General features: G+C 38.3%; 2 protein-coding genes and 1 non-coding gene across 5 annotated transcripts; 2 read left to right on the top strand and 1 right to left on the bottom strand.

Moving 5' to 3' along the window:
• The first annotated feature begins 11,461 nt into the window (after positions 1–11,461).
• Positions 11,462–11,569, top strand: LOC112746771 (small nucleolar RNA R71). Its single transcript, XR_003174635.1, has one exon. It is a non-coding gene; the product is annotated as a small nucleolar RNA R71 (small nucleolar RNA).
• Positions 11,570–38,784: 27,215 nt separating this feature from the next.
• Positions 38,785–52,319, top strand: LOC112740421 (nudix hydrolase 14, chloroplastic-like). 3 transcript variants are annotated; one of them, XM_025789138.3, is made up of 4 exons: positions 38,954–39,139; positions 39,302–39,364; positions 39,709–39,801; positions 52,046–52,319. In XM_025789138.3, the coding sequence occupies exons 1-4, from the start codon at positions 38,984–38,986 to the stop codon at positions 52,229–52,231; spliced, it is 498 nt and encodes a 165-aa protein (XP_025644923.1). In that variant the 5' UTR covers positions 38,954–38,983; the 3' UTR covers positions 52,232–52,319. The 3 variants fall into 3 exon arrangements, 1 of the variants encoding a protein (XP_025644923.1); XR_011871817.1 differs by lacking the exons at positions 39,302–39,364; positions 52,046–52,319 and adding an exon at positions 38,785–38,843 and having other exon boundaries at positions 39,034–39,139; positions 39,709–39,799; XR_011871816.1 differs by lacking the exons at positions 39,709–39,801; positions 52,046–52,319 and adding an exon at positions 38,785–38,843 and having other exon boundaries at positions 39,034–39,139; positions 39,302–39,408.
• A 2,202-nt stretch (positions 52,320–54,521) lies between these two features.
• On the bottom strand, positions 54,522–58,343 carry LOC112742658 (laccase-17-like). The gene is made up of 6 exons (XM_025791897.3): positions 58,296–58,343; positions 58,035–58,186; positions 57,578–57,822; positions 56,867–56,995; positions 55,421–56,398; positions 54,522–54,943 (listed from the first exon to the last, which is right to left on the bottom strand). The coding sequence occupies exons 1-6, from the start codon at positions 58,341–58,343 to the stop codon at positions 54,813–54,815; spliced, it is 1,683 nt and encodes a 560-aa protein (XP_025647682.2). The 3' UTR covers positions 54,522–54,812.
• Between the last annotated feature and the right edge of the window lie 13,746 nt (positions 58,344–72,089).

Below are 72,089 nucleotides of genomic sequence, written 5' to 3'. Positions count from 1 at the left end.
AGTCTCCAGGTTGGAACTCTTTTCTCTTGATGTGCTGATCATGTACAGCCTTCATCTTTTCCTTGTACATTCTTGAGTTCTCATAAGCTTCCAGGCGAAGGCTTTCCAATTCTTGCAGTTGCAACTTCCTTTCAACTCCGGCTTTCTCAAATCCCATGTTGCACTCTTTTACTGCCCAAAAGGCTTTGTGCTCTACTTTAACTGGGAGATGACAGGATTTTCCATAAACTAAGCGGAAGGGACTCATCCCAATGGGTGTCTTGTATGCTGTTCTGTATGCCCAAAGTGCATCTTGCAGTCTGGTGCTCCAGTCTCTTCTATGAGGTTTGACTATCTTCTGCAATATATGCTTTATCTCTCGGTTAGACACCTCGGCTTGCCCATTAGTCTGAGGATGGTAGGCTGTTGCTACTTTATGAATTATCCCATGTTTCTTCAGTAATCCAGTTAGTCTCCTGTTACAAAAATGGGTGCCTTGATCGCTCACGATTGCTCGTGGTGATCCAAAGCGACAAATAATGTGGTTTCTCACAAAGAAAATAACAGTGTTAGCATCATCAGTGCGGGTAGGAATTGCTTCCACCCATTTGGAAACATAATCCACAGCTAACAATATATAAAAATAACCATTAGAATTTGGAAATGGACCCATGAAGTTAATGCCCCAAACATCAAAAATTTCATAGAAAAGCATAATTTGTTGAGGCATCTCATCCTTCTTGGATATATTACCAAATTTTTTGCATGGGAAACAAGATTTACAAAATTCAGCAGCGTCTCTAAAAAGAGTAGGCCACCAGAATCCACAATCTAAGATTTTTCTAGCTGTTCTTTGAGGGCCAAAATATCCTCCACTCTCAGATGAGTGATAGGCCTCTAAGATGGACTGGAATTCTGACTGAGGTACACACCTTCTAATTACCTGGTCAGCGCCACATCTCCATAAATATGGGTCATCCCATATATAATATTTAGACTCGCTTTTCAGCTTGTCTCTTTGATGCTTAGTAAAGTTTGGAGGAAAAGTGCGGCTAACTAGATAATTAGCTACAGGTGCATACCAAGGGACTACCTCAGATACTGCTTGCAGGTTATCAAAAGGGAAATTATCAGCTATAGGAGTGGAGTCATCCTTAGTGTGCTCAAGGCGACTCAAGTGGTCTGCCACTAAATTCTAGTTTCCACTCCTATCCTTTATTTCTAAATCAAATTCTTGTAGTAGCAGTATCCAACGTATAAGCCTTGGTTTCGATTCCTTTTTAGCTAATAAATACTTTAGAGCTGCGTGGTATGAATACACTACTACTTTAGTACCAAGTAAATAGGCTCAGAATTTATCCAGAGCAAAAACAATAGCAAGAAGCTCTTTCTCAGTAGTAGTGTAATTAGACTGAGCGGCGTCTAAGGTCTTAGACGCATAAGCAATTACAAAGGGGTCCTTACCTTCACGTTGGGCCAGCGTTGCTCCTACTGCATGGTTGGAAGCATTGCACATGATCTCAAATGGCTGGCTCCAGTCAGGTCCTCTCACAATTGGAGCTTGAGTCAGGGCAGTCTTCAGTTTATCAAACGCTTGTTTGTAATCCTCACTGAACTCGAACTCAATATCTTTTTGCAGTAATCTGGATAAGGGAAGCGCTACCTTACTGAAGTCCTTAATGAATCTCCGGTAAAAACCTGCATGGCCAAGGAATGAACGGACTTCCCTCACAGAGGAAGGGTAAGGTAAACTAGAAATAACATCCACCTTTGCTGGATCTACAGAAATGCCAGTATTAGACACAACATGTCCTAGTACAATCCCTTGTTTAACCATCAAGTGACATTTTTCAAAATTTAATACAAGGTTTGTACTGACACATCTATCTAATACTCTAGATAAACTATCTAAGCAAAGGCTAAAAGAATCACCATAAATGCTAAAATCATCCATAAAAACCTCCATACAGTCCTCAATAAGATCAGAGAAAAGACTCATCATGCACCTTTGGAAAGTAGCTGGTGCATTACACAAGCCAAAGGGCATCCTCTTGAAAGCATAAGTCCCAAAAGGACATGTAAAAGTAGTCTTTTTCTGATCCTCAGGAGCTATATAAATCTGGAAATAACCTTTGTAACCATCTAAAAAGCAATAATGCGAGTTACCTGACAGGCGATCTAGCATTTGATCAATGAATGGAAGAGGATAGTGATCCTTACGGGTGGCCTGGTTTAGGCACCTGTAATCAATGCAGACCCTCCAGGCGTTTTGTACTCTGGTTGCAATGAGCTCTCCATGCTTATTTTTCACTGTAGTTACTCCAGACTTCTTGGGCACCACTTGTACTGGGCTTACCCATTCACTGTCTGAGATGGGATAGATGATATCTGTCTCTAGTAGTCTAGTCACTTCCTTTTTGACAACCTCTAAGATAGTGGGATTCAGTCTTCTCTGGGGTTGACAAACAGGCCTAGCTCCCTCTTCTAAAAATATTCTGTGCTCACAAACTTGAGGGTTGATGCCTACTATGTCTGCCAAACTCTACCCAATTGCCTTCTTGTGCCTCCTCAGCACACTAAGTAACTGCTCTTCTTATTGAGAAGTGAGTTCCCGTACAATGATAACTGGAAACTTCTGCTTGTCCTCAAGGTAAGCATATTTGAGGTGTGGAGGGAGGGGTTTTAATTCTAGCTTCTGCTCATGGTCAGGCTCTGGATTGTCTGGAGTTGGTGACAATGGTAAAGTACTTTCATTGTCCTCAGAAAGTGTCCCCACACTCGGACCTTGTCCTATGTACTTCTCTTCTAACACCTCTTGGTGAACTTCAGCCACGGTTTCATCTATGATGTCACACTGGAGGATAGAATGATCTTCTGGTGGGTGCTTCATGACTCCATTCAGATTGAAGCTTACTACTCGGCCGTCTATTTCAAAAGAGTATGTTCCTGAAAAAGCATCCAATTTGAACTTCGAGGTCTTCAGGAATGGTCTTCCGGGTAGGATTGATGATGGCTTCTCTGAGTCATTTTGGGGCATCTCCAGGATATAAAAATCAATGGGAAATGTGAGCCCCTTAATGCCCACTAATACATCTTCAGCAACTCCAGCCACTGTAATAATGCTTTTATCTGGTAACACAAAACGAGCTGCCGACCTTTTTAAGGGAGAGAGCCTCAAAATATCATATATAGATAAAGGCATTATACTCACACATGCTCCTAAATCACACATGCAGTAAGAAAATACCACACCACCAATAGTACAATTAACCATACATGGACCTGGATCACTATACTTTTCAGGTATACCTCCCATTAAAGAAAATATAAAACTACCTAAAGGAATAGTTTCTAATTCATTAATTTTGTCTTTATGTATACATAAATCTTTTAGAAACTTTGCATATTTAGGTACCTGTTGAATAACATCAAAAAGGTGAACAGTTACCTCAACCTTTTTGAATATTTCTACCATTTTGGGATCAGGTTCCAACTGCTTCCTGGGCTTCCTTGCAAGTTGTGGAAAGGGAATAGGAATGGCGTTTTCTACAGTGTCTGCACCCTTTGGTGCTTCTTCCTGTGATTGAGCTTCTTCTTCTTTAGCCATGTCCTGCATATCCTCTTCCTCCTCAACATCTTCTATTTCCACTACCTCTTCAGCTGAGGCGTGTTCTGGTGGGCTTGGCTCCTCCTGATTCCTCTCGTGCAATGTGGTTCCGGACCTTAGGGTGATGGCATTAATGCCACCCTTTGGATTGGGTAATGGTTGAGAGGGGATTCCACTGGAGCTCAAAGGCTGGTTGTTGGAGTTATTCATTGATCCAATCTGTGAGACAAGAGCTTGCAAGGTAGAGTTCAGACCGTTTAGAGTAGAAGTAAGGTTATTTTCCATGGCATGTTGTCTCCGATCAATAGATTGTAGTAACTCATCATTAGAAGATGAAGATGGACAAGTGATTTGAGAGGTTTGCTGTTGGTTGTGCTGTGATCCTTGGAATTACCTCAAGTGAGGTGCTCTGTAAGGCTGGTTCTGGTTCTGCTGCCTGTTGTTGTTATTATTTCACCTCTGATTTCCCTGATTGTCTCTACCTCCTCTGTTATTGTTGTCCCTCCAATTCTGGTTAGAATTATCTCTCCAATTCTGGTTAGAATTGTCCTGCCATCCATGGCTGTAACTGCCACCTTGATTGTACCCTTGGTTGGGACGGTCATAGAAGTTATGAGTGGCTGCCACGGTGTTGTCTTCCTGCTGGAGCTGCGGACATTCATCAGTATAATGGCTATAATCAGCACAGATTCTGTAAATTTTCTGTGGGACTAACTGTTGGCTTTGCTGTGGTGGAGAAGGTTGAGCTTGCTGAACTTGTTGTTGATTCAATTGCATCTGCTTCAGTAAGTTGGTCATTTCACAGATACTTTGAGTTAGAGCAGCAGTCTCTCTGCTAGAGGATACTTCTGCAACAACTTTTGAACGGCCTTGTTTCTGCCTGTGATTCTGAGTAGATTCAGCTAAGTCGCTGATCAATTTCCATGCCTCATCAGTGGTCTTGTACTTTTTCATAGACCCATTGCTAGCACTTTCCAATGTGGTCTTATCTTGGGGCCTCATGCCCTGTGTGACGTAGCCGAGCAACACTATCTTATCTATCATATAGTGGGGGCATGCTTCCAGAAGGTTGTTGAAGCGCTCCCAATATTCATAGAGAGTCTCGAATTCGTCCTGAACAATCATGGAAATGTCTTTCCGTAGTTTGTCAGTAACTTCAGCTGGGAAGAATTTTTCCAAAAATTCTCTTCAAGCGTATCCCAGTCAGAAATAGTTGCTGCGGGTTGAGTGTAGTACCACTCTCTCGCCTTTCCCTCAAGAGAGAATGAGAAGGCTTTTAACAAAATTGAAGTTTCATCTGCACCATCACGCCTGATAGTAGAACAGGCTGCTTGAAAATCTCTTAGGTGCTTGATAGGCTCTTGAGCAGGTAAGCCATGAAACTTAGGCATCAAATTGAGCAGTGCAGTCTTTATTTCAAAGTCTGTAGCCACTGTGGTGCACGAAATTGTGATCATCAATGGCGCCAACAACTTGGTACGCACAATTGTAATCTCAACTCTTTATCACAACTCCGCACAACTAACCAGCAAGTGCACTGGGTCGTCCAAGTAATAAACCTTACGCGAGTAAGGGTCGATCCCACGGAGATTGTCGGCTTGAAGCAAGCTATGGTCATCTTGTAAATCTCAGTCAGGCGGATTCAAATGGTTATGGAGGATTGATAATTAAAAGATGAATAAAACATAAAATAAAGATAGAGATACTTATGTAATTCATTGGTGAGAATTTCAGATAAGCGTATGAAGATGCTTTGTTCCTCCTGAACCTCTGCTTTCCCATTGCCTTCTTCCAATCATTCATACTCCCTTCCATGGCAAGCTTTATGTTGGGCATCACCGTTGTCAATGGCTACTTCCCGTTCTCTCAGTGAAAATGTTCTACGCACGCTGTCACCGCACGGCTAATCATCTGTCGGTTCTCGATCATGTTGGAATAGGATCCATTGATCCTTTTGCGTCTGTCATATGCCCAACAATCGCGAGTTTGAAGCTCGTCACAGTCATCCCTTCTCAGATCCTACTCAGAATACCACAGACAAGGTTTAGACGTTCCAGATCTCAGGAATGGCCGCCAATAATTCTAGCTTATACCACGAAGGTTCTAATCTTAGATTAGAAACCCAAGAGATACACATTCAAGCTTGTTTGCATGTAGAACGGAAGTGGTTATCAGGCACGCGTTCATAGGTGAGAATTGTGATGAGTGTCACATAATCATCACATTTATCATGTTCTTGAGTGCAAATGAATATCTTAGAGAAGAAGTAGGCGTGAATTGAATAGAAAAACAGTAGTACTTTGCATTAATTCATGAAGAACAGCAGAGCTCCACACCTTAATCTATGGTGTGTAGAAACTCCACTGTTCAAAATACATAAGAACAAAAGGGTCTAGGCATGGCCGTGAGGCCAGCCCCTAAACGTGAAAAGGTCTATCAAAGTATATCAAGTGTGTAAAATACAATAGCAAAAGGTCTTATTTATAGAAGACTAGTAGCCTAGGGTTACAGAAATAAGTAATTAATGCAGAAATCTTCTTCCGGGCCCACTTGGTGTGTGCTTGGGCTGAGCATTGAAGCTTCCATGTGTAGAGACTTTTCTTGGAGTTAAGCGCCAGCTTTTGTGCCAGTTTGGGCGTTTAACTCCAGCTTTTATGCCAGTTCTGGCGTTTTGACGCCAGAATTCTTAAGCTGACTTGGAATGCCTGTTTGGGCCATCAAATCTTAGGCAAAGTATAAACTATTATATATTGCTAGAAATCCCAAGATGTCTACTTTCCAACGCAATTGAGAGCGCACCAATTGGGCTTCTGTAGCTCCAGAAAATCCACTTTGAGTGCAGGGAGGTCAAAATACAACAGCATTTGCAGTCCTTTTTCAGCCTCTAAATTAGATTTTTGCTCAGGTCCCTCAATTTCAGCCAGAAAATAACTGAAATCACAGAAAAACACACAAACTCATAGTAAAGTCAAGAAATGTGATTTTTATTTAAAAACTAATAAAAACATAATAAAAACTAACTAAAATATACTAAAAACATACTAAAAACAATGCCAAAAAGTGTATAAATTATCCACTCATCACAACACCAAACTTAAATTGTTGCTTATCCCCAAGCAACTAAAAATCAAATAGGATAAAAAGAAGAGAATATACAATGAATTCCAAAAACATCTATGAAGATCAGTATTAATTAGATGAGCAGGGCTTTTAGCTTTTTGCTTTTGAACAGTTTTGGCATCTCACTTTATCCTTTGAAGTTCAGAATGATTAGCTTCTATAGAAACTCAGAATCCAGATAGTGTTATTGATTCTCCTAGTTAAGTATGTTGATTCTTGAACACAGCTACTTTATGAGTCTTGGCCGTGACCCAAAGCATTTTGTTTTCCAGTATTACCACCGGATACATAAATACCACAGACACATAACTGGGTGAACCTTTTCAGATTGTAACTCAGCTTTGCTAGAGTCCCCAATTAGAGGTGTCCAGAGCTCTTAAGCACACTCTTTTTGCTTTTGGACCACGACTTTAACCGCTCAGTCTCAAGTTTTCACTTGACACCTTCACGCCATAAGCACATGGTTAGGGATAGCTTGGTTTAGCCGCTTAGACCAGGATTTTATTCCTGTGGGCCCTCCTATCCACTGATGCTCAAAGCCTTGGATCCTTTTTATTTTACCCTTGTCTTTTGGTTTAAAGGGTTATTGGCTTTTTCTGCTTGCTTTTTCTTTTTCTCTTTTTTTTTATTCACTGCTTTTTCTTGCTTTAAGAATCAATTTTATGATTTTTCAGATTATCAAATAATATTTCTCCTTTTCCATCATTATTTCAAGAGCCAAAAATTTTAACATTCATGAACAATCAAATTAAAAAATATGCACTGTTCAAGCATTCATTCAGAAAGACAAAAGTATTGCCACCACATCAAAATAATTAAACTGTTTTAAAATCTGAAATTCATGTACTTCTTTTTCTTTTTAAATTAAAAACATTTTTTATTTAAGAAAGGTGATGGATTCATTTTCATAGCTTTAAGGCATAGACACTTAGACACTAGTGATCATGTAATAAAGACACAAACATAAATAAACATAAGGCATAATTTTCGAAAAAAACAGAAAATAAAGAACAAGGAAATTAAAGAACGGGTCCACCTTATTGATGGCGGCTTGTTCTTTCTCTTGAAGATCTTATGGAGTGCTTGAGCTCCTCAATGTCTCTTCCTTGCCTTTGTTGCTCCTCTCTCATAACTCTTTGGTCTTCTCTAATTTCATGGAGGAGGATTGAATGCTCTTGGTGCTTCACCCTTAGTTGTCCCATATTGGAACTCAATTCTCCTAGGGAGGTGTTGATTTTCTCCTAATAGTTTTGTGGAGGAAAATGCATCCCTTGAGGCATCTCAGGGATTTCATGATGAGTAATTTCCTCATGCTCTTGGTGAGGTTCTCTTATTTGCTTCATCCTTTTCTTAGTGATGGGCTTGTCCTCATCAATGAGAATGTCTTCCTCTATGTCAATTCCAGCCGAATTGCAAAGGTGACGAATGAGATGAGGGAAGGCTAGCCTTGCCAAAGTGGAGGACTTGTCCGCCACCTTGTAGAGTTCTTGGGATATAACCTCATGAACTTCTACTTCCTCTCCAATCATGATGCTATGGATCATGATCGCCCGGTCTATAGTAACTTCAGACCGGTTGCTAGTGGGAATGATTGAGCGTTGGATGAACTCTAACCATCCCCTAGCCACGGGCTTGAGGTCATGCTTTCTTAGTTGAACCGGATTCCCTCTTGAATCTCTCTTCCATTGAGCGCCCTCTTCACAAATGTCTATGAGGATTTGGTCCAACCTTTGATCAAAGTTGACCCTTCTAGTGTAAGGGTGTGCATCTCCTTGCATCATTGGCAAGTTGAATGCCAACCTTACATTCTCCGGACTAAAATCTAAGCATTTCCTCCGAACCATTGTAAGCCAATTCTTTGGGTCCGGGTTCACACTTTGATCATGGTTCTTGGTGATCTATGCATTGGCATAGAACTCTTGAACCATTAAGATTCTGACTTGTTGAATGGGGTTGGTGAGAACTTCCCAACCTCTTCTTCGAATCTCATGTCGGATCTCCAGATATTCACCCTTTTTGAGTTTAAAAGGGACCTCGGGGATCTCCTTCTTCTTGGCCACGACTTCATAGAAGTGGTCTTGGTGCACCCTTGAGATGAATCTCTCCATCTCCCATGACTCAGAGGTGGAAGCTTTTGCCTTTCCTTTCCTCTTTCTAGAGGTTTCTCCGGTCTTAGGTGCCATAAATGGTTATGGAAAAATAAAAAGCAACGCTTTTACCACACCAAACTTAGAAAGAGTGCTCGTCCTCGAGCAAAAGAAGAAAGAAGAGAGTAGAAGAAGAAGAAATAGAGGAGATGGAGGGGGCTTAGTATTTCGGCCAAGGGGGAGAAGTAGTGTGTATGTTGTGTGAAAATGAAGGAGTGAAGATGGGTTTATATAGGAGTGGAGAGGGGGGTATGGTTCGGCCATTATGGGTGGGTTTGGGAGGGAAGTGGTTTGAATTTGAATGGTGAGGTAGGTGGGGTTTTATGAAGGATGGATGTGAGTGGTGAAGAGAATGGTGGGATTTGATAGGTGAGGGGTTTTTGGGGAAGAGGTATTGAGGTGATTGGTGAATGGGTGAAGAAGAGAGAGAGATGTGGGGTAGGTGGGGATCCTGTGGGGTCCACAGATCCTGAGGTGTCAAGGATATCTTATCCCTGCACCAAGTGGCGTGCAAAACGCCCCTTTCTTCTAATCATGGCATTAAACGCCAGGTTGCTGCCCATTTCTGGCGTTTAACACCAGCTTCTTGCCCTTTTCTGGCGTTAAACGCCAGTCTGGTGCCCATTTCTGGCGTTAAACACCCAGAATAGTGCCAGACTGGGCGTTTAACGCCCATTCTGCTACCCTTACTGGCGTTTAAACGCCAGTAAGCTTCTTCTCCAGGGTGTTCTATTTTTCAGTCTGTTTTTGCTTTTTTAATTATTTTTGTGACTTCACATGTTCATCAACCTACAGAAAACATAAAATAACAAAAGAAAATAGAAATTTAACATGGATAAGTAAAATTGGGTTGCCTCCCAACAAGCGCTTCTTTAATGTCAGTAGCTTGACAGTGGGCTCTCATGGAGCCTCACAGATGTTCAGAACAATGTTGGAACCTCCCAACACCAAACTTAGAGTTTGAATGTGGGGGTTCAACACCAACTTAAAGTTTGGTTGTGGCCTCCCAACACCAAACTTAGAGTTTGACTGTGGGGGCTCTGTCTGACTCTGTATTGAGAGAAGCTCTTCATGCTTCCTCTTTATGGTTACAGAGGGATATCCTTGAGCTTTAAACACAAGGGAGTCTTCATTCACTTGAATGATCAATTCTTCTCTGTCAACATCAATTACAGCTTTTGCTATGGCTAGGAAGGGTCTGCCAAGGATGATGGATTCATCCACACACTTCCCAGTCTCTAGGATTATGAAATCAGCAGGGATGTAGTGATCTTCAACCTTTACCAAGACATCCTCTACAAGTCCATAAGCCTGTTTCTTTGAATTGTCTGCCATCTCCAGTGAAATTCTTGCAGCTTGTACCTCAATGATCCCTAGCTTCTCCATTACAGAGAGAGGCATGAGGTTTATACTTGACTCTAGATCACACAGAGCCTTCTCAAAGGTCATGGTGCCTATGGTACAAGGTATTGAAAACTTCCCAGGATCTTGTCTCTTCAGAGGTAATTTCTTCCTAGTCAAGTCATCCAGTTCTTTAGTGAGCAATGGAGGTTCATTCTCCCAAGTCTCATTACCAAATAACTTAGCATTTAGCTTCATGATTACTCCAAGGTACTTAGCAACTTGCTCTTCAGTAACATCTTCATCCTCTTCAGAGGAAGAATACTCATCAGAGCTCATGAATGGCAGGAGTAGATTCAATAGAATCTCTATGGTCTCAGTGTGAGCCTCAAATTCCCATGGTTTCTCATTAGGGAATTCCATGGAGGCCAGTGGACGTCCATTGAGGTCTTCCTCAGTGGAGATCACTGCCTCTTCCTCCTCTCCAGGTTTGGCCATGTGAGACGTGTTTATGACCTTGCACTCTCTCTTTGGATTCTCTTCTGTATTGCTTGGGAGAGTACTAGGAGGGAGTTCAGTAACTTTCTTACTCAGCTGACCCACTTGTGCCTCCAAATTTCTAATGGAGGACCTTGTTTTAGTCATAAAACTTTAAGTGGTTTTAATTATATTAGAGACTATGGTGGCTAAGTCAGAGTGGCTCTGCTTAGAATCCTCTGTCTGTTGCTGAGAAGATGATGGAAAAGGCTTGCTATTGCTAAACCTGTTTCTTCCACCATTATTGTTATTGAAGCCTTGTTGAGGCCTCTGTTGGTCCTTCCATGAGAGATTTGGATGATTTCTCCATGAAGGATTATAGGTGTTTCCATAGGAATCTCCCATGTAATTCACCTCTTCCATTGCTGGGTTCTCAGGATCATAAGCTTCTTCTTAAGGGGAAGCTTCCTTAGTACTGCCTGGTGCAGCTTGCATTCCAGACAGACTTTTGAGAAATCATATTGACTTGCTGAGTCAATATTTTATTTTGAGCCAGTATGACATTCAGAGTATCAATCTCAAGAACTCCTTTCTTCTGATTTGTCCCATTATTTACAGGGTTCCTTTCAGAAGTATACATGAATTGGTTATTTGCAACCATCTCAATGAGTTCCTGAGCTTCTGTAGGCGTCTTCTTCAGATGAAGAGATCCTCCAGCAGAGCTGTCCAATGACATCTTGGACAGTTCAGACAGACCATCATAGAAGATACCTATGATGCTCCATTCTGAAAGCATGTCAGAAGGACACCTTCTGATTAATTGCTTGTATCTTTCCCAAGCTTCATAGAGGGATTCACCTTCCTTCTGTCTGAAGGTTTAGACTTCCACTCTAAGCTTACTCAATTTTTGATGTGGAAAGAACTTTGCCAAGAAAGCATTGACTAGCTTTTCCCAAGAGTTCAGGCTTTCTTTAGATTGTGAATCCAACCATGTTCTAGCTCTGTCTCTTACAGCAAAAGAAAATAGCATAAGCTTGTAGACCTCGGGATCAACCCCATTGGTCTTGACAGTGTCACAGATTTGCAGGAATTCAGCTAAGAACTGATGAGGATCTTCCATTGGAAGTCCATGAAACTTGCAATTCTGTTGCATCAGAGAAACTAATTGAGGCTTAAGCTCAAAGTTGTTTGCTCCAATGGCAGGGATTGAGATGCTTCTCCCATAGAAGTCGGGAGTAGGTGCAGTAAAGTCACCAAGCACCTTCCTTGCATTGTTGACATTATTGTTGTTTTCGGCTGCCATGTCTTTTTCTTGTTTGAAAAGTTCTGTTAGGTCCTCTATAGAGAGTTGTACTTTAGCTTCTCTTATCTTTCTCTTCAAGGTCCTTTTAGGTTCAGGATCAGCCTCAACAAGAATGCTTTTGTCCTTGCTCCTGCTCATATGAAAGAGAAGAGAACAAGAAAGTATGGAATCCTCTATGTCACAATATAGAGATTCCTTGAAGTGTCAGAGGAAAAGAAGAATAGAAGGAGAAGGTAGAAAGAGAAGAATTTGAACTTATCAAGAGGGATAGAGTTCGAATTGTTGATAGTGGAGGAGTGTTAGTCCTTTAAATAGAAGGATGTGAGAAGAGCGGAAGAATTTTCGAAAATAAATTAAAAATATTTTGAAATAATTAAAAGAAATTTTGAAAATTTGATTGATGATTTTTGAAAATTAAAATTGGGAAAGAAATTAAGTGATTTTTGAAAAAGATTTTGAAATTAGAAATCAAAAAGATATGATTGAAAATTAATTTTTGAAAAAGATGTGATTGAAAAGATATGATTGAAAATCAATTTAAAAAGAAGGTTTTAAAATTAAAGTTGATTACTTGTCTAACAAGAAATTAGAAGATATGATTCTAGAATTTAAAATTTGATCCTTCCTTAATAGGCAAGTAACAACTTGAAAATTTTGAATTAAATTACTAATTATAGCAATGATTTTCGAAAATAGAAAAAAAATAAAAAAATGGAAAGAAATTGATTTTGAAGAGATATGATTGAAAAGATATGATTTGAAAAAGATTTGATTTTGAAAAATTAGGAAGATTTGAAAAAAAATTTGGATTAAAAACAAAATCTTCCCTATAGTGTCATCCTGGCGTTAAACGCTCAGAATGGTATCCATTCTGGTGTTTAACACCTAAAATGCTACCTTTTTGGGCGTTAAACGCCCAGCTAGGTACCCTGGTTGGCGTTTAAACGCCAGTTTTCCTTCTTCACTGGGTGTTTTGAACGCCTAGCTTTTTTGTTTAATTCCTCTGCTGAATGTTCTAAATCTTCAATTCTCTGTATTATTGACTTGAAAAGACACAATTTTGAAAATATTTTTGAATTTTTAATGATGAGAAACAATAAAAAAAATGCAACTAAGATCAAATAAATAATACATGCAAGACACCAAACTTAGAAGTTTGTATACTAAGGACTATAACAATTTGAAAATGCATGTAAGAAACAACAAAACACACAAAACAAGAGAATTTAAAGATCAGAGCTAGGAAATCATCAAGAACAACTTGAAGATCAATGAAGAACATATTACATATATTCGAAAAAATGCAAAAAGAAGAAAGACATGCAATTGACACCAAACTTAAAAATTAGACACTAGACTCAAACAAGAGACATAAAAATATTTTTGATTTTATGATTTTATAAATATTTTTTTTTTGTGATTTTTCAAAAATTATATGGAAAAGAGAATAAAGAGATTCAAAACTTTTAATAAGAATTCTAGGAATCATGCAATGTTAGTCTAAAGCTTCAGCAGGACATTACATTCAGCAGCTAAATTGATGAGAATCAATCAGCTTTTGTGATGATAAGAACATCACCTTGAAACTTTGGAATTCATTCTTAAAAATTCTGAAAAATAAAAAGAAAAGTACCTAATCTAAGTAACAAGATGAACCGTCAGTTGTCCAAACTCGAACAATCCCTGGCAACGGCTCCAAAAACTTGGTGCATGAAATTGTGATCATCAATGGCGCCAACAACTGGTACGCACAATTGTAATCTCAACTCTTTATCACAACTCCGCACAACTAACGAGCAAGTGCACTGGGTCGTCCAAGTAATAAACCTTACGCGAATAAGGGTCGATCCCACGAAGATTGTCGGCTTGAAGCATGCTATGGTCATCTTGTAAATCTCAGTCAGGCGGATTCAAATGGTTATGGAGGATTGATAATTAAAAGATGAATAAAACATAAAATAAAGATAGAGATACTTATGTAATTCATTGGTGAGAATTTCAGATAAGCGTATGAAGATACTTTGTTCCTCCTGAACCTCTGCTTTCCTATTGCCTTCTTCCAATCATTCATACTCCCTTCCATGGCAAGCTTTATGTTGGGCATCACCGTTGTCAATGGCTACTTCCCGTCCTCTCAGTGAAAATGTTCTACACACGCTGTCACCGCACGGCTAATCATCTGTCGGTTCTCGATCATGTTGGAATAGGATCCATTGATCCTTTTGCGTCTGTCACATGCCTAACAATCGCGAGTTTGAAGCTCGTCACAGTCATCCTTTCTCAGATCCTACTCAGAATACCACAGACAAGGTTTAGACGTTCCAGATCTCAGGAATGGCCGCCAATAATTCTAGCTTATACCACGAAGGTTCTAATCTTAGATTAGAAACCCAAGAGATACACATTCAAGCTTGTTTGCATGTAGAACGGAAGTAGTTGTCAGGCAAGCGTTCATAGGTGAGAATTGTGATGAGTGTCACATAATCATCACATTCATCATGTTCTTGAGTGCAAATGAATATCTTAGAGAAGAAGTAGGCGTGAATTGAATCGAAAAACAGTAGTACTATGCATTAATTCATGAAAAACAGTAGAGCTCCACAGCTTAATCTATGGTGTGTAGAAACTCCACCATTGAAAATACATAAGAACAAAAGGGTCTAGGCATGGCCGTGAGGCCAGTCCCCAAACGTGAAAAGGTCTATCAAAGTATATCAAGTGTGTAAAATACAATAGCAAAAGGTCCTATTTATAGAAGACTAGTAGCCTAGGGAGGTCAGAATCCAACAACATCTGCAGTCCTTTTTCAGCCTCTGAATCACATTTTTGCTCAGGTCCCTTAATTTCAGCTAGAAAATACCTGAAATCACAGAAAAACACACAAACTTATAGTAAAGTCCAGAAATATGATTTTTATTTAAAAACTAATAAAAACATAATAAAAACTAACTAAAATATACTAAAAACATACTAAAAACAATGCCAAAAGTGTATAAATTATCCGCTCATCACACTGTTGGGTGGTGCGCTTGAAACGGTTGCATTGTAAAATCAGGGGCTCCAGCCTCCTGGATAGTAATTCTTCTAGGTGCTGCCATGTCACCTACACGTAAATCAACCGAATCAGCAGAAAGGGAGCTTGTTTCTTCCTCAAGTGACGTTTCAGATTCGCCCTCAGAGAGGACTAACCGACGCCGAGCTTGCCTTATTCGTGAGATAGTTCTTTTAATCTCAGGATCAAATACTGGCAAGCTTGGATCAGGAAGTGAACGTGTCATTTAATGAAAGAAACATGTAGCTCATAGTAGCAAAAATAAAATAAAATGCAAATAAATAAATTCCAATCAATAACTTAGCACTCTATTGCAACTCCCCGGCAACGGCGCCAAAAATTGACGTGGTGGAAATTGGCGAGTTAAGAAATTATTATAAGAGATACGTTGCAAGTACAATTCTTAACCAATCGAAAATCCACTTATCAATTTAGAAGGGTTGTCACAAAATTAAAATTAAAATTAAAATACTGGGAGTATGAATCCCAGGTCGTCTCCTAACGAGTTGCAGAAAGGTGTGCTATTTTATTAATCAGATGTTTTCTAAAATGGTTTGAGTTGATAAATAGGAAATTAAATCAGAGAAATTATGTAATTTTAATAAAAACCTTGACTGGGAGTAGATTAGTTGGAAGCCCTATTCTTGTTGGAGTACTCTCAAGATTAATTGATAATTGAAAGTTGTTCTGCTTAGTTACCCTTTACTTGCTTGACTTTCCTCTACCAGTAAAGGGTAACTAAGCAGAACAACTTTCAATTATCAATTAATCTTGAGAGTACTCGAACAAGAATAGGGCTTCCAACTAATCTACTCCCAGTCAAGGTTTTTATTAAATTACATAATTTCTCTGATTTAATTTCCTGTTTATCAACTCAAACCATTTTAGAAAATAACTGATTAATAAAATAGCACACCTTTCTACAACTTGTTGGAAGACGACCTGGGATTCATACTCCCAGTATTTTAATTTTAATTTTAATTTTGTGACAACCCTTCTAAATTGATAAGTGGATTTTCGGTTGGTTAAGAACTGTACTTTCAACGTATCTCTTATAATAATTTTTTAACTCGCCAATTTCCACCACGTCAGTAACGTTTTATTTATTTATTTTTTATGCGTTCAATCAAACAAAAAAATTTTCTATCCGCCTGACTAAGATCTACAAGATAAGCATAGCTTGCTTCAAATTACAATCCTCGTGGGATCGATCCTGACTCACTCAGGTATTACTTGGATGACCCAGTGCACTTGCTGGTTCAGTTGTACGAAGTGTGGAAATTCATGCACCAGATATGAAGCCCTAGGATTGCCTCTGGCGTCTAGGAGTCTTATAGCTTACATCACTGGGTACTGTTACCATACTGAAAACCTCTGGTTCTCATTCCATACTCTAGTGTTATTTTTCAGATGCAGGTCGCAACCCACATCGATGAGTTGCTTTGATAGTGACAGAGCAGAGGATCTTCACTATGTTTTGAAGTCTTTTGATTATTTTTCTATTTGCCATAGAGGCTGACTTGAGAGGAAGTTTGTATAAGCTGTTTTATTTTCTAAACTCTGTATATCTGTATATAACTAGCCGGCTTAAACTTTGCGAGCCGCGGTTAGACTCTTATGACTATCATCCTTGATATATCTATATATATGTCTTGATATCTGTATGTACATCTTGTGCCTTAAGTTGTAGCTTCGTGTGAACGTTTTGCGCTTTTCAACTCTGTTTTTAAGCTCAATTCTTCATCGGGCTTCTAGAATATATTATTTCCTTCTATATAAATATGTATAAGCTTTAGAATTGTCATAACCTTTGATTAACCTTTCCTTTTACAATGCGAGGTAAGGCTTATTAGGGTAATTAGGGTCTTACAATGCCTCTCGACTTGCATCTGAAAAGCAACAATATTGCATGGAATGAGAACCGGGGTTCTCATCATGGCAAAGGTGCCACGTACATAATACATAAGGTCCTAGGAATGCCAGAGGCAATCCTAGAATGCCGACACCCAGATTATGAAACTTAAAGGACTAAAACAGAAATCATAAATCAGGGTGGTTCTCTAAAGCTTTCAAAACTAAACTAATTCTTTGAACTCTAAATAAAACTTAGCTAGAACCCTATGTCTCTCCGCTTTTCCTCCCTCCTCTATTTCTGGTGAAATTACACAGACAAATAAGCAGACAATGGCAAACACAAGTATGATGCAAGTAATACAAATAGCAAGTATAACAATTAGCATATTATAATCACTTAGGCAACTCCAATTAATGAAAAATCAAACAAAATCATATAAATGCATATGATGAATGTCTATCCTACTGGCCGTGAGCTCACGTGTCAATTACTTTGCCAGAACCCGACACATCTGGTAGCTAACCCAAATATTTGTCTCTAGGTTGTGCATCTACAGGAGGATCATAAACGAAGGAGAGTGCCTTTCCACCTTCTCTTGGAGGTTTCACGAAGGAGAGTGCCTTTCCACATCGAAGGAGTATGCCTTTCCACCTTGCAATCAGAGAAGAATGTGGGGGAAACAATACAAAGGAGAGTGCCTTTTCACCTTCCCCACATCCCATCATGACAAGAGAGGGAACTTCCGTCCTCAACTTGTCACCGAGCACATTTTCAAGTTAACAAGCAAGTGGGTTCGCACCCCAAACGTTGTCATCTAGACCATTCTGGCCATACCAGTCATTGCTAGTCTCAACATTCACCCTTAAATTGTAATTCAGTCATATCTTCATATTTTTCATTCTTAACTTGTTATTTTCCAAGCTTACTTCACCCCCAAGCTACCACTATCTCTTAACCCCATCATGTTCCTAGACTTACTAATAAGATTTAGGATTAACAGAATGGAAATAGAGGTTCGGAGTGTCAAATTTGGCTTTGAAAATACAAAACAATTGTTTGCTGAAAACAGGGTATGCGTACGCATTGACCTCTCTTGGGTTCAAAATGCGTACGCAAGCACCTGTCCGCGTACACATGTACGCTGGACAGAATAGAATGCATGTGTATGCCCCATGTATATGTACGCGTAAGCCATTTTCTGGGTACTATGCGTACGCATGCACATGATTGCGTACGCATAGATATCAAACAGAACCTACCCAATGCGTATGAGGGGGTATGCGTACGCATGCAAGTGTGTCTTGGTAAGAATTTGGATAAGTATGAAATCTGCAGAATTTTCATTTTAATCCTCAAACTTCCAACGTGCATAACTTTTTCGTTTTAAAATATTTTTTATTCGTTCTTCAAAAGGTGTAAACTTCACAGACCCAGTTTTCATAAAAAAATAAGTTTAAAATCGTTTGGGGGTCTGGAAGCCAAGTTATAGCTCACCGAAATTTGGCCAAAAACCAATTTTTACACAAAGCTCAAAACCTCAATTTTCTTAAAAATCCAACTCAAACTTAACATGCTATGCACCAAAATCATCAACACAACATATCCTTGCCATCACCACAACAACCTTCACAACCTACCATTCCTTACTCTTAACAATCCCAAAGACATCATCAAGATTAACATTCACCAATCCAACTCATCACTTAACACACCATCATGAAAAATAGTAATCGACATCAAAGATGCTAGTCATTAAACATACTCATATGTTCTAGCCTATCCTATGATCATGCCTAAGTTTTCACAGAACATTATATATTAAATACGAGAAACCTAAACCATACCTTGGCCCATTTTCACGTATTTTCTGAGACACCACCAAGGCACCAAACACAGCCCCAAAAGTTCCAAAGTCACCAAAGCACAAGCACCTAACCTCCACCAAGTTCCAAAGCTCACAATTCACGCTCCAACATATACATATATACACCTAATTTCACATATATTACACATACATATCCAAATTCAATACCCAATACACAAATTCAAGGAATTAACTAGGGTTCTAGGATCCTCACCTTACCCAAGCATCATATAAGTAAAAGTAAAGGTTTTCCTCAAGCTAATCGGGTCTTATAACATCAAGGAAGCAAAATCTCACCACCACTTTAATAAATTTTGAAAATAGAAAGGGATAGAGAAACTGGGGTAATAGAGTGGTTTACCTATAAAATTGTTGCAATGAATTCGTAGAGCTCGACGTGGTGGATGCGTGGCCGCAAATGGTGCGGCGATCGAAGCTCGGAGCAAGAACTTATGGTGGTTTGAATCAAGCCTTAGGGTTTAAGTTCTTCTTCCCTTCTCCAAGAATGTTTCAATTTCCACCGTGAATGAAAGGTAAGGAGGAAGGGGAAGCTGTGTTTTGATTGAGTGTTGTTCGGGTGAATTGGTCCTTGGGCCCAGTTCGCCCGTTTCGGCCCGTTCGGTCCAATTTTGGGCCAAATTCTTTGAAATTAGTGTCAAAATTCTTATTTTAATTAACTCTATCATATTAAACTACAAAATTTTATTTTCTAATTTTCTTGATTAATAATTAATTTATTCGCTAATCATTTACTAATCTCTCGGGTTTTACAAAGAGCACTACTTTGAAGGTGGACTATGTAGTCAAGTACACCAACAGCCTACAAACACCTTGATAGGTTAGAGTACCTTAAATCGACTCTCCACTATGGTCTCGACCCCCCTTATATATGCATGAAGTTTCCAACCAAGAACAAGGTGGCCACAATGAAAGGAGATCAAGCCTTAAGAAGAAGGTGTTAAACGTTTGAACTTTAGAGGGAAGAAAATCGACATTTTGATCTCTGTCCTTGATATCTATCCTTGAATGTTAGGAAGAAAGTTAGATGAAGAGAAGACATCCTTCATCACTCCAAAAGTTAATTACTGTTATCTAGTTATGCCATTTGGATTGAAGAACATAGAGGCAACTTACCAACGCCTGATGAATAAGGTTTTCTAACCTATCCGAGGAAACCTTATGGAAGTTTATGTGGACGACATACTCACTACAAGAAAAATGATGAATATCGTCGAATTTTTTGTCCGATTTAGCATCGCACATTAGCAGTGATTTTACCAGTGAATTTACTGGTAGATTTAGTAATAAATTCGTCAGGTCAAAATGTTACCGGCGGATTCGCTTTTCCGACGGTAGATTCGTTGGTAATAATTGGAGGGATAAAGGGACGAATCCGTCGGTAAGCCGAATTTGTGGAAGTCTATGTTTTGTTCATGTGCAATACTTTATTGTCAGATTTATCCGCTGGTAAATCCAATAGTAAACGTGCCCTAAATTCTCTCTCTCTCTCTCTCTCTCTCTCTCTCTCTCTCTCTCTCTCTCTCTCTCACAAACCACCTCTGCCAGCATCAACCATTACTAACAACGTCCAAAGACTGCGTGGACTCAACTGGTGCTCCTTGCTTTACGTTGGTCACTTTGTCACCACCATTTTTGCGGTTCCCACCATTGCTGCCGCCGCTACTTCCTATGTCACCAGAGCTGCCTTCTTTTTCTTTCTAGGTAGGTTGTCACCCTCTCTCTCCTTATTATTTTTGTATAATTTATTTTAAAACAAAAAACTCTAATTGAGGATTCTTCTTGGAGTTAGGGATTCTTTTACTGCCTTATCTGAATTTGATTATTAACTTATTTTCTTGATATTTTCCATAATAATTAATTTGCTAATTCTATTTTACTTGGTTTTCAGTAACCATAGCTGATGAAGCACAAAATGATATGAACAAGGAGGTTGTAGAGGTAAATTTATGTTCCCGTCAACTTCTTTTTTTTGTTGTAGGTTTAGAGAGTATATGCTAGGATTTACTATATATTTTTCACTTGATTGTGTGTGGAGGCCTATTCAAAGTTGTAAACATATTTTAAGATTTAGACGGTTAAATGCCATGTCTGGTCTTGCTAGAAATCGTATTTAATTGGTACTTCGGTATGTGGCATATTACCCCATTTAATCCTACTAAGAAGAAGAAGAAGAAACTACAATATAAATCCTGCAGATGATCTGGACAACTTGTCTGAGAAGATTGATAATTTAATAGGTGCCTCCATTGAAAAAAATTGTCAAGTATCTGGTTTATAATTGTGGTTATATATGCTAATTTCTATCTTTTCACTTATAGTGGCTGAACGGGTTGAGAGTGCGGCATTTGCTGGTTTGAAAAAGAAGAAAAAGAAGGTTGTAAGTCATACTGACTTTTTGTGTGCTTATCATAATGAATAATTATGGTTGGAAACAATTCTATATTTGATCTATCTTGTTATTTATAGGTTGAAATCAGCGACTTAAATAAAGAGAGTGGAGATGCAGTTGAAGATTTGGATGGTAAGTAGTTGGTTTGTGCATGTTAGTCTACATATAAGTGAATAAGTCTTAAAGAAAGCTAATTGGATGTTGAGTATTTGATATATTTTTTCCTAGATGTTGCTGAACAAGATGAGGGTGCTCGTGTGATACAAGTCTTATTTTCTTTTTGTAGTAATATAGTTCTCCATGTGTTTGTTTGTTTGTGTTTTAGGAATTGGAACCTTTTAATTACTTCTAGTGTAATATTTCAATAGCTTTGTTGTTTTCTAGTAATATAGCTTTTTTTGTGTGTTTTAATTATGATATTTTTTTTCACTACTATATTAAGCTCTGCATCTGTTAAACCCCTCAATTTCTACTAAACTCCTTAATTGTTTTGGGAATTTTTTTAATACATTGTGCCAAACTTGGAATTTAAAATTATTGTGAGAAATTGTACTTTGAATTTTGTTAGTCTGAAAATTATTGAATTTAAATATTTAAAATTATATATTAAAATTTTAAATATATTTTTTTAATAAAATAAAAATTAAAATTACCTTCAAATTTACCGTCGATTAAATCTATTGGTGGTTATTAATTTAATTATTAATAAATAATATATTACGTTTGGATTTATCGAACAGTAACAAGCTCCAGAACTGCCAATGAGTTATAGCTCAAATGGCATAGTCTTTCCATACTCACTTAAGAGGTAGCGGGTTTGAGTCTCCCTATCTTCGGTTAAAAAAAAAAGCTCTAAAATTTTTCGAATTACAAGTTTATATCCACCGGTAATTAGCAGCGGATGAAAAATCCGTCGGTAAACAGTTACCGACGAGGTTTATACCTTCGGATTTATTCCGTCGCCAAATCCTATCGTAAATGGGTTATTAGTGGGTTGTTTTGGTAAATTTGCAGATAAATCCGATTGGTATTTGACAACTTTCTTGCAGTGTACTGGTGAAAGTGAACGAAGCCTCCTCGTTGACTTACGACCGCTTGGAAGTGTTTTCCACTATAAAGAAATATGGGATGAAACTAAATTTCACAAAGTGTGCATTCGTTGTAGAAGCCAAAAAAATTTTCGGATTCATGTTAACCTTGCAATGACTAGAGGCCAATCCGAAAAATGCTTCGCCATCATTAACATGAAAAGCTCGACTTCCATCAAAGTGCAACAAATGGAAGGCTTACTGCACTATCCAAATTGCTCATAGGATCAGCAATGAAAGCATTGCACCTCTTCTCCATTTGAAGGAAAGGGTCCGACTTCACATGGACAAAAGAATGCAAAAATGCCTTCTTGCAATTCAAGAAATACTGGTGCAACCCCCAATCCTTTCAAAACCAAAGAAAACAGAAGAATTCACTCTCTATCTAACTGTGACAGAAAGAGTAGTAGCATCGGCCCTAATTAGAAAAGATGAAGACGGGGAGCCCTGTGTATTTTATGAGCAAAGTGCTTTAGGGATCTGAGCTCAACTATCAAAAGATAGAAAAGTTCGCATATGCCTTAGTTCTATCCTCTAGAAGACTACTCGAACCTTACTTTCAAGCTTACACGATACAAGTTTGCACTAACCAGCTGATGAAGAGTATCCTACTAAAAACCAACATCATAGGAAGAATGCTACAATGGGCCGTAGAGCTTTCCGAGTTTGAACTAAGGTACGAAGCTCGAGCTGCAATTAAATTTCAGTGCCTAACACTACAAGAAAAACGCTGAATACAGTCAAATTTATAAAAAAAAATCCGCCGGTAATATGTTTACCGTCGGAATAAATCTGATGGTATAAATGATAAACCCATATTTTATGATATATTTTGTGCTTAATCTGAGTGATTTATTCAATCCTTCACCCACTTATTCATATTAATTGCATGGTTTTACTTTCCCTTCCTTATTATGTGATGTATGTGAAAAACATGCTTTCTATGTTTAAAAATAATTATTTTGATTACCCTTTATTTCTATTCGATGCCGTGATTCATGTGTTGAGTAGTTTCAGATCTTCTGAGGCAGGAATGACTTAAAGGATGGAAAGGAAACATACAAAAATGGAAGGAAAGCACAAAACAGAGTTTTTGAAGAAGCTGGCAGCCACGCGATCGCATGGGCGACGCGGCCGCATGCCAGCGCGAAAAGGCATTGACGCGGCCGCATGAATGACGCGACCGCGTGACCCACGCAGATGCGTGACAGAGGCCACACACCAGAAATTGCAGAAAACGCTCATAGCAAATTCTGAAGCCCTTTTTGGCCCAAATCCAAGTCCAGAAGGCATAGACTAGAGGCTATGAAGTGGGGGAATGCATCCATTCAAGGAGAGTCTCCACTTTTAGTTAGTTTTCATGATTTAGATTTAGTTTAGAGAGAGGTTCTCTCCTCTCTCTTCTCTCTTTAGGATTAGGATTTAGAAATAGGATTTTATTCGCTTCCGGATTATTTCTTTATCAGGTTCAATATTCCCTTTTATTTACTTTTGCAATTTAATTTATGAATTCTTCCATGTTACAGATTACTCTTTTGAATTAATGTTATTTGAGGTATTTCAGTTTAATATTGCTTTCTTCTATTTACATTATTGTTATTCCCATCTGAAGGCATTTTTATTCCAGTAGATTTATTTTTCTTCTTTTGGTCTTGGTTAAGAAATCAGTAACTCAGAAGTTATCAAACTCAAACATGATTGATAATTATCATCTTTGTTAATTAAATTGAACTTCAATAATCCCAATCTTTTCTTAGGAAATAAATAGGATTTGAAGATCAAACCAATTAATCCATTGACCTTCCTTTATCTTAGTAAAGGTTAACAAAGTGGAATTAAGATTCAATTCTCGTCATCATTGATAAGGATAACTAGGATAGGACCTCCAATTTCTCATACCTTGCCAAAAGTTTATTTACAGTCATCTATTTATTTTACTTGCCATTTAAATTGCTTGTTCTTCATTTACTTTAATTGCTAATTAAACTATTCACTCCTCATTCTCAAAACCCCAATTTACAATCTCCATAACCAATAATAAGAACATACTTCCCTGCAGTTCCTTGAGAAGACGACCCGAGGTTTAAATACTTCGGTTATCAATTTATTTAGGGGTTTGTTACTTGTGACAACCAAAACGTTTTTAAGAAAGGACTTTTGTTGGTTTAGAAGCTATACCTGCAACGAGGATTTATCTGCAAATTTCTAGACCACGCAAAAGTTCTCTCTTCAAAATGGCACCGTTGCCGGGAACTGCAATCGTGTGCCTTATTATTGGTTATTGTAAACATTTTTCTTTTACTTATTTATTTGTCTTTATTTTTCCCCTCTTTATTTCTTTTTAGCTACTATGAATTCTCACCCCTTCCGCTTTGAGTTTGGTTCTAATGTTATTGAAAGGAATGGAAGTTATAATAGGAACATGCATCAAGGTCAGAGCAACCAAAGATGGATGGAGCCAAGAGGATCTGATCAACCCTTTAGGCAACAACACCCTCCTAGATATCATGGACAAAGACCATTCAACAATGCATACCAAGCAAATAGACATGGTGGACAACCTTGTAATCACCAACAAGCCCCACCCTCTGCTTATAAGCCATCCTCTCAACGTAACTTCGAACCACCACACTCACAAGCTCCTTTTCACCATTCACCACCGTATGATCCTCATTTACCCCAGTTCCAATCCAATCACTCCCAAACATCACCACTTCCCCATGTACCATATCCAAATCTATCACCCCGAGAATCAGAGGTTCGCCTCAAGGAAACAGTAGATCAACTTCAAGCAACCCTTCATCAACTGGAGCAAGTAGTAAGTCTATTATCTTCTAGACGTTCGAACATTCAAGGCCCTCCCACAGCCCCATGTGGACAATCTAACGAAGAGCGTAGCATGAAGGAGATACTAGAAACTCCAGTGGACAGAACAGAGCATGACTTCGTACTGGAACAAGTAGAGGAAGCTGTCATTATACAAGAAAAAAAGTTGGTTGAAGACCTAAGAGACGCTGAGCCTCCGTGGGAATCCAAAGTTGTGGAGAATTCTGTCAAGGACGTTACAGTTAATGCTAAGGAGGATAGTACACAGCCCCCAAGGCAAGTCTTTTATGAAGAACTGGACGGAATAATCCAAGAAGCAAGTTTCCTTGATGATGATGATCTCAAGTCAAGTTCTCCCAGTAGTGAACTTGCACCAACAAGTGAATTCTCTGAGATTGAAGAATCTTCCCCGAGTGAATACGAAGATGATACGGAGGTAGATTTCTCTCAACCTCCAGTCTATGACTTAAGTGATGAGGAACACATAGATGGCTTTGATCAGGACATGGATACATTTGAAGAATCTTGCAAAGAAGTGAAGAATTTCACAGAAGAGCACAAGGGAGTAGAACTCACAGAACCACTGGAACCACCTACCCCAAGGCCATTACCACCCAATACAAGTTTCAAGTGGGTACAATCCTTAACCTTTAACTGTATTTTTCCACTTGAATATGGTTTGCTTGAAACAGATGGCCAGCTTAGAGCTCTCTGCGGCTTTAAGAGTAAGCGGGAAATGGCTCGTACTCAGAGCTGGTGCACAAAGTTTAATAAGGTTCCATGCTTCAACTTGAAGTGCACGGATTGGCATCATGATCAATCGGATGGATCTCGGAAAATGTTTGGTTATCCTGGTGAGAATCTAATTTCTAAATCGCCCGGATGGAAAAGTATAGATCGAGACGAAGGCGGATTTAAAAGCCAAGTTTGGGATCCTGGAATCTATTCTGACAATCATCACCCCGGGAGCCTGAGAATCTATTTGAAGCTGCTCAGAAGCTTTACATGCCTAGTTTGGGACCCCGGAGGCTATTGGCATTCCAAGCATTGGTGGAGATTTTTGGATGAATTTAAGCACAAGCCACCATAACAGGAAGCTCATCTAATGTCCAACTTAAGGACTTTAACTAAAAGTGCTAGGTGGGAGACAACCCACCATGGTATGATCGTTCTTTTTTTAATTTTATTCTGTTCTGTTTATTTTTGAGTTTTATTTTATTTTTACTTCATTGAACCTGGAATCATGCATAACATTCATATTAGCATTGCATTCTGCATTTTACACCAAAAAAAAAGAGGGTGTGCGACGCGACCGCATCATTCATGCGATCGCGTCAAGTTGCGAAAAACACTTCCCATGCAACCGCGTCATTCACGCGGCCGCGTGCCCTGGAGATCGGCGTAAAGATCCAACGTCCAGAAAGTTAGGCTGGAATCGTGCGGCCATTGTGCGTTTTGCACAAATGACCCACGCGATCACGTCACTCACGCGATCGCGTCACTTGCACAACCTCAATCCCACACGACAGCGTGAGCGACGCGATCACGTCGCATGGATTGCACAACACCCCAAAAGGAGACAGAAAGTTGCGCTGAAACGATGCTGGAATCGTCCGTTTAGCACAATTTCCAGTGACGTGATCGCATGCCTCATGCGATTGCGTCATTCACTCTTTTCCCATTCCATGCGATCGCGTGCCCCACGCGATCGCGTCAACCACCATTTCAGCCCAACCATGCGACCGCGTGCCCCACGCGATCGCGTGGATTCAAATTTATAACCCCCCAGTCACGCGAACCCTACCAGTCGCGCCCCCCCCCCCCAAAACCCCTCTCTTCCCTCTCTTCTTCTCCAATCACACCACCACCACCCAGCCACTACCACCGAACCACCATTATGCCGCCGACCACCCAGACGCCACCGCCACCCACCCCCCTTCCTCCTTCCCCCTTCTTTCTTCTTCTTCCTTCTTCTTTCCCCTCCAACGCCACTACCCCCCCTCCGCGAGCACCACCCATCGCCGCCACCCCGTCACCACTGCCCAGCGCCACCCACACGCCCCCCTCCCTTCCCCTATTACCCCCACCCCCATTACCCCTACCTTTCCCTCCCTTCCTCCGAACAGCAGCCACCGCCGCCGCGCCACCCTCTTCCGCCGCGCCGGACGCCACCGCTGTCATCCCCAGCCACCTCTCTGCCCCACTCTCTTTCTTACGCCTACCAGGTTCTGACGAACGATACCCTTCTATCCTTCGTAGTTAATTCATATTTTTCTATTTATGTTCGTCATTAGGCTAGTTAGATATGCATGTTGTAGTGGATTTTAGGTTGTTAGGTAGCCTAGGATGTAGTTAGTGGATTTAGGTCTGTTTAATTGCGCTGTTTGTGTTTCTTGTTTCATTATTTTCGCAATTCTGCTGTTGCTGTGATGTTAGTTTTGTTCATATGCTGTAATTTCTTGTTTCATGCTGCTCTTTACTCTGATTTTTCATGTTCATATTCCTTATATGTAATTGTAGCTGTATTTTTTATTCATATGAACTATTCTGTTGTTGTTTATTTTCCGGGACAATCCAATTTTAGCCAGAATGCTGCCCAAATCTCTGTAAAATATTTCCATTCCTGTCTTGATTTTGGCATTTTCAACTGTGCTTTCCTTAGATTTAACCAAAAAAATTCATGAATGTCAGGGCAAGCTTTCTTATTCTTTTTGATTTCCTGGTTCATAATTTGCATTTTTGATGTTTGATTCCAATTTTTGCTATTTCTATATCTATTTGAATCATCATCAACCTGTTTTCCTTATTTGGATATGAGTTACTTATAGCTTCTAACTGTGAATACTTGTTACTTGGAATATTTTCATTATGCCACTTACTTTAACCCACTTTTTACTAACTCACTAATGTTAACTTCCTAAACTCTTTTTCAATTCTAACTAACCTAACCTTTCAAAACTTCTCTTCTGATTTTCTTTCACTTTCTTTTAACATTCTAACCATGGCATGATGTTAATTTTTCTATTTAACATGAATTCAATTACATTTTGGATTGTGAATTCTCCTTTTCGGACTTTAAACTCCTATACAATCCTTAATGCACATTTACTTAACTCATTTTCCTTATCCTTTTGCTCCTTTGCCACTTTCTGTCTCTTTTGACTATTTGCCTATTTGTTTTTCTGTCTTTATTATATCCTGGTTTTCTGTTTTTCAGGATGTCTGCCAGCCAAAGAAAAGGAAAAGCAAAGGCAACTACTGGCAAACGTAAAAGAGGAGAATCCACCATGTCCATCCTGGATATCATGCACGATGACTCCTGGCGGGAGAAAAACTTTACCCCGCAGGAGAAGGCTGACCAGCTAATCCCTACCACTGATCCAGTAAAGTTTGCAAACCGATACTGTGAGCTGAAGTATCCGGTGTTTGCAGCCTCCTGGAACCTATACCTGGAGAAGACTCTGAAGATCCCAGAAGAACTCCAGTAATACACCTCCGATCAAATCAAACAAAGAGGCTGGTTCTTCCTGGAGAGAAACCTGACTGAGGTCAATGCATCTTGGGTAAGGGAATTCTACTGCAATTACTTCAAAACTTCCCTAGATGCAGTGAACCTTTGAGGGAAGCAGATTCTGGTCACTGAAGAGGCCATAGAGGATGTTCTGAAATTTCTGCCTAAATCTGATCAGCTGGATGGTTATCAAAAAGCTGAGGAGGACATGCGCTTCATGAAGTTTGATTGGGATGCAGTCAAGGCCAAGATAGCCCTTGACCCGACCGTTCCTTGGATTATGGGTCAGAACACCACCATGCCAAAGGGAATCAAGCGGATTTACTTAAATGATGAGGCTCGACTATGGCATCAGATACTTAGCAACTTCATTATGCCGAGTACTCACGAGACTGAGATACCAGCCGTTATGATCACCCTCCTATGGTTTGTGATGGAGGGTAAGGACCTGTACCTGCCACGCTTTATCTAGTACTATATGGCAAGGGTCCACGTCCGAGGCACTCTTCCCTTTCCTTATCTGATTACACAGCTAGGCCGTCGAGCTGACGTGCCTTGGGAGGATGCTGATGAAAAGTCACCTGCTACAGAATGTAAGAAGATTATCCCTCACAGCAGGAACTTTCTGGCTTTGGGATACAGACCCCCATTCCTCACTGCTACTGCTGAGACAGCCACACCATCTACCGGCCCCTCTTCTTCCATAGCTACCCCTGCCACCACCACGCCTCCTCCACCTGCCCCAGAACCCATCTATCACCTAGTGCACCGCCTGTTTCGACGGCTTGACCAGATGGAGCGTCGCAACAAGCGACACTATGAGCACCTGAAGCTGATGATACGATTTGGCGACATCCCCTCCGAGCCTGACACACCATCCGAGGCATCTAAGGAGGAGGCGGATGATCACGAGGCAGAGACCCATCCACAGAGCGAGGCTGTGCAGGCAGGCACAGAGCAGGCCACATCACATCAGGAGGCTCTGCCTCAGATTCAGGCTGTAGACCCCGAGATCCCTATCCAGTCAGCACCCCCTCTGCAGCAGGCAGATCTTCAGACCACCATCACAGAGACTCCAGCTACCCGTCCTTCCAGTGATGACACCCCTTCACACCCTGCTTGAGTGAGCATCGGGGATGGTGCTTCATTTTAAGTGTGGGGAGGTCGCCATCTTTAGCGTATTTTTTTGGTGAACCACTACAGACTCTTTATTTTATTTTGCTACTTTTCTGTATTTTTTTTTTTTTTTATTCTCCCAGTACTTATACATTACTATTTTTATGTATTTTTACTCTATTTTTGCATTTTGCATTTTTAGTTCATATTTTAGCCATTTAGTTTAGTAGCAATTCTAACTTATTAGTTATAGAAATTGTGGATTAATTAGTATAGTTTACCCTTTTTAGCATAAGATAGCTTAGTTTATATTAAAAATATAAAAAGGAAGTAAACTAGGAACTTGAACATAATAGAAACAATCCACACACCTTGTATATATAGCATTACATGTTAGTTAGTTAACAACATTTCATCAAGGAGAAACACTAGAACTTTAAAGCCACCTTAAGTATTACATTGAGAATAATGGGAACTTTTAATTTTACTTGCATGACATACATAACTGATAAATGATTTTTGAGCTAGAGAACACACAGCCTGTGGGTTTTGAGCTTAATTGTATGGTTACATTCAAACCATAATTTTTATTCCTGTGTGTTCTACCCTTCTTATTTATTCTGGTGTTCTTTATTTTGTTTTAATCTATATGTCCGATTATAGAATAGAAATACATACCAAGAGAGTGATTGAAGCCATTGTTTGATCTTTAGCTCACTTATCCCAAAATAGCCTACCCTTTACATCACCCTTGTTAGCCCCTTGAGCCTTTAAATCCCCCTTTATTCTATCAGCCACATTACTAGCCTTAAGAAGAAAAACAAAATAAAAATCCCAAGTTGAATCCTTGGTTAGCTTAAGATAGAAAGTGTGTAATTGTTTAAGTGTGGAAAACCTATTGGGAACATGGACGATAAAAACAAAAGGTAGAAAAGTTGAAAAGAATAAAATTGTTCAAATAAAAATTTTGGGAAGCATGCTCATGTAAAATCAAATAATTGAATTACCATGTGCATTAAAAAAAAGTGTTATTTTTCAGTAGTTAAATAAAGGGGACACAAAAAGAATTCCCCAAAATTTGAAATAAAGCAATGCACATGGGATAAAAAAATAATAATAAATATTGAAACATGAGCATGTAACATCAAAAGTGGAAAAATATGGGAACATAGGTAAAGAAGCTTTGCTTTACAAAGTATGTATGTTAGGTGAGATCTTAGACTAATTAAGGATTCACTTATTAGCTCACTTAGCCTTATACATATATCCTTACCTTTACCTTGGCCCCATTACAACCTTAACTAAAGACCTCATGATTTTTGGTATGTCTATATTCTATAATTGTTGATTGGTTAGATGAAGAACAAAGTTATAGAAAGTAAGAATAAAAAGAAGAATAGAGTGATTAACCCAATAAACACTGAGTGACTAGAGAATAAACACAAAATCCAGTGAGGATTCAATAGCTCATTAACATATATCTCTGCTGAAATTATTAATTGTCTTGCAAATTTATAAAATGTTTTTTCTCTCCCATTTTAATTGTAAAGGCACTTTATCAACTATCTAAGGTTTGGCTATATATATGACCCTTGAGAATATGAATTAATTCAACTACATGCAAGCTTTATATACAAGTGAATAAAAAAAAATTAGAATTGCATGATGCATCTAGGTAGTTGCATTTAGATTAGATTGCATTGCATGGCATTCCACCACTTTAACCTAACATTACTCTTGGACTTAGCATGAGGACATGCTATTATTTAAGTGTGGGGAGGTTGATAAACCCATAATTTATGATATATTTTGTGCTTAATCTGAGTGATTTATTCAATCCTTCACCCACTTATTCATATTAATTGCATGGTTTTACTTTCCCTTCCTTATTATGTGATGTATGTGAAAAACATGTTTCCTATGCTTAAAAATAATTATTTTGATTACCCTTTATTTCCATTCGATGCCGTGATTCGTGTGTTGAGTAGTTTCAGATCTTCTAAGGCAAGAATGACTTAAAGGATGGAAAGGAAACATACAAAAATGGAAGGAAAGCACAAAACAGAGTTTTTGAAGAAGCTGGCAGCCACGCGATCGCATGGGCGACGCGGCCGCATGCCAGCGCGAAAAGGCATTGACGCGGCCGCATGAATGACGCAACCGCGCGCCTCGAGCGAAACACATATGACGCGGTCGCATGAATGACGCGACCGCGTGACAGAGGCCACGCACCAGAAATTACAGAAAACGCTCATAGCGAATTCTGAAGCCCTTTTTGGCCCAAATCCAAGTCCAGAAGGCATAGACCAGAGGTTATGAAGTGGGGGAATGCATCCATTCAAGGAGAGTCTCCACTTTTAGTTATTTTTCATGATTTAGATTTAGTTTAGAGAGAGGTTCTCTCCTCTCTCTTCTCTTTTTAGGATTAGGATTTAGAATTAGGATTTTATTCGCTTTTTGGATTATTTCTTTATCAGGTTCAATATTCCCTTTTATTTACTTTTGCAATTTAATTTATGAATTCTTCCATGTTACAGATTACTCTTTTGAATTAATGTTATTTGAGGTATTTCAGTTTAATATTACTTTCTTCTATTTACATTATTGTTATTCCCATCTGAAGGCATTTTTATTCCAGTAGATTTATTTTTTTTCTTTTGGTCTTGGTTAAGAAATCAGTAACTCAGGAGTTATCAAACTCAAACATGATTGATAATTGTCATCTTTGTTAATTAAATTAAACTTCAATAATCCCAATCTTTTCTTAGGAAATAAATAGGATTCGAAGATCAAACCAATTAATCCCTTGACCTTCCTTTATCTTAGTAAACGTTAATAAAGTGGAATTAAGATTCAATTCTCATCATCATTGATAAGGATAACTAGGATAGGACCTCCAATTTCTCATACCTTGCCAAAAGTTTATTTACAGTCATCTATTTATTTTACTTGCCATTTAAATTGCTTGTTCTTCATTTACTTTAATTGCTAATTAAACTATTCACTCCTCATTCTCAAAATCCCAATTTACAATCTCCATAACCAATAATAAGAACATACTTCCCTGCAGTTTCTTGAGAAGACGACCCGAGGTTTAAATACTTCGGTTATCAATTTATTTAGGGGTTTGTTACTTGTGATAACCAAAACGTTTGTAAGAAAGGACTTTTGTTGGTTTAGAAGCTATACCTACAACGAGGATTTATCTGCAAATTTCTAGACCACGCAAAAGTTCTCTCTTCAATAAACCTCGCCAGTAATTATTTACTGGCGGATTTTTTGTCTACCACTAGTTACTGGTGAATTTAGCGGCGGATATTAACTTTTAATTGGCGAAATTCTGGAGCTTGTTACTATCGAATTTATCTCCCGGTAAATCCAATGGTAATTTTAAATTTTTTTTAAAAGTTTAAAATTTTGTTTAAAAATTCAATATATAATTTTAAATGTTTAAATTCAATAATTTTTAAACTAACAACATTTTTTCAAAATTTTATAATTTTTCATAATAATTTGTCTATATTTTTTTGTTAAAAGTTCACACATCAAAGTTTAAGAATAAAGAAGAAAAATAATAATTACCCGTGTATGAAAAAAAGTAACACTATAAACATATACTCTAAATCCAGAAAAGATAAACTTACATAAGGTTCAATATAAAAAAACAAGATACCTCATAGTGACTAAGTAAATTGCATAGTTAAACCTCTCTAGACAATAAAATATTAAAAAAAATTAATTATACAAATGGTATATCTATTTAAGATTTCAAGTAATCCACTAACATGCATATGTATATCTCTTAAATGGTATATCTATTTAAGCTTATACAATTTCAGCAATTTATAAATCTAGTTGGAGCTTTTGCATCATAATATAAACCTACTGTCTACAAGCGCACTTTTTGGAATAGCAGGCTGTACACCTTAAATTGCAAACTATAAACATAATCAACACACAAATTATAATTAAACAAAATCATATATTCAAATGAGTAAATTGCAACAAATTTAGTAAAATAACAACTAACACAGTAAAATTAATTCAAAAAATAATTAACTCAGACAATAATAAACTCAGAAAATTAACAACAATCAACAATAAGTCAATAATTAACTTAAAAAATTAACAAGCAAAAATTAACTTATACAATTAACAACAATAAACACTAATTAACTCAAAAAAATAATTAACTCAGAAAACAATTAACTTAAAAAATTAACAATCATCCAAAATACCATCAACTAAAAACAAATTCTAAATTATACCCTATCTAACCTAACATTATTTAATTTCTAATTACACTAAATTAATATAGCAAACTCTAATCACACACTTCATTAAAAAATTTAATCAATAATTTAATAAAATACCTAATAAAATCCAATACAAACAAAAAAATGAAAAAAAATACAAAAACTATAAAAAATACCTCTGATGATGTATGTAGAATGGTGGAAGCGTGGTGGTGATAGGAGACAGCAGTGAAACCTATAGTGGTGGAGTTAGGGTTCAGTAACATAACAAACAATCAAAAGGAAAAATGGACAACAACCTTACCTTGGTACAGTGGACCTCAGCCACAGTGATAGCGACAGGGCGACGACCTCCGAACGATGGCAAGGGACACCAACAGCGGTGGCACGGCGGAGGCTTTTCACAAAGACTTCAGCAACAGTGATGACGACATGCTGATTTGAGATGACAATATGGTTTACTGGCAGTGACGACAGCTCCAGGTGGTGGCGGCGCAACCTTCTTCTAGACCAGAGGGAGAGAGATGAGAGAGAAACGAGAGAGAGAAGAAGAGAAAAGAGAGAGAGTTTTCAGAAGTGAGGGAGAAGGATTTTGAATTTGAATTTTATTCCAAATTTATCGCCAGATTTACCGGCAGAAAAATTCGACAGTAAGGTGTTCGTCGTTGCCTAAACGATGCGTTTCACTAAATTCTGTTACCGTCGAAATTTTCCGTCTAATTTTTCGACGGAAAATTCGGCGCTAATAAAATCAATTTTCGCGCCTCTATTTACCGTCGGATTTAAAGGCAGAATTTTAAATCCAATGGTAACTTATTCGAGGACGAATTTTCTCTCGTAACTGTTAAAAACTCTGCCGCTAAATTTGTCGGTAACGTCCATCGCTAAATCCGACGATAGTGTATAACTAACATTTTGGCAGAGTATGCAAGAGATCCAAACAAAGAAGATCTCGGGAGGAACAACATTGGAGTTATCCCTCAAATTCAACTTTAAAGCCTTCAACAATCAAGTAGAGTATGAAGCGTTCTGATCGAATTTCGACTTGCAGGAGAAGTAGGAGCTAAAAGAGTGATGATCTATAGAGACTCACAAGTTGTCACCTCGCAGATCAACGACAATTATCAAGTCAAAGATCCTTGCATGAAAAGGTATGTGGAAGTAACTTTAAAACTTTTTTTTTTAATTTCGGGAAGTCGAAGCCGGACATATATTGCAGGAAGAAAACAAAGGGCAGATGCCTTGTCAAAGCTGACAAGTAGTACCGATCCCTAGGCAACAATAGGAGCTTGATATAGGAGATACTATAAGAATCTTTCATCCCGGAAGATGAAGGTAACTCAGAGGTGTTTGCTATATTCGTGCAAGACTTGAGGCGGATGACATCATATATTGATTTTTTCAAGGCTCAAGTTTGACCTGAGCAATTCAAAGGAAGCTAGAGACTAACAAAAAATATATCAAAAAATATATTAAACTCTCTATGATCAAAGAAACTCTTTATTGACAATATATTCAGTCCCTACTTAAATGTGTCCCGACTTATAAAATAGGTGAAGTTTTAAAAAAAGTTGCATGGTAGAATTTATAAAAATCACCTCGGTACTTGATCTCTGACAAAAAAATTTTTTTTGTATTACTTAGTTTTAGCATATCTTCTCTTCACTTTTATTCAATACTCATTATTTTAGTATAATTAAATTTTTTTGTGTTATTCAATTTATTTTATCATATTTCTGTTAATGTAATTATATTTTTTGTGTTACTTAATTTCAATTTGATCTTCTCTTCTCTTCCATTTAGTACTCAAATGTACTCAATTCTCATTATTTTAATGTACCTACTTTTTTGTGTGTTATTAAATTTTAGTCTATTTGTTCTTTCACTACAAGAAAAATGGCCTATGGCCATGCTTTTTTTTTTTGCCACGCTTTTAAAAAAGTGGTCAATGGCCACACTTTTGTGAGGGTGGCGATTGAAAAGAGATTTGGCCACATTTTTTCTTGCCACGCTTCAAAAACGTGGCGAAAAGGGTCAACGGCCACGCTTTTAGAAGGGTGGCAATTGATTAGAGAAACGGCCACGTTTTTTTTGCCACGCTTCAAAAGCGTGGCCATAGAGAGAAACAGGGACATTTTAGAAGCGTGGCAATAGAGTTTCATTACGGCCATGCTTACAAAATGTGGCCATATCGTAGTACTCTTTTGGCACGCTTTAAAAGCGTGGCCAAAAGCTTTTTTTAAAAAAAAAACCCTAAAGACCCGGCCCCCAACCTAGTCCCCAACCTAATTGACGTTCTTTCAACCCGTCCCCAACCCTTATCGAGCTACCCTCATCGAGCTCATCACATCCCTTGGTCACTCTTTCACCCTTGCTACCCTATTCGAGCTCACATCCTCGCCGTCTCCAGCACCACCCTCGCTGCACCGTTAGCCTCCGCCTCGTCTCCTCGTCGTCGTTACCAGCATCCTTACCGTCAGCGTCAGCGCCAATCGCTTTCCGCGTCTCTTGCTCGGTGTCGGAGCTCAGAGGCGACAACTGTTTTCTGCGTCTCTTGCTCGGTGTCGATGTCGGTCTTACCCTTGTTGAAGGAATAGTTGCTTCGTTGCGTTGTTTCATGTTCTTCTCCTCTTTCTTTCATGTTTCAATCCGCGTCGGCAGTGCATTTGCAAATTTTAGGGGTTTTTTTAGTGTTGTGCACAATTTGGGGGAGGTTTTGGTGGGGAACGGGAATTGAAAAATAACGATGAAATAAAGGACGGTTTGTTTATGAGTTCAAGCCTCTGGAAATTTTGAATTCCATCTGCTTATAAATGCATTCATGAGCCAATTTTTTAGGGGTTCTTTAATATGATAACCTTGTTTATAGAATATTTTGTTGTTGTTTTGTGTGTTTGCACCTATGGTTACATGTTTGTACCCGTGATTCTTTTTTTAAGTTCTGTATTCCTCTTTTCTTTTCTATTTGTTTTCTTCACTAAATCATCTTCCTTTTGGTACTACTCTGTTGTATTCCTCTACCCTTGTTTGATGTTTTTTCGATTGAAAATTTGGAATTTTGCTAGCAGGCCAGGGAAGTATGTGACTGAAACCTGAACTAGATGTAGGAATGATGTAATTTTCGTTGGCTTTTCAAGAAATGTTGCTTGTCATCCTTGAGTTTGTTTATTGTTCAAGTTGTGATTTTTTTTCTCTGATTTAGGAACTGGTATACCCTTGAGAAGTCGAAGCAGGTGAAGGCATTTCGTTGTGGAGAGTATGATGAGTGCATCGAGAAGGCGAAGGCATCTGCTGCTAATTCGAATAAGAAGGCGGTGAAGTATGCTCGCAGGGAGGATGCTAGTTCTGGAAGTTAGTTCATCAAAACACTCAGCACCAACTTCTTCTAAAGTTTATTCTGCAACAACTTTTAGCAGTTGCTCCATCCTGGTTCATTCACTTGGTTGGTATATTCTGTTTCGTAATCATCAATATACTTGGTATGTTTCATGGTTGGCCGTAGTAAATTTGTGTACTTAGTGTTTTCGGGTTTTTTCAATTTGTTTGCAGATGGTGAAGAAATTGTAGGCCTTCAATATTTTCAATCTAGAGGAATGAACATGAAATACAATGTTTCTCTTTCTTCTTTTGGATTTATTTTCTTAATAATTTAATTTCAAGGTAGCATGACTTACCACTGATGTGAAGAAAAGAATCACAAGTTCACAACTGTGTTTCTTTGTTGTTGTTGCTTCTCAAAAGTTTTGCAGTGTCATATTTTGGATTTTTTCAAGGTACATCATGTTTAATGTTCTACTGATGTTTGTAATTTTGGCTTTCTAGGATTTTCTTGGCTTGGTGGAGAAATTTTACTATCTCTCTGGCAGATATGACATTGAGCTGACTGTTGGTGATGCTGTCATGGTATCTTAAAGTGTTTGCTCAGCTTAATTTCCCCTTTCTCAATTCTATTGGCAATCTGAGAAAAAAATGTGTATTGTTTCAGGAGAACTCTTTCTTACGGCCACTTGGCCATCTTGAATTAGATCTTCCAGAAGCACCTACTATCAAGGCACCCCGTCTTCCTCCACTAGATGTTGATCCATACACGAGATATGGGCCCAAAGCAGAGATAACCCACTTATTCAGGACTCCTGAAAGTAAAGTTGTTGTAGAAGGGAGAGTTCAGTTTGATCTGCTCCAGGTAATGTTGATTTTGCTTTTCATTAACTACCCTCTGTTTGGATAATCCAACTTTATTGCTGAGTAAGTTTTTTTGGCTTTGTTTTATTTGAAGGTTATGCAAAGAGACTACAAATTAAGTTCTTATTCTTTGAATTCTGTTTCAAAAAGTTTAAGCTTTAAGTGTGTAATTGACCGCAATGTTTAAGACTACAAATTAAGTTCTTATTCTTTGTATTGATTGTATCGAGTTAAGTGTGTAATTGACCGCAATGTAACTTGGCTATAGTATTGTTTGATTTGTATAGTTAACCTCGGCTAATATTTTGATTTTTGTGCTTTATGTGTGTGCAAGTCAGCTTCACCGGTTCGATGGAGGTAGGCCGTGAAATAATGCATGCTGCAGCTAGCAGCAACTTGAAACAAGTTTCACTTGAATTAGTAGGAAAGTCACCTCTTCTAATCTTTGATGATGCTGATGTAGATAAAGCTGCTAGCCTTGCTCTCTTGGGCATAGTATATAACAAGGTCAAATTTCTCTTAAGTGAATAATAATGAAGAAACTCAGGTTACACATTATAATGACACTCTTTAACATTTTGTTCTTGTTTTGATTTCAGGGTGAGATGTGTTAAAAGTTCAGTGTGTTTGTTCAGGAAGGGAATGTGCTAAATAATTATATTAAAAGATGGATTTAGGCATTCTTTTCTTCCTCTTTCACACCCTGCAGGTTTTGACAGCTACTAAAATTAGATATTGGAGGTTTTGTTCAATTAGATGCTAGGTTTTGACAAGTCCCCATGAGATGTAATGGCAAAAGAGAATTGATAGGAACACAGTTTCTTCTTGTTATCATGATATATAAAAAACATGTCTCAGTTGTGGTGGTTTGGTTTGGTTTTTGTTGTTTTCCATTGCAGGAATGCTATTGATTCCTCTTTATTCAAGCAATGGTTGCATAACTTGCAAAGTGAGATTGGGATTCTAGCTGATGGCACCTTGGCTCTGAGACAAGTTCTAATTCAGGTAATTGCATCATCAGTGTTTAAAAAGTGGATATGATTTCTAATAATTAGGCCTTGTTAAGTGGTAACTTAAGTAACTGACTAACCTGTTAGTCTTCTAGTCTTATTCATGTTCTCAAATCAAAATCAACGAAACTAGTTTGACTCTTTTTGGTGTAAACAGGGTGTAGACATGTTTGGAAAGCGCATTGGGTTTCTCAAATTTAAAGCTGACATTTATAAGCCAGTCTATGTTTCCATTTTCTTGTGTTAATTTTAGCAAGGGGCTATGAACTAGTAGACATTTTACCTGTTATGATCTATATATATTATTCAAAAATAGCTTCTTGTGCTTCAATATCCAAAAATTGGATTCCTCATCATGGCAAGCAATGTATTAATAGTATTTGATTCATAGGCATACCACATTCTGAGCTATGTGGTATCTAAAATGCACAACTATCAGGATCTTTTGCTTCTTACCTTATGTTCTCAGGCATCCATCATTCCTCTTTTGCTTGTAATTTCTGTGCACTTGCACTTGATGCTGATTTCTTTCTTTATATATAAAATAAAGTAAACCGTGATTAGGTTCCAGGTATTGTATTTGCAAGAGGACCTGCTGTGACTATGTTGATACTTCTGGAATCAGATGGTGAAACTTATGCTGTCCTTACTAAACAGGTTCTTAGATGTTGGATCCTTGCAGAGAGAACTATGTTTTTTTTCAAATATTTTAACTAGAGTTCCTGGTGCACGAATTGTGAATCACAGTTTTCACAACTCGTACCACTAACCAGCAAGTGCACTGGGTCGTCCAAGTAATACCTTATGTGAGTAAGGGTCGAATCCCACGGAGATTGTTGGTTTGAAGCAATCTATGGTTATCTTGCAATTCTTAGTCAGGAAGTCAATTTTATTTATCAGTTGAATTGCGAATAAACAAGAGAGTATGGGTTAAAGGTTACTTGTTATGCAGTAATGGAGAATATGTTGGAGTTTTGGAGATGCTTTGTCTTCTGAATCTCTGCTTTCCTCTGTCTTCTGATTCATGCACGCACGTCCTTCTATGGCAAGCTGTGTGTAGGTGGATCACCGTTGTCAATGGCTACCATCCATCCTTCCAGTGAAAAGGGTCCAGGTGCGCTGTCACCGCACGGCTAATCATCTGCAGGTTCTCAGTTGTACCGGAATAGGATTTACTATCCTTTTGCGTCTGTCACTACGCCCAACACTCGCGAGTTTGAAGTTCGTCACAGTCATCCAATCCCAGAATCCTACTCGGAATACCACAGACAAGGTTTAGACTTTCCGGATTCTCATGAATGCCGCCATCTATCTAGCTTATACCACGGAGATTCTGATTAAGGAATCTAAGAGATATTTATTCAATCTGATGTAGAACGGAGGTGATTGTCAGACACACGTTCATGGATTGAGGAAGGTGATGAGTGTCACTGATCATCACCTTCTCCATAGTTAGGCGCAAATGGATATCTTAGATAGGAACACGCATGTTTGAATGGAAAACAGAAATACTTGCATTAATTCATCGAGACACAGCAGAGCTCCTCACCCCCAACAATGGAGTTTAGAGACTCATGCCGTCAAAGAGTACAAAGTTCATATCTAAAATGTCATGAGATACAAAATAAATCTCTAAAAGTTGTTTAAATACTAAACTAGTAACCTAGGTTTACAGAAATCCACTTCTGGGGCCCACTTGGTGTGTGCTGGGACTGAGACTAAAGCTTTCACGTGCCTGGGGCTGTTTTGGGCGTTCAACGCCAGCTTTGGATCCTTTTCTGGCGTTGAACTCCAACTTGCAACTTGTTTCTGGCGCTGGACGCCAGAATTGGGCAGAGAACTGGTGTTGAACGCCAGTTTACGTCATCTATCCTTAGGAAAAGTATGGACTATTATATATTTCTGGAAAGCCCTGGATGTCTACTTTTCAACGCAATTGGAAGAACGCCATTTTGAGTCCTGTAGCTCCAGAAAATCCATTTTGAGTGCAGGGAGGTCAGAATCCAACAACATCAGCAGTCCTTTTTCAGCCTGAATCAGATTTTTGCTCAGCTCCCTCAATTTCAGCCAGAAAATACTTGAAATTACAGAAAAACACACAAACTCATAGTAAAGTCCAGAAATATGAATTTTTCCTAGAAACTAATGAAAATAAACTAAAACCCAACTAAAACATACTAAAATCTATATGAAATTAACCCCAAAAAGCGTATAAAATATCCGCTCATCACAACACCAAACTTAAACTGTTGCTTGTCCTCAGGCAACTAGACAAATAAAATAGAAGACTAATAGGTTGAGAAGCAATAATATCTCAGAGTTTTTGAGTGAAGCTCAGATTCTAATTAGATGAGCGGGACTAGTAGCTTTTTGCTTCCGAACAGTTTTGGCATCTCACTTTATCCATTGAAGCTCAGAGTGATTGGCATCTATAGGAACTTAGAAATCAGATAGTGTTATTGATTCTCCTATTTCAGTATGATGATTCTTGAACACAGCTATTTTATGAGTCTTGGCCGTGGCCCTAAGCACTTTGTTTTTCAGTATTACCACCGGATACATAAATGCCACAGACACATAATTGGGTGAACCTTTTCAGATTGTGACTCCGCTTTGCTAAAGTCCCCAACTAGAGGTGTCCAGGGTTCTTAAGCACACTCTTTTTTTGCTTTGGACCTTGACTTTAACTGCTCATTCTAAAGTTTTCACTTGACACCTATACGCCACAAGCACATGGTTAGGGACAGCTTGGTTTAGCCGCTTAGACCAGGATTTTATTCCTTTAGGCCCTCCTATCCACTGATGCTCAAAGCCTTGAGATCCTTTTTATTTGCCCTTGCCTTTTGGTTTTAAGAGCTTTTAGCTTTTTCTGCTTGCTTTTTTTCTTTTTTTTTTTTCTGCAAGCTTTGTTCTTTGCTGCTTTTTCTTGCTTCAAGAATCATTTTTATGATTTTTCAGATTATCAATAACATGTCTCATGTTCATCATTCTTTCAAGAGCCAACATATTTAACAGTCTTAAACAACAAATTCAAAAGACATATGCACTGTTCAAGCATTCATTCAGAAGACAGAAAGTATTGCCACCACATGTAACTAATTAGAATTTCTCTTATTAAGAACTCAAAATTTTATTGCTTCTTATTCAAAAGATCTACTATTTTATTCATGTTTGCTGATGATGAGAAAAATAAACTATGGCTTAATTGGAGATAAAATCAAAATAGATACTAATTACTACTATATGACTCCTAAGGTGAACTTCTATAATGACACTATCACAGAGTTAAAGCAGAAATTGGAATTTAACAACCTTTGTTCTGGGAAGTGGATGTTCCTCTGATCTGTGAGGTGCTTGGTCCTTCAAGAGATAACTTCTGGCGCTTCAATTCCCTTAAGTCACGCCCTTGCTCCTCTTGTTCTTTAAACAAATAGGTAAGAATTTGACTTTGTTCCTTCTGTTCCTTTATTATTTGTTCCATAGCTTCTTGCATCTTGGTAACTGATGTTTCAAGATACTCCTAATATTCAGATTGAGGGATTTCTGGGAGAAATTCCTGTGTTTTCTTCTTGATGGGGTCATCCTGTGCTTGTTGTTTTTTCATTGATGCTTTGGTGATTGGTTTCTCAATTGAGATATACTCAGTTATTCCCATCCTTACTCCAGCGTCCTTGCAGAGCAGAGAAATCAAGCTTGGGTAAGCCAACCTGGCCTCTTTAGAATTTTTATTAGCAATTTTGTAAAATTCAGTTGAAATCAGTTGATGAACTTCCACTTCTTTTCCCATCATGATGCAATGAATCATCACTGCTCTTTTAACAGTGACTTCAGAACGGTTGCTAGTGGGCAGCAGAGAATGCCCAATGAAGTCCAGCCATCCTCGGGCGACTGGTTTGAGATCTTCCCTTTTGAGTTGATTTGGGACACCCTTCGTGCTAGTGGTCCACCTTGCTCCAGGGATACATATATCCTCTAGAATCTTATCCAGGCCCTTGTCTGTTCTCATCATTCTCCTGTTGAAAGAGTCTGGATCATCTTTCAGCTGAGGTAGCTTTAAGATCTCTCTGATCTTGTCAGGGATGGTATGAACAATCTTTCCTCTGACCATGGTCCGATATTCATAGAAAGCAGTTCCAGATAATTTTTGCTTGTCAGTCTGCCACATATTAGCATAGAACTCCTGGACCATATTCCTTCCCACTTTCGTCTCAGGATTAGCTAGGACCTCCCAGTTCTTGATTCGAATTTGCTCCTGGACCTCCGGATATTTGTCTTCTTTCAGATCGAATCTAACTTCCGGGATCACTGATCTTAGACCCATTATTTTGTAATAATGGTCTGCATGTTCTTTAGATAAGAACTTCCCTTGATTCCAAAGTGGTTTTGGAACGCTCTCTTTCTTGCCTCTTGAAGTGGGTTGTTTTTCCTTAGGAGCCATGCTCTTAGTGATCACGGGTAAACACACCAAACTTAGAGGTTTGCTTGTCCTCAAGCAAAAGAAAAGAAAGGAGAGGGATAGAAGGAGAGCTAGGTGCAATTGTTGATGGAGGAGGGTGGAGGCCAAACCCATATATAAAGGGAGAGGGGGTGGGTTCGAAAATTTTGAAAAGATATGATAAAAAGATTGCTTTAGAAAAGATAAGATAGAAGATATGATAAGAGAGGATATAGTTTAAAATTGAAAAGATATGAAAAATTTTTGAAAAAGATAAATTTAGATTTTGAAAAAGATAATGTGAAGATTTGAAAAAGATATTAGTTGAAAAAAATAGATTTGTTTTGAAAATTTGAAAAAGAGTTGGATTGAATTTGCAAAAGAAGGTTTGTGCTTATGGATTAAGATACATTTGATATTTTTAAAGTAGGATTTTTGAAAATTAGGAATTTTAGAAATCAGGGTTCTTAACATGTTTATGTAAGAAATCATGAATTGAAACATGAAAATCAGAATTAAAATGAAAAATATGAAGAAAGAATGAATTTACCTCCTCCCCATCATCCTGGCGTTTGAACGCCCAAACACTGCCTGTTTTGGGCGTTCAACGCCCAAATGCTGCTCTCCTGGGCGTTCAACGCCCAGTTGTTGCCCTTTTCTGGCGTTGAACGCCAGATTGCTATCCTTACTGGCATTCAATGCCCACTGGCTGCCCCTTTTGGGCGCTGAACGCCCAAAATAGGCTCTTACTGGCGTTTTCTTGCCAATGAGCTCTTTTTCTCTATTTTGTGTGCAGATTCCTTCTGTAACCCTGTGAACTTATGAAATTGATTCTTTACCTTAGGATCAGTGAACTTTATATAAACAAATAAAAATAAAAATAGGGCAAAATGCTTAGAGGATTGATGCCCCATGGCTGGGTTGCCTCCCAGCAAGCGCTTCTTTATTGTCTTTAGCTGGACCTTGCTGAGCTTTAGTCTAGCTTCAGCCTTGAGCACTCGTGCTCAATATTGCTTTCAAGATAGTGCTTGATTCTCTATCCATTGACAATGAACTTCTTATCAGAATCAATATCTTGAAGCTCCACATAACCATATGGTGATACACTTGTAATCACATATGGTCCCCTCCACCGGGACTTCAGTTTCCCGGAGAATAGCCTGAGCCTGGAGTTGAACAACAGAACCTTTTGTCCTGGTTCAAAGATTCTAGATGACAGCTTTCTGTCATGCCACTTTTTTTATTTTTCTTTATAAAGCTTGGCATTTTCGAAAGCAGTGAATCTGAATTCCTCTAGCTCATTTAGCTGGAGCAATCTCTTTTCTCCTGCTAATTTGGCATCAAAGTTCAGGAATCTGGTTGCCCAGTAGGCTTTATGTTCCAGTTCCACGGGCAGGTGACATGCCTTACCATAGACCAGATGGTATGGAGAGGTCCCTATAGGAGTCTTGAATGCTGTTCTGTATGCCCACAGAGCATCATCCAAGCTTCTTGCCCAATCCTTTCTACGGGTATTTACAGTCCGCTCTAGGATTCTTTTTAGCTCTCTGTTAGAGACTTCAGCTTGTCCATTACTCTGTGGATGATATGGAGTCGCCACCTTGTGGCGAATCCCATACCGGACCATGGCAGAGTAAAGCTGTTTGTTGCAGAAGTGAGTACCCCATCACTGATTAGTACTCTAGGGACCCCAAACCTGCTAAAAATATATTTCTGGAGGAACTTCAGCACTGTTTTAGTATCATTGGTGGGTGTGGCAATGGCCTCAACCCATTTTGATACATAGTCAACTGCCACCAGAATATAAGTGTTTGAGAATGATGGTGGGAAAGGTCCCATGAAGTCAATTCCCCATACGTCAAACAACTCAATCTCCAAGATTCCTTGTTGAGGCATGGCGTAACCATGAGGCAGATTACCAGCTCTTTGGCAACTGTCACAGTTACGTACAAACTCTCGGGAATCTTTATAGAGTGTGGGCCAATAGAAGCCACATTGGAGGACCTTGGTGGCTGTTTGCTCACCTCCGAAATGGCCTCCATATTGAGATCCATGGCAATGCCATAGGATCCTCTGTGCTTCTTCTCTAGGGACACACCTACGGATTATTCCGTCTGCACATCTCTTAAAGAGATAGGGTTCATCCCGCAAGTAGTACTTTGCATCAGTGATTAATTTTTTCTTTTGTTGCCTGTTGTACTCCTTGGGTATGAACCTTGCAGCTTTATAGTTTGCAATATCGGCAAACCATGGTGTTTCCTGAATGGCAAATAAATGCTCATCCGGAAAAGTCTCAGAGATCTCAAGAGAGGGGAGGGACGTCCCTTCTACTGGCTCTATCCGGGACAGATGATCAGCCACTTGGTTCTCTGTCCCTTTTCTGTCTCTTATTTCTATATCAAACTCTTGCAGAAGCAACACCCATCTAATGAGCCTGGGTTTTGAATCCTGCTTTGTGAGTAGATATTTAAGAGCAGCATGGTCAGTATACACAATCACTTTTGATCCTACTAGGTATGATCTGAACTTGTCAACGGCATAAACCACTGCAAGTAATTCTTTTTTCTGTGGTTGTGTAATTTTTCTGGGCATCATTTAAAACGCGACTAGCATAATAAATGACGTGCAGAAGCTTGTCATGCCTCTGTCCCAATACTGCACCAATGGCGTGATCACTGGCATCACACATTAACTCAAATGGTAATGTCCAGTCTGGTGCAGAAATAACTGGTGCTGTGACTAGCTTAGCTTTCAGCGTTTCAAACTCCTGTAGACACTCTGTGTCAAACACAAATGGCGTGTCAGCAGCTAGCAGATTGCTTAGAGGTTTTGCGATTTTTGAAAAATCCTTTATAAACCTCCTATAGAATCCTGCATGTCCCAAAAAGCTTCTGATTGCCTTAACATTGGCAGGTGGTGGTAATTTTTCAATCACCTCTATCTTTGCTTGATCCACCTCTATTCCCTTGTTTGAAATTTTATGCCCAAGGACAATCCCTTCAGTCACCATGAAGTGACATTTTTCCCAGTTTAAAACTAGGTTGGTCTCTTGGCATCTTTTCAGAACAAGTTTCAGGTGATCAAGACAGGAGCTGAATGAGTCTCCATATACTGAGAAGTCATCCATGAAGACTTCCAGAAATTTTTCCACCATATCAGAGAAAATAGAGAGCATGCATCTCTGGAAGGTTGCAGGCGAATTACACAGCCCAAATGGCATCCTTCTATAAGCAAACACTCCAGATGGACATGTGAATGTTGTTTTCTCTTGATCTTGAGGATCTACTGCAATCTGGTTATAGCCTGAGTAGCCGTCCAAAAAGCAGTAATAATCATGACCTGCTAATCTTTCTAGCATCTGGTCTATGAATGGTAAAGGAAAATGATCCTTTCTGGTGACTGTATTGAGCCTTCTTTAGTCAATACACATGCGCCACCCTGTAACTGTTCTTGTAGGAACCAGTTCATTTTTTTCATTATGAACCACTGTCATGCCTCCCTTTTTGGGGACAACTTGGACAGGACTCACCCAGGGGCTGTCAGAAATAGGATAAATAATCCCAGCCTCCAGTAATTTGGTGACCTCTTTCTGCACCACTTCCTTCATGGCTGGATTTAGCCGCCTCTGTGGTTGAACCACAGGTTTAGCATTATCCTCCAATAAGATTTTGTGCATGCATCTAGCTGGGCTTATGCCCTTAAGGTCACCTATGGACCACCCAAGAGCTGTCTTGTGTGTCCTTAGCACTTGAATAAGTGCTTCCTCTTCCTGTGGATTTAAAGCAGAGCTTATGATCACTGAAAAAGTGTCACCTTCTCCCAGAAATACATATTTCAGGATGGTGGTAATGGTTTGAGCTCGGGTTTATGAGGTTTTTCCTCTTCCAGAGGAAATTTCAGAGGCTCTTTAATCTCCTCTGAATCCTCCAAATCAGGCTGAACATCTTTAAAGATGTTTTCCAACTCTGATTCGAGACTCTCAGCCATGTTGATCTCTTCTACCAAAGAGTCAATAAGATCAACTTTCATGCAGTCTTTTGATGTGTCTGGATGCTGCATGGCTTTGACAGCATTCAACTTAAACTCATCATCATTGACTCTCAGGGTTATTTCCCCTAGTTGGACATCAATAAGGGTTCGTCCAGTTGCTAGGAAGGGTCTTCCTAGAATGAGAGTAGCACTCTTGTGCTCCTCCATTTCCAGCACTACAAAGTCAGTGGGAAAGGCGAATGGCCCAACTCTGACAATCATGTCTTCAATCACGCCTGATGGGTATTTAATGGAGCCATCAGCAAGTTGGAGACATATCCGGGTTGATTTAACTTCTTCAGTTAAGCCAAGCTTTCTGATAGTGGATGCAGGTATTAGGTTGATGCTTGCCCCAAGATCGCACAAAGCTGTCTTGGTGCAGTTACCTTCTAATATGCATGGTATCAGAAAACTCCCAGGGTCTTTAAGCTTTTCAGGAAAGCTTTTTAGAATGACTGCATTGCATTCTTCAGTGAGGGGAACTCTTTCTGTTTCTCTCCAATCCTTTTTATGACTCAAGATCTCTTTCATGAACTTGGCATAAGAAGGTATTTGCTCAAGTGCCTCTACAAATGGAATCTTTATTTCAAGAGTCCTGAGATAATCTGCAAAGCGAGCAAATTGCTTATCCTGCTCCTCTTTCCGGAGTTTTTGAGGATAAGGTATCTTGGCTTTATATTCCTCAACCTTAGTTGCTGTAGGTTTATTACCTACAGAAGTGGTTGAAGAAGCCTTTTTAGAGGGGTTGTCATCAGCACTTGTGTGTGTCTGATCCCTCACTGGCAATTGAGTGCCAGAGTTAGAAGCTGGAGTGACGTGAGACGCCAACTCCTTGTCTATTCCTGGCGTCTGAATGCCAGAACTGTGCCCATTTTGGGCGTTCAACGCCAGATCTTGCCCTTTTTGGGAGTTCAATGCCAGATCCTTGCTTGTTTCTGGAGTTGAACGCCAGTCCTTGCTTGTTACTGGCGTTGAACGCCAGTCTTGGGCATGGTCTGGGCGTTCAGCGCCAGCCTTCCACCAGATTTCTGGCGTTTTAACGCTAGAATTACTTTTCCCTGGGCTCTTACTGTCCTCAGGTGAATTTTGGGTGGTTTGCTCATTCCTTAGCTCTTTGCTGCCTTGAGGTGGGGTATTTAATGTTTTCCCACTTCTTAATTGAACTACTTGCCATTCTTCTGTTATTTGTCTTGACAGCTGCTGCTTTGTTTGCTTCAATTGTTCTTCCATATTTATATTAGCCATCCTTGTCTCTTGTAGTTTATCCTTGAATTCGGCTAACTGCTTTGTTAGAAAATCCAATTGCTGATTGAATTCAGCAGCTTGTTCTACAGGGCTGAGTTCAGCAGTTACTGTTTTAACCTCTTCTTTCATGGAAGGGTCACTGCTTAGGTACAGATGCTGATTCCTGGCAACTGTATCAATGAGCTCTTGAGCCTCTTCAATTGTCTTTCTCATGTGGATAGATCCACCAGCTGAGTAATCTAGAGACATCTGAGCTCCTTCTGCAAGCCCATAATAGAAGATGTCTAACTGAACCCACTCTGAAAATATTTCAGAGGGGCATTTTCGTAGCATCTCTCTGTATCTCTCCCAGGCATCATAAAGAGATTCCTTATCTCCTTGTTTAAAGCCTTGGATGTCCAGCCTTAGCTGTGTCATCCGTTTTGGGGGAAAGTATTGATTCAGAAATTTTTCTGTCAGCTGTTTCCATGTCCTTATGCTGGCCTTAGGTTGGTTATTTAACCACCTCTTAGCTTGATCTTTTACAGCAAATGGAAATAGTAGTAGTCTGTAGACATCCTGATCTATTTCTTTATCATGTACTGTGTCAGCAATTTGTAAAAATTGTGCCAGAAACTCTGTAGGTTCTTCCTGTGGAAGACCGGAATACTGGCAACTTTGCTGCACCATGATAATGAGCTGAGGATTCAACTCGAAGCTACTGACTCCAATGGAGGGTATGCAGATACTACTCCCATATGAAGCAGTAGAGGGGTTAGCATATGACCCCAGAGTCCTCCTGGACTGTTCATTTCCACTTAGATCCATGATGGAGAAAGGGAGATGATGTAAAATAAAAAAAATTTTATTTTTATTTATTTATTTATTTATTTATTTATTTATTTATTTATTTATTTATTTCGAAAATAAAATAAATTAAAATAAAATAAATAAAAATAGGTGAATATTTTCGAAAAAATGAGGGGAGAGAAAGTGGTAAGGAAGTTTTGAAAAAGATATGATTTGGAAAAGATTTTAAATTTTGAAAAAAAAATCTGAATTTTTTTTTAAAAATAATTTTTGAAAATTTGTTTTAAAATTAGAGAGAAAAGATATTTTGGAATTTAGTGAGGAAAGAGAAAAACAATAAAATAGCACAAGATTTAAAATTTTTTGATCTAATGCTCCTTGTTTTCGAAAATTTTGGAGGGAAAATACCAAGGAACACCAAACTTAAAATTTTAAGATCAAGACACAAGGAAAACTCAAGAACACTTTGAAGACTCACAAGAACACAAGAACATGAAGAAAGAACACCAAACTTAAAATTTTTAGAAAACCAAACTAAAATTTTCGAAAAACAAAGAAAAGTCAACAAGAAAACACCAAACTTAGAGTTTGGCACAAGATTTATTCAAAGAAAAATTATTTTTGAAAAAGATTTTTAAAAATAGGGTAGCCAATTACCAAGAACATAAGCACCACGCTCTAACTAATTGAGCTATAAATTTAAAGTGTTTTAACAATGTATAAATAATAAAAGACTCTAAACCAAAAAGAAAATTTTTTCCTAATCTAAGCAACAAAATAAGCCGTCAGTTGTCCAAACTCAAACAATTCCTGGCAACGGCGCCAAAAACTTGGTGCACGAATTGTGAATCACACTTTTCACAACTCGTACCACTAACCAGCAAGTGCACTGGGTCGTCCAAGTAATACCTTATGTGAGTAAGGGTCGAATCCCACGGAGATTGTTGGTTTGAAGCAATCTATGGTTATCTTGCAATTCTTAGTCAGGAAGTCAATTTTATTTATCAGTTGAATTGCGAATAAACAAGAGAGTATGGGTTAAAGGTTACTTGTTATGCAGTAATGGAGAATATGTTGGAGTTTTGGAGATGCTTTGTCTTCTGAATCTCTGCTTTCCTCTGTCTTCTGATTCACGCACGCACGTCCTTCTATGGCAAGCTGTGTGTAGGTGGATCACCGTTGTCAATGGCTACCATCCATCCTTCTAGTGAAAAGGATCCAGGTGCGTTGTCACCGCACGACTAATCATCTGCAGGTTCTCAGTTGTACCGGAATAGGATTTACTATCCTTTTGCATCTGTCACTACGCCCAGCACTCGCGAGTTTGAAGTTCGTCACAGTCATCCAATCCCAGAATCCTACTCGGAATACCACAGACAAGGTTTAGACTTTCCGGATTCTCATGAATGCCGCCATCTATCTAGCTTATACCACGGAGATTCTGATTAAGGAATCTAAGAGATATTCATTCAATCTGATGTAGAACGGAGGTGATTGTCAGAAACACGTTCATGGATTGAGGAAGGTGATGAGTGTCACTGATCATCACATTCTCCATAGTTAGGCGCGAATGGATATCTTAGATAGGAACACGCATGTTTGAATGAAAAACATAAATACTTGCATTAATTCATCGAGACACAGCAGAGCTCCTCACCCCCAACAATGGAGTTTAGAGACTCATGCCGTCAAAGAGTACAAAGTTCAGATCTAAAATGTCATGAGATACAAAATAAATCTCTAAAAGTTGTTTAAATACTAAACTAGTAACCTAGGTTTACAGAAAATGAGTAAACTATAACAGATAGTGCAGAAATCCACTTCTGGGGCCCACTTGGTGTGTGCTGGAGATGAGACTAAAGCTTTCACGTGCCTGGGGCTGTTTTGGGTGTTCAACGCCAGCTTTGGATCCTTTTCTGGCGTTGAACTCCAACTTGCAACTTGTTTCTGGCGCTGGACGCCAGAATTGGGCAGAGAACTGGCGTTGAACACCAGTTTACATCATCTATCCTTTGGCAAAATATAGACTATTATATATTTCTGGTAAGCCCTGGATGTCTAATTTCCAACGCAATTGGAAGCACACCATTTGGAGTCCTGTAGCTCCAGAAAATCTATTTTGAGTGCAGGGAGGTCAGAATCCAACAGCATGAGCAGTCCTTTTTCAGCCTGAATCAGATTTTTGCTCAGCTCCCTCAATTTCAGCCAGAAAATACCTGAAATTACAGAAAAACATACAAACTCATAGTAAAATCCAGAAATATGAATTTTGCCTAGAAACTAATGAAAATAAACTAAAACCCAACTAAAACATACTAAAATCTATATAAAATTACCCCCAAAAAGCGTATAAAATATCCGCTCATCAGTTCCATATTATGCTTATTATTTTTTATTTTTCAGGCAAGGGTTCCTACTGGAAGAATTATTTTGGAATTGCCTGCTGGAATGTTGGATGATGACAAGGGTGATTTCGTTGGCACTGAAGTTCGTGAGGCTTCTCTCTCTCTCTCTCTCTCTCTCTCTCTCTCTCTCTCTCTCTCTCTCTCCAATTCTCTTCATGACTTAGTTGTGCCTCTGACAGGTTGAAGAGGAGACTGGCATAAAGTTCAAACTTGAAGACATGGTTGATCTCACTGCTTTCTTAGATTCTTCAACAGGATGCAGATTTTTTCCCTCACCGGTATACCTTAAGCATTCTGCATCAACCTTATTGCTTTATTGGTTTTGCAAATAAATAATTTGGTCGCTTGAAAAAAGAGCTAATAATGCATCTGCTTTATAGTTGTTCAATAATTTAGTTTGGTATTTTGAGCATAGTTTAGTTTCGTGTTATTGTACTTTTAGATTTGCATTTACCAATCAGTGAGCATTCAATTCAATTTCTGGCTATCTGTGGTTCAATCTAACAGTATTTGATAATCCTCGCTTATAGGTCTTTTTTTTCTAAATAAAATAAAATAAAATAGTGAGAATTTATTATCTCTCTCTAAGGATCTAATTTTTTTGCTAAATGATTAACAGACAGTAGACTATAAGAGATCAACCTATGAAGAAGTTGAGAACCTCCAAGCTTTACTTCCAAGGGAGTGCAATATCTGCCAAATGCAAATCGGCGAAATGGTGAACTTTATGGATTCAAAATGTAGTTCAATCCATTTTCTTCACTAATTTTCACTTACTATGAGTTTGGAATACCACTGCCACTATTTGTAAATGGATGCTAGGTAGAAGCTGCTCATTAGGTGCCTACTACTTTTTGTAATAATAAAGATAAATAGATGTGCAAGGTGTTTGGAATTTTTATTCCTATTAGCATAACAATGCTGATGAATTTTTACAGTAGAATGTGAACCTGGTTTAATTTGGAATTGTTAATACATGCATAAATTAGATTATTTCCTATAATATTTTTATATATATCGTTTTTGTTGGTTCAATTTGTTTTTGATATTTTGCTGCAGGTTAGTATTGGAATGGATAACTTGAACCCTTAATGCACAAAGTGGAGCAGTTTTAGGTTGATTTTGATCTTTTACTAAGTATTTAGATTGATGATCATCTCTATTAGTGTAATTTGATATATTATGAGCATTTTTAACTTGTATTATTTCTGTATTTTTCTTCAGTTTTTAGTTTTGGAATCTGAACTCGAGATTTATTTTGTATTTGAGTAATAGTTTTTTAATGTATAAAACAATTATAGTAAATTATATATCTCACTAATTATTGTTTGATTTGTCTTGTAATAAAAATTGCATACTATATTTGTAGGTTTGGTAATAAAAAAGGATTGAAAATTTATATTGTGTAGCAATGAAGATCAAGTAACGAAAAGAAATTTTTTTTTCATTTAACAAGGCTTAAAGCGTGGCTGTATATTTTGCTATGGAGCGTGGCCGTATTTCCACCTATCGCCACGCTTTAAAAGCGTGGCCGTATCTCCACCTATCGCCACGCTTTAAAAGCGTGGCCATATTTCCCACCTACATCCACGCTTTTTCAAGTGGCAGTTTGTAAAAAAGCGTGGCAAACAAAATGCGTGGCAATAGGCTGCAAAAAGCGTGGCGATAGAGCAACCGCCACCCTTTGATAGGTCACCCTTTCAAAAGCGTGGCGGTAGCTCAAAAAGTGTGGCGAAAAGCTATCGCCACGCTTTTTTCAGCTTTTCGCCACGCTTTAAAAGCGTGGCAAAAGATGTGTTTTCTTGTAGTGTTCTATTATTTTAACATAATCTTAATTGATATATTTCAATAACAGCTAAACATTGTTGTTGTCGTTGTTGCAAGTATTTTAGCTGACTTTTCATGTTTTACAAAAATCACACAAAAACACTCATCCTTTGATTTTTTTTAAGAGAAATGTTATATGAGTAATAATTCGTCCGTCTTTATATCTAAAAAGCCAATTATATTAACTTTTATATATTTTGACTTTTCAAATTTTGTAGACAACTAATCTCCCATTCAAATTTAATATGAACTCGTTTCTGAAATCTTCTTGACTCACTAAACTTTCTAAAATTATTGTTATGAGTTTAAAATTTTTAGTTTAAGGTTTAAAATTTTAGGAGTTAAGATTTAAATTTATAGATTAGAATTTAATATATAGATTTTAGAATTTAAGTTTTAAGTTTAGGGTTTTAATTTGTGTTATACTTACTACTTAAATGAAACTATAATATTATTGTTGATGTTGTAGTATTAATTTATTTAATTTTAAAATTTATAATAGAATATATATCTATATTTTTATATATTTATTTATAATTTTATATATTATTTTATTATAATTCTGATATTTAATTTAGATCATAATTGAATTTATTGAGTTTCTAAACCAATAAACTAATGGTCAAAACAATTTTATTAGAATTGGTGGCTATATCAATTGAGGTTTGAATTCGAGATTTCTAGAGAGAGGGGAGACAAATACCACCCGAGTTACAGGTAGCTCTTTGGCACTACTTCATGCTTCAAAACGTTGTGACATGCATAAATACATTTCTCTTCAGCAATAAAAAAAACTTCCGCAGTCAAATCTCAACTACTATACATAAAAAGAGAAATGAACCAAAAATTAAAAAGGGAAGAACAAACGCTCAAGGCTCAATTACAAGGGCCAGAATGTTGAAATAAACAATTAACGAAAAAAAAAAGTCAGCATGAATTTAGCACTTTGGAAGATCGAAGGGTGGTGGAAGCAGTTTCTGATTTGTGAGCTTTCCATCCAAGACAACCCACGCCATTCTTAAACCCCAGCTCGTATGCACTTCCAGGTGACAATGCATGAACCATACCCCTGGTACACACACAATATAATAATCAAACAAATTGTTTGAATTTTTTTTTATGGGATTTTGTAGGAAACTATGTTTTTTCAAACTAATAATCAACCTAAGAAAGTAGTAAATTGATAAAAGTCAAGGATTTAAAACAAACTATTATAATTATACTAGCTACAAGAAAATATTTTACGTACTTGTACTTAATATTTTAAATTTTTTAAGACAAAATAATAAACAATATGATATAAGAATTTTATTAAAAAAAAAAAGAAAGAAGAAAATACTAGGGGCAGAAAAATTTATTGTTTTTGTCCTTAGCAAAATAATATTTAAAAAATAAATTAAAAGAATATGGTTGAATTACTAAATTAAACGAATTCGTCTTATAACTAAAAATAATAAAAAAAATTAATAAAGTGTGTTAAACATTTTATCAAACTCTGAACTTCTTAAAAGAAGTAATTGTTTTACGTAGCATTGTTGTCACTAACCTGGATTATCCGCAAGGAATCGTATAGCAACCCATCCACCAGATGGAACACCAACTGTGTTCCTTTCAACAGGATCAAGAAGATTGAAGTTTGCAGGATCATTTTTCGGATCAAAGTTACCAAAACCTTGGCCAACAACAAAGAAGTTAAAGCCATGCAAATGGAGAGGGTGATTTTCCGCACCAAGGATGCTGGTGTCCTGCATGACTACCTCCACGCTCGTGTTGTACGGAATAACCACCATCTTTGTTCCACTGCTCACCATCGTGTTGTTCGGCGGCGTGCCGGTGTAGTTGAACGGATTCAAGGGACTTGTTGGGAAGTCTGTGGTGTAAACACCATTGGATTGTCTAAAGAAATAAGATTGGAGAAGCGCGGTATCGGGAAGTGCAAAAGACATATTGTTCACCGATGCAGAGAACTTCGTCCCATTAGGCCCTTGACATGTTTGGTTCTTCTCACACGGATTTGTACCGAGCCCAACTGTGAAGAAAAAGTGTCTATCCACTTTCTTGGGGACGTTAGCTGGGAACTCAGCGCTTGCAAGACTGCGGAGTTTGTTGGTAAATTTTGTTGCAAAAGAAGTGTCGTTAAGCGCTGGCAGGACAGGTTTTAGGAGCGGAAGGTTCTTCAATGAAACAATTGAATTTGAATGATGAGTATTGGGTGGGCTTTTGTATTCCAATACGCCGGCGACGGTTGAATTGTCAAAGGTTCCTAAGCCGGTTGCGTATGGTCTAGCCATCATTAAGAAAGTGGCATTGGGGTAATGTGACTTAGTCTTCAGAAGAACATTAGTGGTTTGACCTGGGGCAATTAGTATTGTGTTTGTTGCAAATGGCTTTACATAAACAGCATCTACTTCAACGACTGTGAGAGTGTGATTTGCAATGCTGAAGAAGAGTTGATCGTTGAGCGCAGCATTGATCAATCGCAAAAGGTAAATCTTCCTCGCCTTCACCTTCAATTTGAATGTATCTGTAAAGAATGACCAAGTTTTGCTTACGCAAAAAATCAATCTACATAGTAATGTATGTTGACAACAATACAAGGTTATCTTATTTAATTTAATATCTATAATTATATATATATAACATCTAAAATTATATATAATATTATGTATTTATTTTAAAAGTAATTAATAAATATAAAATAAAAATTTTGAACTGTTATATAAAAAAAATTAATATTATCTCTCTAATATTACTGTATAATATATTTGATTATTCTACTGTAAAATATTTAATTATTTAGTAGTTAATTAATTTATTAAAAAATATATAAAATAATATGTATAAATATATAAAAATATAATTAATTTTTCTTTTTACAGGATTTTTGTTTCTCCCTATCAAATTTTGTGCCTAAAATAGTGCGGCTCTTATTGGAAATAGTTGTTTCTCCAAATTGTTTTGGCAATGCTACATAGACTCCTCACTTATATACCTTTGGCAGAGCAGTTATATAACGGCCCTGGAAGTCCATTCATTGTGTAGGCATCAGACACATTTGGTCCTCCGCCGCTTTGCAAAGCTTGACTTATCACTGCCTCAGGATCCGCATTCCACCATTCTCCTAAAAAAAAAAATATGTCAATGAATTTAATAATTCTTACCTTATGCAGATTATGAAAAAAATAGAATTAATATTCAATTTAGTGCCTGAAATTTGAAATCGAATTAATTTTAATCTTTAAAATTTTAATGGACTCAAATTAGACTCTAAAATTTATAATTATAACTCATACTAACTCTTAAGCTAATCTCTATTAATGATATGTTAATTTAATAAATTAACTTATTGTGATTTAGATCCGTCACCCAAATTTCATGTGATCAAAATTTATTAGAACTTCATAACTTTGATTGTTGCTTTCAGAATCGCAAAATTTTCAAATAAAATTTGTTATTATCGTTTTCATGAGGATGTTGGGGATCCAATCAATCTTCTAGGAGGTCTAGTATGTCTTAGTCATATAAAATCTAGACAATAAGTCTAAATCTTAACAAGTTAACGTGCAAAATCAACATACCATTTACGAAAATAAGCTTAAGAATTAACGTGAATTACTATTATAAATTTTTTGGTCAAATTGAGTATTAACTTGAAAAGAATATAATTAATCCGAAATTAAGCAGCCTTTTGTAATGTGATTACCAAATATTATGGGGACTTCCTTATGGGGTTTTGCGAAAGGATACTGAGCACCTTTCTTTGGAAGAATAATGAGAGGACCATAGAGAGTTGATCTTAACCATGATATGTGAGCATGCCAAAACAGAGTTCCTCTCTGCCCAGTAATGGTGTAATTGTAAACATAACTTTGACCTGTTTGGATTGGACATTGAGTTACATATGCTGGTCCATCAGCCCAACCTGTTTGAAGCTGTCGAATGCCATGCCTATTTCAAACAATTCCAACTTCAATTTTAATTAGTACTCTTCCTTGCAACAACTATAAAAATATATAAGCATTTCAGGTATGTGAGTAGTGAAAGTGTTTCAGTATTTTTAGTCATTAATCTTAATCTTAATTATAAAATATGTACATAGTTCAGATTAGCGACTAATATACCTGAAATGCATATTATATTGAAAATATAGTGTTTCTTACCAATGGATGGAAATGTTGTTCTGCACATTGTTAATAACTTTGATCAGAAGACGGTCTCCCTCCCTAGCTACAATGCGAGGTCCTGGAAATTGACCATTCACTGTCACTATGCTCTTTGTATGGCATAGTCGTGTCACATTTTTGTACGTTATCTGCAACGTTGACATCAAAAATTACATGGAGAGAAAGCACATAACATAAAAAGAAGAACGAAATGTAAATTAAACTATAAAAGGGTAGTATGGTCTTTTAAGAAAGTACATCAAAATGGTAGTGCCTGGTGGTGCCCGCTAGTGCAAGCTCAAACATGCATAAATTGATGAATGACATAAATAATAATAATAGTGGGACTTTAGGAAATGAAATAAGGAAAACACCCATATTTGACGATATTTTTCTTAGTGTGTGTGATTTGGGAAGAATGATCCTGTACTGTCACTATATAAGTTCGTTGATGGATCGGGACAAGATGTTAGACTCTTTATATAGATATTTGAAAGGATGTAGTTGATTGATTAGGTGATTTATAATTGATTTAATTAGAAGCTGAAATCTTCACTGATATATTTTAGGAAGAAACTTAATATTAAAAAAAGGAAAAAGGAGAAAGAAAATTTGGAGACATAGCATTTGTTAGAACAACTTTAGAGTGGTGTCAAAGACATTCAATTTCGTTTGACCTCCTTCCTTCACAAGTCAAAGTGATTAACAAAATTTTATTCGTCTGATAATTGTAGGTGCAAATCCACTTCGTGGTTTGTTTGATACAATCCAGTTGGCATCTGAAAGGAACTGGAGTTAGATTGAGTTAAAATCATCGGTCAGACGTTATTCTCTCAACCAATTAAAATATTCTTGTTGCCAAAGTAATAAAGTTTCTGTCAATCGGTCATTTCATGGCCAGACATTGGTGTCATTGTTTAGTACTAAAAAGTAAAAAAATGTTATTTATACGTCAATTTTAACCACTACTTTCAGCTATCGTATACAAATACGATAAAATACTATATACATACATGATGTTGTAAAAAATAACTAAAAACTTCTATACGCCTAAACAAAGGAGCTCGTTTCTTTGCGACAAACCCAGAATCTTTTTTGTCTCACTGTTCCTCAGTTTCTTCTTTTCTCTGCATAACGCCGTTCACTCTCCTCTTTTCAACGTTATTCATCTCCTCTTCTCATCATAGTTTTCTCTTCTCTTCTCCTCTTCTTAATGCGCTTCACTCTGCTCTTCTCCTCTTCTTTTCTCTGCTTTTCTCCTCTTCAATGAGTTATCAATGCATGTTGATTTATTTTGGTTCTTCTCATTTTAGGGTTTTAATTTTATTTTTATTGGCTAAAATTAGAAAATTTATTGTTTGTTGAAATAAATCAGAATTCAAAATCAGAATTTAATAGAATTTACAAGCTCGAATGATGACGTTTGTGCTTTACTTTGTTCATATGTTATTAGTTTATGATTCCTGATTATTTGATTTTAGGATATGTGATTGTTTTTTTCTGGTTTTATATTGATTGTAGTAAAGTTATGCTATCTTGTCAATGTGTCAATTTCATATTTTTTATGTTTTGTTCTATTTATTTTAGGGTTTTCATTTTTTTTATTGTACAAACTTTAGAATCTAGTTGAAGTTGTGAGTATTCTGTGGGCGGGTACCCTGGTGAGGCTAGTGCAAAAACATTGGCTGAGATTATATTTGGGTTAATCCATGTTTGAATTATTTCTTATAAATGCACTAATCTTATTACTTCTGAAAATTTGATGACTTAATTACCTTAGAGTTGGTATTTTTGCTGCAGCTGGAAGGCTTCCAATGACATGGTATCAAAAATCATTTACCAATGTGCCCATGAGTGACATGAACATGAGGGCTGATCCATCTTGTGGCTATCCAGGAAGAACATACCGATTCTCCACTGCCACTAAAATTTACGGATTTGGACATGGTCTGAGTTACAATGCTTTCTCATACAAGTTCTTATCATCATCACCAAGTAAAATTAGTTTGCATTAAAGTCTAAAGGCAGGTGTATTATTAAGCCATGCAGAGAAATTAGAAGCTGTTGATCAGGTTCTAGTTGATGACATGCAAGATTGTACTAACTTGAGATTTGGAAAGCAAGTTTCTGTGATGAACCACTTGAATTCTTGAATTTAATTACTATTTTGAGCATGTTTGATTATAACTAGATTTTGTAACATAATTTAGAGTGTGTTTGATTATAATTTAATTATAGTAAGAGTTTGAATTTTGATTTGAATTCTGGAGTTTGATTATTACTTTTGTTGTATTTGATTATAATCTGATTTTGAAGTATTATGATTTGGGGTACATTTTGTAAGAACTAGAATTTAGTAGCCGTCTAATTAGAATAAAATAATAAATTAATTGTTCGAAATAGATTGAAAAATCTAAAAATATTAATTTAAAAATTTTATTGTGAGAATTGGATTCAATGGATTTTTTCGAGTGGAAAAATATAATTTTCTGCAGAAAAATGCGTAAAAATGCGAACTGGTAATTTAGCCAGCAGTACCAGCTTAAGTCTGTCCGGTACTGCGTGTGAGAAAATAAAAACTGCAGAAATACTTAGGAAAGTATTTAGAATTAAAAATTGGTAATAAATTTTAAAGGTTTTGACCCAAGATTGGGCTAATGAGCTAAACGGTTAGATATTGGGCCTAACATATATATGCCTTAACTATGAGCATTCAGCTCATTTCATTCACAAAAGAGAGAGATCAACGTGAGAAGAGAAAAGAGGAGGGTTTCACTATTCACTTCAACACTAAATCAATCATAATTTGTGATTCGGAGCTCCGATTGGCATGCTATTTATGGCCACGCGAAACTATCATCGAGCTCTTCAATTCAATCTAAACAAGGTTGGTAAGAAACTCGAATTTCGAGCTCCATTCCTCTGCCCTATGTCAAATTTTGGGTATTTAGATTCTTTGTGAATTTGTTATTTAGGTGTAATCTAGCATGGGTGATTAGTAGGTTTTACCTCAAAGATTATTGGGTAAGGTAAAGATTCACTTAACCCTTGTGGTTTGTCAATTTTATGAATCCTAGTATTGATTGTAATGGATTATATAATATTAGACTGAAAATTTGTGTTTATTGGAGTTGAATTTGGCAATTGAATTGATTGGAATTGAACCTTGGTGGCTGGAGCTTGTTGAAATTGGTTAGAGGTTTGAGAAGTCTGTTGAAAAAGAAAGCTTTTGTGGTATTTTGAGTTTGGGAAGAAATCAACCAAGGTATGATTTTAGTTATTTTTAGATAATATGTAATGTTGTGTGAAACTTAATCTAGTTGCCTTAAGATATGTTTGAATTATATACATTTGGTTGATTGAATATATATGATATGTGAGTAATTGAATGAAGTTTGAATATGATATGAGAATGAAATGTGATGTATGATGATTGCGATAATGAGTATTGGTGAAATTTGGGGCGGAAGCCGTGACCGGATAAACCAGGGTAAGTATGATAGATTGGAGTGAATGATAATTATTGATTGTGATGGTAATTGATGGTAATATGGGTTTGATCAACAATTTTGGTAAAATATTGTTGGATTATGAATTTGTGAATTGAAATAATTTTGAATGAGTGATTAGGCTTAGATTGAATGGATTGGTGAATTGAAAGGTTAAATTGTTAGGTGTTGAAGGGTTGAGATTGGTATAGTTTGGATTTTTGAGGTTAAAAGAGAGTTTTAGAAAAGAGAGGAATTTGGTAAAATCCTGTTTTTAATGAACTTTGACGGGTCATAACTTGGTTTTTGGATCCCAAAATTTTGTAAAACTTATCTTAAATGAAGATTGGGTTCGTTGATTTTATAACGCTTAAAGAATGGATGGAAAATGATTTTTAACGAAAAAGTTATGAGTGTTTGAAGTTTAGGGTTAAAAACTGAATTATACATAAGTTGTAGGAAATTGAGGTTATGTTGCATACGCATGAGGGGCGTTACAGACTAGAAAGTGCTTTGTGTGACTGTTGTTCGCATACCATGCGTATGCACAGAAGCAAGGTCATGCGTACGCACAACTTGCATTTTCAGAATCAAATGTTTTTCATGCGTGTACCATGCACACGCACATAAGGGGACTCGCGCGTACGACGAGGCATGCGTACGCACGGATGTCCTGTTTTGCTAAAAATATTTATTTTAACTATTTTTGTCTATCCATTCTGCTATTTCGCCTTTGTAACCCCTGTTTAATATCCTCTAGCTAGTGTTTAGGCTTTGGGACGAGCAAGAACGTATTAGGAGAATTAAAAAGGGGCATTTTCTATTATGAGTTTAGAGACGGTGATTTAAGTTTGTAACTTGATGTGGATTGAATAACTAGAGTGAGTTGGTGAAGTGTTGTATTGATGATGAATTGAGAAAATGGATGTGAATAAGAAATTATAAAAGACTTAAATTGAATAACATACATTGATATGCTATAATTTGGTAAGTCGCTATGTGCCTCGTGCAAGGATGGTGGTTGGATCCCACTTGTCGATGTTGCGGCGCCGGCATAGGGGTTGTGGCAGTCTCCCGCCTACGTTCAGATGTAAGGACTGAGACAATCTCTCGCTCGCATAACCTTTCGTGCCATACGAGTGAACTCGGACACTATAACTCGAAAGAGTGAGCCGGGCACTATATCACAGGGATGCACAGAAAAGTGAGTCGGGCACCATATCCAGGGTTAAAAGTGAGCCGGACACTATATCCAAGGGATGTGGCAGAAAGGAGACATCCAAAAGGATGTGTCGGGTTGGCAGTTGAACCGATAAGTGATATCACAGCCAATAGGACAGGCATTCATCATATGTATTTACTATGTGATTGTTTGCTTTGATTAATTGCATTATGCCTAAATGAATAACATGCCTAATTGCTAATTGAATTACTTGTTGTATATGAACTCTTCTTGTATTTTACTTGTCTGCATTACTTGTGTTTTACCGGTTTGAGGAGGTTCGGTAGGTGTTGGCAATGGGATCACATGGAGGGTAGGTTGGTGAAGGCTGTGGGATATCAGTGACTGTTAGAGTAGAAATCCCTTAAGATAGATAACCTTTTTTGGTTTTAATATACATATTAAAAGCTGGAATTTTATGCATGTGGAAGTCCTAGAATTACCTTTGACTTTTCAGAACCTTATATCTTATCTACCATACTGAGAACCCCTAGTTCTCATACCATATGTTGTTATTTTTCAGATGCAGGTCACAAACCACCTTGGTGTGTTTGCAGACGTGGTGATAGAGCGGAAGATGGCTTAGCCTTACTTATGCTTTATTTGTTGTAGTCTCTCACTTTTGTAAACTTGGTTCCTTAGAGGCTTTTATTCTAAAAACCTTGAGAGATAGGATGTAAGCTATTTTATTATCAAAAATCTTATGTATATTTTGTTTAAACTAGTCGGCCTAAACTCCACGGGCTGCAGCTAGTTCTCTTTTGGATATTGTATATATATATAACTTGATTATCTTATATCTATTACCTTATATCTTGGAGCTTTGCAAGATGTTATATATTTTGTTTATATCTCGTGCTTTTTGAGCTTTTAGTTATCGTATGACCGCTTCGTGCTTTAATCCGTCTTTGATCTTATATTTCTTTCATCAGGTTTTCTATTTTATTATTTCTTGACTATAGATTATATTTTTGAGCTTTAGAACTATCATGACACATTATCGTTCTTTGCTATACGGCTAGAGGTAAGACTTGGGGTGATAGGGTATTACATTTAATGGTACCAGAGTGGTTCGAGTCTGAGGGATGGACTGATTGTGCTTCAGTGTATACTCTGGGTTATTTTTCTTTTGTGATATTTAGATATCTATTTGATATGCATAGCATGCTTGTTTGTGAGTACCTTTTTGGGATAATTGAAGCACTAAGCTTGAGGTATTGAGACTGATCACCTTGATATCGATTGTTTTGTATGGATAGGACCCTAGATGGCGACTCACAGACGAGGTCGATCACGTACTCGAAGAGAGAGTGAGGATAATCCACCAGCTAACAACCATGCCAATTTTATGGCGGCGATGACTAATTTGGCTAACACTATGCAAGTGAGCGCTGTTGCGCCGACTTAGGCTATGGAGAGGGTAAGGCAACCATCCAGAAATGGAAACGAAAATGGAGAAGGGACTGGGAACAACTTAGGTGGTGTCCCGATGATACTAGCCGCTTTCTTGAAAGTTAACCTCCCGACTTTCAAGGGAACAACAAACCTTACTGAATCAAACAACTGGTTTTAAGCTATGGAGCGTGCATTGCAAGCTCAGCATGTTCTGAATAACTTATTCGTGGAGTTTGCGGCATATTAGTTATTGGGTGAAGCTCAGCACTGGTGGCACAGAGAGTGTCGACTTCTGCAACTATAGAATGTGTACATTCCATGGGAATTATTTCAGACTGCCTTCAACAAGAAGTACTTTCCAGAGTCAATGAGAGATGCAAGGGAGTTGGAGCTCATTAAGCTAAAGCAAGGGTTCATGACTGTAGCTGAGTACACCAACAAGATTCAAGTTGATTTGTGGCGGTTATTTTACTGGTTTGTGGGGGTTTGAAACCCCCACCAAGAGGTTAGTAGGAGTTTTCCAAACCTCTAAAATTTAAGGTGCCACAAGCTTATTTGTTGCGGTTTTGCAAAAGCCCTAGGACATAATTTAGTGGCGATTCTTTATCTGATTTTGTGGAGGTTTTGAGTTGAATTTTTTGACAGTTTTTAAAATTTTTATGGCGGTTTCAAACCCCCACAAAAACTGAATTTCCAAAAAAAATTGCATCAAACTAAACGGTTGCAAACAATTTAAAATTGAAACTAAACATATTTGAAAGCTATAAACTACTATTATTGATTGAAAAAATTACATCAATCAAACTAAAGATTATTTAACTTTAAAGAAATTAGTATGGAATAAATAGAAATTTAAACAAATTACATCAATCAAATTGGTGTAAAATGAAGTAATGAACAACTTAGATCAATCATATTTACACATATTTAAATTAAAATTTCCACTATTTAATGAAAACAATGGCAAAAAAAATATACCAAGATGAAGCTGAAGCAATGATTGGCAAACAATTTTTTTCTCATTCATTCTCGGTAACCACATCCTGCCAAAGAAAAACAAATATAATAGAGAATAATTATAGGCAATGCCATATTTTTGAAAAGTGGCAATGCAAAACAAGTTGCACATGGTAAGGTAGTAAAATGTATAAATTTGCAGCAGCTTGTATTAAATTACCTTCAATGATTTCTTTAAGCTCTTGTTTTTATTTTGAATGTTGTGCAGAATGTTCAGCCTATAGTTAATGCTTGCAGCAATGAAGCGTAAAAATGGGTTAAAAATTAAAGGACTTTGATATCTTTCTCATTACTCTAAATTTTAGGGACGGCATGATCAAAATGGAAAGAAGTCATGACACCTTTCTGCAGACAGCACAAATTTAGAATCTTTGGTTGATGATTCAGCTGAATGCATAAGCTGGTAACTTATAGCCCAACAAATGATCTTTTCCACACCTAGTAAAAAGGAACAGTGGCATAAAATCAGTATTATGGCAGCAAATATGAAATTTTCATACTTAGATGCTACATTTTCTTCAAATAAAAATGGGGACGAAAGGTTAAAAAGAATACATACTTTTGGTTGTTAGGGCTTGGTCTTTGATGTAGAGAGTCTCTAGCTCAGAACATTCCAATCCAACTCTGCTGAGAACCGGAAATAAAAAAAATTCACATCCTAAGTATAAAAATGGTAACACATGAAATTATTTCTTAGGATTTAAAACAAGACAAAGTATATAGACCTTAGTACATATTTTAAATATTGATTATTAACTCTGATCAATTGGTGATCTAAATAATTTGAGTGCACTGAAAGATTAGTTCGCTGACAAAATAGTCCATCAATATTGTTTAATTTTATTCAAATGTTGTATGAGGCAAACCTTTGCAGTATTAAACACAATATTCTTGCAGTCTGGTAAGATGCTCACTGACCATGATGGCAACCGATACGAATTGCCGCTAAAATTTACAGTCACATCAATTGTAGTAATGATGTTAGCAAGGAAAGCAGCACACACATTATCTATTTTGTAAACTGTAACCTGAGAGCTCAAAGAGCAGAAACCATAAAGAATATAAAGATTATTTAATAAGATATTAGAAACATAATAAGCTTGAAGAAATTTAAGAAAATCTTATATGTTTTAAAAGTGCTACTCATATGCACCTCTATATTTGGATCAAGAGATGTAACTGATGGACCAGTAGCAATCAATGCTTCTTCAGAAAGCTTTATGGAATTATGCAAATCTTTAAGGTGTCCCCACTTAGGCTGTCTAATGATTTTCGCATAACATATATTGATTAAATTTGAGATTCTCTTTAGAACCAAAATAAGATAGTGTTTATACCTTGGACTGAGCTATACGGTCCGGGTTGGACGAAGATAAAGCAACCGACCTCTTGTAAGGTTGGCCCGTCACCGACCTCTTCCTAAAGAGCTTGGCCAAATCACCATAGAGGCCCAAATAGGCCCAAAGCAGAGGATCACAGCCCACCTGAAGGAGGCTGGCCAAAAAATAAGTGATCTCACCCACAAAAGATAAGATAAGATAACTGACTTATCTCAAGAAAGGTCACTTCGCACTACTATAAATACACTAGAGCACCCAGGTATAACAGATACTCTAATTCTATTGAAAACCTACCTAAAGCCCGTACTGACTTAAGCATCGGAGTCTCTTGCAGGCACCACCCCCTTCCGGTGAACTAGGACTCGTAGCATCTCCTACATGAACAAGTCGGACGTAGGCAGCCCAGTCCAGAACTAAAGATCTCATCCGAGATCGACCTCCCTATTTCAGGTAACCCTCGGAACATTGGTGCCATTGCCAGAGAATCTGGAAGTCATTCCATCGCCATGGCAAAAAACCCTGCCAACAACCTCAACTCGGGATTAGAAGAAGGAACGCCACTTAAGAACACGAATGCCACACCAAACTCCCCAAAGGACACACACCAATCCAAAGGAGACAAGCAGACTCAAACCACGGAAATTTTAGATGCCATTCGTGAACAGCAGGATCGCCTCAAACAGCTCGAACAAGAAGCTGAATGTCAGCGCGTAGCCGAACGAGATCTTCGAAGAGAAACAAGACAGCGTCGAGATCTGGAAGACAAACTCTTGAAGCTCGAAGCCGACCTCAAAACTAAAACTGCCCGGTCCAACCGTTAAGATAGCCCCCACAAGGACCAAGACTCGTTCACAAAATAAATCATGAAGGCTAAAGTCCCAAAGGACTTCAAAGCCCCTAACATGACCCCATACGATGGCACGTCCAACCCATGTCATCACCTCAGCAACTTCAGAAGCCGGATGTAGCTCACGGATGCCTCCGACACGCCTTGTTGCAAAGCCTTCCTGACCACCTTGACCAAGATGGCGATAAAGTGGTTCGACAGCCTGCCACCAAGGTCGATCACAAGCTTTGATGACCTCACCAAGAAGTTTTTAGCCAGGTTCTCCATCCAGAAAGACAAAACCAAGCACGCTCCAAGCTTGATAGGGATTAAACAATGAGATCGGGAAAGCCTTCGCAGTTATATGGAGAGATTCAATAAAGCATGCCTTGACATACAAAATCTCCCTACAGAAGCAGCAATTATGGGACTCATCGACGGACTGCGGGAAGGACCCTTTAGCCACTCCATATCCAAGAAACACCCAACATCTCTGAATGAAGTACAAGAACGGGCGAAAAAGTACATCAATATGGAGGAGAACTCCCGATTAGGAGAAGCCCCAAAGACTTGACTCTCCTACCCACCTCGGGACATGGATAAAGAGTCCAGGAAAAAAGAAGACCAACCTACTGAGAAACCCAGAAAGTACCACAACTACACCCCTCTTCGGGTGTCCCTTGTAGATGTTTACCGAGAGATATGGAACATTGAGAAGATCCCACCCCCTCGCCCAATTAAACACAAGAGAGGAGGAAGTCGGATAGAGTATTGCGAATACCACCGAATCTACGAACATCCTACCAACGAGTGCTACGACCTGAAGAATGTTATAGAAAAATTAGCACGAGAAGGGAGACTAGATCGGTTCTTAGCCAATAGAGCGGACGAACCAAAAAAAGAGAAGAAGGGATGAAGATGGCGAACGAGTTGAATGTCCCCCTCACACCCCTGAGAGACATATTCACATGATAAACGGAGAATTCGCGGGAGGAGAAAACTCTAAGTCATCCCGCAAAAGACACCTTAAAGAGGTGTACCATGTCAGAGGAGGGAACAGGTCGGTTGACCTCCCTACTATTACCTTCACTCAAGAAGATGCCGCAGGTATCATCCCGGGGAATGATGACCCCGAGGTCATTACCATCATACTTGCCCATGCCCATCTCCAATGAACACTGGTAGACCAAGGAAGCTTTGCAGATATCCTGTTCAAATCCACCTTCGACAAGCTCGGCCTACAAGAAAAAGAGCTCAGAGCATATCCTAATAGGCTATTCGGGCTCAGAGACACCCCAATCTAACCACTTGGGTACATCCCACTGCATACAACCTTCGGAAAAGGAACATGGTCTAGAACGCTAAGTATAGACTACATCGTAGTCGACGTGAGCTCAGCATACAATGCCCTCATAGGTTGAATAATAATAAATCAGCTCGCCGTAGTGGTCTCCACTCTGCACCTATACATGAAGTTCCCAACGCCAGAAGGATCGCTACCATAAAAGGAGACAAAAAACTCGTGCGACGCTATTACAACGAAAGTCTGAACCTCAAGGGTGACCCCAGAGGAAAAGAAGCCAACACTATTGAACTCGGGGGAACCCGAGCTCGCGAAGAACTTCGCCCCAACCAGAAGGTGAGACCGAAGAAGTTCAGATTGGAGATACCCAAGACAAAACAACAAACAAAGGGGCGAACCTAAAAGGAGACTTAAAGGAGCTGCTGACAAAGTTCTTAAGGGTGAATTTTGACCTATTCGCCTGGAAGGCCGCGGACATGCCCGGTATTGATCCCGGACTAATGTGCCATAAATTGGCAGAATACCCTGGATCTCAGCCAGTACAATAGAAACGCAGAAAGCTCAGCCTAGAGTGATCACAAGCTGTGGAGGAACAGGTACATGCCTTATTAGAAGCAGGGTTCATAAGGGAGGTCAAGTACCCATTATGGCTGGCCAATGTCGTACTGGACAAAAATTCAAATGGAAAGTGGCGGATGTGCAGTGATTACACCAACCTTAACAAAGCCTGCCCAAAAGAACCTTATCCACTCCCGAATATAGACACCCTAGTCGACGCTTCATCAGGATACAAGTATCTTTCCTTCATGGCGCCTACTCAGGGTACAACTAAATACCGATGTATCAACCCGACCAAGAGAAAACCTCGTTTCTAACCCCAAGGGCAAACTACTGCTACGTAGTTATGCCCTTCGAACTCAAGAACGCAGGGGCTACATACCAAAGGTTGATGAACAAAATTTTTGCTAACCACATCGGAAGACTGATGGAGGTCTTCGTTGACGACATATTGATAAAGACACAAAAAGAAGAGGCGCTACTACTCGACCTCGCCAAAGCATTTGACACTATAAGAAAGCACAAGATGAGGCTAAATCCCACAAAGTGCACTTTTAGGTAGAGGCTGGTAAATTCTTAGGCTTCATGCTCACTCAGAGAGAGATTGAAGCAAACCCAGATAAATGTCAGGCCATACTCAGCATGAAAAGCCCGACCTGTATCAAGGAGGTACAACAACTCAATGAAAGACTGGCGGCTCTGTCTAGATTCCTAGCTGGATTGGCCTTAAGATCTCTTCCCTTCTACGCAACATTAAGGAAAGGAAAGAGGTTTGAATGGACCCCAGACTGTGAACAAGTCTTCCAAGACTTCAAGACATTTCTAGGACAGCCACCCATTCTAACTCGACCCCGGCAAGGAGAGGAACTAATCCTTTACCTCGTCGTGGGAAACCGGGCGATAGCCTCAGCCCTAGTCAGGGAGGACGAGAACGGACAACAGCCCATCTACTTTATCAGTAAGGCTTTACAAGGAGCTAAACTAAACTACCAAAAGATAGAAAAGTTCACCTACGCCCTCATACTCACCTCCCAACGACTCCGACCATACTTTCAAGTCCACACCATCAGAATACAAACCAACCAACTCATGAAAGGTATCCTACAAAAAACCAACTTAGCTGGAAGAATCCTACAATGGGCAGTGGAGCTGTCCGAATTTGACCTTAAGTACGAAGCTCGGATAGCCATCAAGTCGCAATACCTGGCCGACTTTATCGCAGAGTACACCGACACCCCAGGCACCCCCGCTAACTGGAACCTCTATGTTGACGGCTCATCAAACAAAGCTAGAAGTGGAGCAGGTGTCATCCTAAAAAGTGACCAGGGAACCCAAATTGAACTCTCTTTAAGGTTCGAGTTTTTTGTCTCAAACAACCAAGCCGAGAATGAGGCCCTACTGGCTGGTCTGAAACTGACTAGGGAAATTGGAGCTCAAAAGCTTACCATATTCAGCAACTCACAAGTAGTCACCTCACAAATAGAAGGGAGCTATCAGGCCAAGGATCCCACCATGAAGAAATACTTAGACAAAACCAAAGAGCAGCTCAAAAAATTCATGGAATACGAGATCTGACATATACCTCGGGAACAAAATTTCCGAGCTGATGCACTTTCAAAACTAGTCAACACCAAACAAGGGGGCAATAATAGAAGCCTCATCCAAGAAACACTGTAAATCTGCCAACCTCGGAAGAAGAGAAGGTCCTAACCATATCAGACCAAGACCAAGGATGGATAAATCCTAAATCAACTACTTCAAGTATGAAATACTTCCCACAGACAAAAAGGAAGCAAAAAGGCTCATAAAGGAGGCACAATACTACACCTTGGTAGATGACATCTTATACAGAAGAGGGATCTCAACATCCCTCCTCAAGTGCATCCCGACCTCTGCCACAAAGGAGGTCCTGGAGGAAGTCCACAGTGGTATGTTCGGCAACCACCTTGGAGCACGAGTTCTTTCTAAGAAGGTACTCCGAGCTGGTTTCTACTGGCTGACCTTACAAAAAGAAGCAACAGAGTTCGTCAAGACGTGCCCCCCATGCTAGAAGCACGCCAACTTCCATACAGCTTCGCCTGAAGAACTCATCTGCATTACTTCACCCTAGCCATTTGCAAACTGGGGGCTCGACCTCCTCGGACCATTCTCCCAGGGATCAGGACAGGTCAAGTTCCTCATTGTAGGTATAGACTACTTCACAAAGTAGATTGAAGCAGAGCCATTAGCTACTGCCACCACCCAAAGAAGTCGGAAGTTCCTGTATAAAAACATTGTCACAAGGTTTGGAATCCAATGCTCCATCACCACAGGCAATGTCACTCAGTTCACAGACACGGACTCCGGGAACTTGGTAGCTGACCTGAAAATTAAGCACCAATTTATCTCTGTGGAACACCCACAAGCCAATGAACAGGCGGAGGCCGCCAACAAAGTTATATTGGCCGGGTTAAAACGGAGGCTACAGAATGCAAAAGGAGCTTGGGCTGAAGAGCTCCCACAAGTCCTATGGGCATATCGGACAACACCACATTCCACCACCGAGGAGTCACCTTTTTGACTTGCTTACGGAATGGAGGTAATGATCCCTGATGAGCGGATAATTTATATCCTTTTTGGCATTATTTTTACATAGTTTTTAGTATATTTTTGTTACTTTTTATTATATTTTTATTAGTTTTTATGCAAAAATCACATTTCTGGACTTTACTATGAGTTTGTGTATTTTTCTATAATTTCAGGTATTTTCTTGCTGAAATTGAGGGACCTGAGCAAAAATCTGATTCAGAGGCTGAGAAAAGGACTGCAGATGCTGTTAGATTCTGACCCTCCTGCACTCGAAATGGATTTTCTGGAGCTTCAGAAGCCCAATTGGCGCGCTCTCAATTGCGTTGGAAAGTAGA

Source organism: Arachis hypogaea, chromosome 14 (genome assembly GCF_003086295.3).
Source record: "Arachis hypogaea cultivar Tifrunner chromosome 14, arahy.Tifrunner.gnm2.J5K5, whole genome shotgun sequence".
NCBI classification, from domain to species: Eukaryota; Viridiplantae; Streptophyta; class Magnoliopsida; order Fabales; family Fabaceae; genus Arachis; species Arachis hypogaea.
Note: the sequence above shows the minus strand (reverse complement) of the source record. Positions and strands in the feature narration are given on the sequence as shown.

Bases quoted from the DNA above. Each gene is read 5' to 3' on its own strand.
- LOC112740421 (XM_025789138.3), top strand. From the start codon at position 38,984: ATGTCTCAGTTGTGGTGGTTTGGTTTGGTTTTTGTTGTTTTCCATTGC. The intron at 39,140-39,301 runs GTAATTGCATCA...TGGTGTAAACAG, and splicing joins TGAGACAAGTTCTAATTCAG to GGTGTAGACATGTTTGGAAA. The intron at 39,802-52,045 runs GTTCTTAGATGT...TTTATTTTTCAG, and splicing joins ATGCTGTCCTTACTAAACAG to GCAAGGGTTCCTACTGGAAG.
- LOC112742658 (XM_025791897.3), bottom strand. From the start codon at position 58,343: ATGTTTGAGCTTGCACTAGCGGGCACCACCAGGCACTACCATTTTGAT. The intron at 56,996-57,577 runs GTAATCACATTA...TTTTTTTTTTAG, and splicing joins GGAAGTCCCCATAATATTTG to GAGAATGGTGGAATGCGGAT. The intron at 54,944-55,420 runs GTTAGTGACAAC...TGTGTGTACCAG, and splicing joins ATTCCTTGCGGATAATCCAG to GGGTATGGTTCATGCATTGT.